This window comes from Bactrocera tryoni, chromosome 4 (genome assembly GCF_016617805.1).
Source record: "Bactrocera tryoni isolate S06 chromosome 4, CSIRO_BtryS06_freeze2, whole genome shotgun sequence".
In the NCBI taxonomy this organism is placed as follows: domain Eukaryota; kingdom Metazoa; phylum Arthropoda; class Insecta; order Diptera; family Tephritidae; genus Bactrocera; species Bactrocera tryoni.
The window spans coordinates 71,840,580-71,912,668 of record NC_052502.1 but is presented as its reverse complement, the minus strand read 5'-3'; the positions used below and the strand labels follow the sequence as shown (position 1 = coordinate 71,912,668).

The 72,089-nt window shown below is 35.3% G+C and overlaps 2 protein-coding genes across 9 annotated transcripts; one reads left to right on the top strand and one right to left on the bottom strand.

Annotated features, from left to right (window-relative positions):
* The first annotated feature begins 32,342 nt into the window (after window positions 1-32,342).
* Window positions 32,343-71,845, top strand: LOC120776152 (uncharacterized protein CG3556). 3 transcript variants are annotated; one of them, XM_040106697.1, is made up of 7 exons: window positions 65,651-65,811; window positions 65,895-65,992; window positions 68,298-69,598; window positions 69,779-69,974; window positions 70,037-70,114; window positions 70,177-70,259; window positions 71,235-71,845. In XM_040106697.1, exons 3-7 carry the CDS (start codon window positions 68,302-68,304, stop codon window positions 71,294-71,296), a joined length of 1,716 nt encoding a protein of 571 aa, XP_039962631.1. In that variant the 5' UTR covers window positions 65,651-65,811; window positions 65,895-65,992; window positions 68,298-68,301; the 3' UTR covers window positions 71,297-71,845. The 3 variants fall into 3 exon arrangements, with proteins under 3 accessions (XP_039962632.1, XP_039962631.1, XP_039962630.1); XM_040106698.1 differs by lacking the exons at window positions 65,651-65,811; window positions 65,895-65,992 and adding an exon at window positions 32,343-33,532; XM_040106696.1 differs by having other exon boundaries at window positions 65,651-65,992.
* Window positions 55,081-61,539, bottom strand: LOC120776151 (probable peroxisomal acyl-coenzyme A oxidase 1). 6 transcript variants are annotated; one of them, XR_005705393.1, is made up of 10 exons: window positions 61,434-61,539; window positions 60,627-60,940; window positions 59,004-59,163; window positions 58,645-58,937; window positions 58,170-58,575; window positions 57,501-58,007; window positions 57,319-57,424; window positions 57,103-57,255; window positions 56,583-57,040; window positions 55,081-56,515 (listed from the first exon to the last, which is right to left on the bottom strand). XR_005705393.1 is itself a non-coding variant. In XM_040106695.1 (9 exons), the coding sequence occupies exons 2-9, from the start codon at window positions 60,748-60,750 to the stop codon at window positions 56,780-56,782; spliced, it is 2,010 nt and encodes a 669-aa protein (XP_039962629.1). In that variant the 5' UTR covers window positions 60,751-60,945; window positions 61,434-61,535; the 3' UTR covers window positions 56,550-56,779. The 6 variants fall into 6 exon arrangements, 1 of the variants encoding a protein (XP_039962629.1); XR_005705392.1 differs by having other exon boundaries at window positions 60,627-60,945; window positions 61,434-61,535; XR_005705394.1 differs by lacking the exon at window positions 61,434-61,539 and adding an exon at window positions 61,340-61,359.
* Window positions 71,846-72,089: the final 244 nt, after the last annotated feature.

The following is a 72,089-nucleotide window of genomic DNA, read 5'->3' as shown; positions in this document are numbered from 1 at the left end:
TTTAACAAAGGTGTGTTTTATAAAAATATTTATTTTAGTACATTTTAAGAAAACTTAGTATTTTAACTCATAATTTCTTCATGAAAAAATTATTTTTTAAGTTTAAAAGTAAAAAATTAAAGCAAAAGATAAAAAAAAAAAATATTTAAAAAATTATCTGGCAAAAATAAATACTTTTTTATGATTGAATGAAGGAACTTTGACGCTACGATGAAGGAACAGCATCAAAAAAATGTATATTTAAATAGGCACATACTTACTTATATACATACATACATATGTATGTATGTACATTTAGGTATGTACGTATGTATATTTCAGTACTCATGCTACCCACAACCTTTCTACGCCTGCCGCGCATGCCTTGAGTCTGCTAAGACTGCTATTGCGAATTCTCAAAGCGGAATCTTCACAGTGCTTATACATTTCTTTTCAACTCTTACATAACATTGTCTGTCCGCATGTATGCATGTGTGTGTGTGCAAATTTTTTTATTGTATTTTGCTTGCAACACTGCCACATGTTGTACGTAGTATTTATTTAAGCCGCGAGCATGAACTGTAGGCAGCGTCTTTTTATTTTTTCAATTTCTTTTATTTTATTTTATTTTTTTTTTGATATTTTTTATTATCTCTATTTTGCTTATTTTCGTATATATTATGCTGTCGCTTTGTTTTGTTTTGTGCTCGACTGCGCATTCGATTGTCGATTGTTGCATGGTGCTTGGGTGCCGCGAACTACACACATACATACACATTATTTAATGCAAAATGTAATATGTGCTTGTTGTTGTTGTTGTGCGCAAACAAAAGGCAGGATATAGCGAGTATACAGGGTAAATAGCACCCTTGAGCCGCGAGCAACGCAGTTGTCTGTCTTTTCGTTCGTATGTATGTACATATGTATGTGTAACGAATTGTGCATACGCATTTGCGCAATCAAAACAAAGTACAACAACAAAAATAGCAAAGTAAATCAGCAATAAGAAATGAAATCAAATGAAATGAATCGCGGCTTGAAATAATATGCAGTTATAGTAATATAACAGCCAGCTCCTCAGGTAAAAGAACTCATCTGTATTCGTGTTGCCATGTGTGTGTGGGTGTTGGTAAGGGCAATCTTAGATAAGCATAATAAAATAGCGTATTGTGCGTCTGCACTTCTACTGCCGTTTAGACATGATAATCTGCGCTGTTTAACCACGCGAGCAGCTTTGACGGTCTATGTGGCATGCAACAAAATCAGCTGCATGCATTTTTGCTGCCGCAAAAAGAATTTCAGCAGCATTATTTAACTATATTAATTCAAATATGGCACAAATGCACCACAATCATGTGACTTAAATACAGTTTTAGTGAAAAATAGCAAAAATGTTAGTCTATCCGCAGGCGCAAATTTAGTTAAATGGGCTCTAACTGTGACAATTTATAGATTTCAGCCGAAATAGTCACGCAACAATAAAGCTTAATATTGCTACTTCAATATTATATAAAAATTGTTCACTCAATTGTTGTTGTACAAGTATAATAAAACTATGGACTTTTTTGAACTGCAGTATTACTGGCCTTACCAATTTGAGCAGCAATTAATCATTAATCACGCAATTTTTCAACACAAACTAGATTGAAAAAACATAAATAAATGATATTCTCAAATATTTTTTCTACAAAATCATACTCAATCTCGAGCAGTAATGTAGGATTAGTCGAAGTAACCGACGCCTACATTTAGGCGAGGTAATGAATTAACTAATAACTGTTAAAGCTTGTAGATAGGTTATAAAATAAAGAAAAAACGTTAACCATAGCTATAATACCCTTCACAGGTGCATTTCTTGTAGCATAAAATATTTTGATCGTTCAGTTTGTATGGCAGCTATACGTTATAATGATACGATCTGAATAATTTCTTCGGAGATTATACCGTTGCCATGGAAAATATTCTGAGCCAAGTTTCGTGAAGATATATTGTCAAAGCAAAAAGCTTTTCTTACAAGGATTTGAGTTGGATCGGTCAGTTTGTATGGCAGCTATATGCTATAGTAAACCGATCTAAGCAATTTTTTCAGAATTCGTACCACTGCCTTGGATAATAATCCATGCCTAATTTTAGGAAGATATTTCGTCAAATAAAAAAGTTTTCCAAACAAGAACCTGATTTGGATTGTTCAGTTTGTATGGCAACTATATGCTATAGTAAACAGATGTAAGCAATTTCTTCGGAATTCATAACGCTGCCTTGGATAATTATCCATGCCAAATTTTAAGAAGATATCTCTTCAAATAAAAAAGTTTTCCATACAAGAACTTGATTTGGATCGTTCAGTTTGTATGTCAGCTATATGCTATAGTGATTCTATATCGGCGGTTCCGACAAATAAACAGTTTCTTGAAGAGAAAAAGACGTATACAAATTTTCAGATATATATCTCAAAAACTAATGGCTTAATTTGGAAGAATAAAAAACCGAGCTCAAAGATCCCCTCTTTCAAGAATGAGTGCGAGTAAGCTTTTATGTGGTACAAAAGCTAAGCACAGAAATTGATTAGCAGTAAGAACTTAATGAAGGATTGATTAAACAGTTATTATAACAATATTCAACTCAACCTCTACAACAAAAGGTAGAACACGCCTTCAACAAATTTCATCATATATTCTAGAGAGAAAACGTCAAATTATAATTTATCTGCATTTAATCCAGTTTTAGGAACCCAGAGTGCTGCATAATGGAACAGATAGTAATTGAATGAGAAATTCCTACCGAAAAATTCAATCAAAGTACCTAAAGAATGTATACTTCTCGGCATAAATTTTGTCACAAAGGGAGAGGAAGACCTCGACTCTGTTGGAAAGACCAGGTGAAGAGTGATCTTTATTTTCAACTAAAGAGGAACAGAACTTAAAAGTGAACTAGGAGATCCATATTAAGTACCAGCAGCTTTGAGGATTCCTAACTCCACACTGAAGTAAACAGAAGATCTTCTGAAGAGAGAGTCTAAATTATAATTTAAGAGACAAGACTACATTATTTTATTCCTTCCTTTATTGGAAAAAAAGGTTTCTTTGATGGACTTATCTCATACCAAAGAATTTATATTCTAAAGAAATACTTGCTCTAAGAAATTCCAAATACGAGTTGAATATAGAAATATCTTCTTCTTTATTGGCGTAGATAACGCTTACGCGGTTACAGTCGGAAATGTAAAAAATCCTATAATATATGGTTTCATTAAAAATTTCCACTAATAAAAAAATCTTTGGGTCGGCCCGACGCCTGACTGATACCTTTCGATTGCTTCTATTAATATAAAAACCTGCCTGACAACAGATTTTTCACATTTTCAGACCAATTAAAGTTTAAGGAGAACTTGAAGCGCTGTCGTCTAAGTAAACTAGTAGCCTAGAACTCATGAATGTGGAACTCAGAAGCAGTTTTTTGGTTTTATTATTCAGAAATATGTATATATCGCAATTGGTTTGAAACTTTGCTAAACTGCTTTGGAAAACTTACAAATTCTCACTAGTTTGATAGAGCTTTGGAGACGGTAAACGACAGTTGCGGTTACAGTAAACACAAACTCCAAATACGGATGGTATGCTTTTCGAATCTTTGCAATGAGTTACACTAATATTGAAATCATGAGTCCATCCGGCCCTTAAGATCGAATAGTTCTTAGTACAACCTGTCTAATCTGAGTTTTGTTTGCTTCTTAAAGCTTTCTGAGTGAATGACGCACTCAGAGTACCACTATTATAAAAATCTTGGATCGGCTTTGAACTTGAGACCTGCCAACCAGTTCCATTAATACAAAAACCTGCTAAACTGTGTTTTTCTGAGGTTTTTCATACAGTTTTGATGCTAAAGCTTTTTGAGTGAGTGAAACCTTGAAGGGAAATAAACATACTCCAAGGCCTGCCATGGTTTTAACGGGACGGAAGCAGTATTGGCATTACCTCATGAGCCATTTTTGCTCAGGTGACGGAATATCTTAAGCTCAGATTTTTGAGTGAGTGAATCCTTGAAGGGAAAGAAACATACTCCAAGGCCTGCCATGGTTTTAACGGGACGGAAGCAGTATTGGCATTACCTCATGAGCCATTTTTGCCCAGGTGACAAAATATCTTAAGCTCAGATTTTTGAGTGAGTGAAACCTTGAAGAGAGAGAAACATACTCTAAGGCCTGCCATGGCTTTAACGAGACGGAAGCAGTCTTGACAATACCTCATGAGCCATTTTTGCTCAGGTGACGGAATATCTTACTCTGGGCTTAAGACCAACTAAGGTCTTTTTTATAGTAGGAGCAATCATTAAAAGTTGGAGTGTGGAACTTTAATCCTCTAACTAAGGCTGCGGACATTCTCACGACAGTAACCGGAATGGATCCGGTAACTAGAGATTATAAACCCTACTAAGGATTGACAAGTCGGTATCGTGTTCCAAAACTTTTAGAGCAATACTTATAAGAACAAAACGATTCAAACAACTTAAGTAGACTCTCAAAGGACTAACCTTAGCGTCTTCAAGTATCCATCAGATTTAATAATAACCAGTTAAGTTTCGAACCTCAAAGACGTCAGCTATAAAGCCTTTTTAGTGCTCAATTATTCTTTTCGCCACCAAACTTGTGTGTCATCCTACCCAAAAAACATAAGTTTAGTCCGTAAATTCAAAATTCAAACCAATTTCTTCTTCACCGTAAACTACAACAACTGCAAGACTCACAACAAATTCTGATCTACTTTATTCAAAATGGTTGCCAATACTCGTCAACAACTGTCATCACTTTCAACTTCGACAGCTTAATTTTTGTTGTGACGTAGTCATGTCAGCGACCGCCCTCCCCTCACCGCACTACACACAAGCTCAGCTTCACCATTTGCAATTACTTATGCACTTTGTGCGCTTCACGGCGGCGGAGTGTCAGTAACAGCAACAACAAAAGCACCAATATCAACACCACCCTTATCGACCACGCCACCCCCGAGGGAGGTAAATAAATTGAAGAGCTGAAAATGCTGTTAAATTAAAAGCGACAAATCCGGCGTTCGAGCGGAATTGTGGAAAGTGAAAAGTGATAGGCAAAGCGTGTGTACGCACGCACTTTTAACGCTTCCCTTTTTTCATTAAAATATATAGCCGAACAACAACAGCAACATCAAAAACAAGTATTGAAAAGGATATGATGGATTTTGGCAGGAAAATGAAAAAAAAAACTTTTGCATTGAAATCAAAAGCAGTGAAAATCAAATTAGACCCACAGATGGGCAGAGGAGACGACGGTCGACTGCACGTGCGAAGTGTAGTCCTTACGAAAAAATCAATAACGACCATTACGGTATGGATATGTATGTAAAAAAGTATGTAAAGAAGTATATACCCAACGCTTGTTTTTGTAAACCGTCTTTGCATATATGGCTGCGCTCGAAGATGCCATGAAACAAGCACGAACTCTATGGCTACTCTCGAAGAGTTTACGCTATAGAACATCAGCTGAACCTTATGAAAGTTTGGAGTTTCTGTGGGTTTCATTCATGAGTCTACCGCAAGATTTTTGGAATTAACTCAATTCTTGTATGAGCACTTCACTTCAAAGAAGTCGAAAGTCACCAAAGAATCTTCAAACTTATTCAAATTTCCATTTAATTGTAGACCTGGTATACAAATTAGACAGTTATTGGGCTCTTAAATAAACTTTATTCTGATTACTCCTTAAATACCGGATCACTTGGATCACGGAGTCGTCAAACTGAACTCTGGCGGCTGCTTCTCTATTCATATACCGGCGAGGGAGTTGTGGGTGGGAAGAAGCCGTTGGAGGAAAGGGGTAGTAAGCCCTCTTCACGGATGGGTCAAAGCTTGATGAGAAGGTTGGTGGAGAGGTTTACTGTTAGGACCTCTACACAGTTACATTACAGTGTTTTCCAAGCCGAGGTTGCCGCCATTAAGGGAGCAGTTGATTTACTGCTCCGGAGTGCGGTCTCCTTCAGGATAACTCAGATAACAGAGCCTGGACGCTAGTCTGAAAGCTGATGAGCTAGCTAGGAAAGGCACCCTAGAACCGCTATTGGTAGAATGGGAACGAGCCGGTGCTTCCGTAACCTCTGGTGCTCTTCTATTAGATAGCTAAGCTTCGCGATAGCTTGGTCGGCGCTGGGCCACCATCCGGTGGAGGTAGTCCGTCACCTGAGCAAGAAAAGTTGGCTTGGCATTAGCAAGGCCTCTGCGGGTTAAAACCATGTCAGGCCCCGGAGTACGTTTCTCCCCCTTCATCATTAAGTGATAAATATAGGTTGAAAAAGCCCTCTCTTTACACGGCCGGCTTTGAGCGCTCTGCCTCGTAAAGTTCTCGTCTTAGCCTTGTAACTGAGATAAATTTAACGTCTACCTTTGGGAAGGTGAATAACCGCTCCGAGAGGGCTCTTACAGATATGAAGAAAATAACAACAAAATTTAAAACACAGACGAGGGAGGAAGAAGGTCGATGTGCGAGACAAAATTTATGCCCAGAAGTCCCCCAGAAAAAACACTAACAAATTTGTAGAAGCAGGACTTTTTATAGCATAAATAGAACTGGAGGAAATATCAGAGGTCTTCTCTCTTATGGGCTCCAAGACCTTTAAAGAGAGTTTGTTTGAGACACTTTCGACATTGGAAGTTGGAATTTCATAATGTGACTATCATCTTAAGGATACTGACTTTGAATTGTACGTCCACGGATGCTTTGTAGAGTAGTTGACTGATTTCGAGAGACAAGTATGAGACCGAAGTCCAAGAAAAAGTATGCTATCGCCTACAGTTCAACGCATATAAGTATGTTAGGTTTGTGGATGCGATATTAAGCCAGCCAAACACTTTCAGGGGATTGAGAGTGCAAAAGAAATCTAATGATGGATTTGGTACCAAATATCGGCGACTATTTCAAAGAAGTTCTACCAAACTTTATAGAACCGGGTGCTATAAGGAACGTTTGTTGGAAATGGGCTAAAGCTCTAAGAGCCCGAACTACAATCCCCATCTTAAATGCGAAGCCGAGACCGAGAAACAGTAGAACTACCGATCAAATATTTAAACTTTTATCTGTAAAATGCAACAAGAAAACAAATCCCGGCAAATCAACCAAATTTTACGCCCGGGACAATTGTTGGCAATATACTTAAGCTCTGAGAGCCCGAACTACGATCCCCATTTCAAATTGGCGACAATAAGCTCTAAGAGCCCGAATTTACTCTACATTCTAAGTAGGAAGACGAGAAAGAGGAACGGACCGATCCAGCCGGTTGCGCAGGGCTTACAGACTTATGCATCTCTTGTTTTACAAAGATGCAAAACTAAGAAACTCTGTATTCAATAAATTTACTTTAAAATGCATTTTCTGCACTTTACATCACAGCAATATCCATATACAGTGGTCTTCAGCGCTCTTTATCTCGAGGATGCAGATCGTTGAGTTCCATCGATAGATTTTCTCGCTTTCTTAACGCTTTAAAATTTATAGAATTGTTGTTGTAATCAGGAAATTTGTTACTTTCAAGCTTTGTTTGACTTTATTGCTTGGAAATTGCAGCAATGTTGTGTTGGGTATAAAAAATTTACAGTTATACCAAAAAATCGCTGCGAAATTAGTGTTTCTTCAACGCACTTAGTTAAAAAAAACAGAAATATTTTACAACAACTGCATGAGATACTAAAAAATCACACGCCATATAACCTTTGCAACGCACAAAAACATCAAACGGCTGAGCTACAACAATAATAACAACAACAAAATAGCGCTAACTACACTTCATTATGTTGAAAGTCAGCATTGATTTGATGGCATAGACATATACATATGTATTACATACATACATACATATATACATACACAAATTACGGTACATATGTATGTGTGTAGGCTGCTACCACTTTCTATATACTTATATGTATCTATACAATTAGATATATACGTTTATATAGGAGCACATCAGCATCTAGGTCTATCAGCCGCCATCAGTTTCTCAGCCTGCAGGCAACAACACCACCAATGCGCTCTTGACGGTGGTTGAAATTTCAACAAAATTGTCCAGCTGCTGACTGGCATAGACAGCGTTGTTGTTGTTTTGTGTTTTTGCTGGCGCTGTTGATGCGGAGAAGCTGCTTAGGCTGTCGGCTGATGGTGGTGGCGTCACTGATATCCCTGCTATTGTGGCTACATATTGTTGTTGTTGTTGTTTTTTGTTGTCACGTTGACAACCAACAACGCACACACGCTATTTACGCACTTATATACACAATATATATGCATATATACCGTTATACAGCAGTATATAGGCGCATTTCATTGTTTGTAGTCTACTTTTAGGGGTGACAAGCTTTTCACTTTCATTCTTTTAATTTGCGCTTATCTGCCCGGCGGGCGCTTCAATAGCAGCTACAACAACAACAGCAACATTTATAATAATAATAGCAATAACCAAAACAACAACAAAAAAATTACAACAACAACAAAAGCAGCGTGTCTCTATTGATTGTATGCTCATCAAACAAACGAAGAAGGCGCAAATATTCATAGCTGCTGCACTACCAACAACTGTACATAAACACACATACATATAGACACATACACATACAAACACACACAGCTATGCAATCTACACTTGAAAGCTGACTGCTGTCGCTGATTGTGACGCGTTGATAACTCGAAATTGGTAGCAGCAGCAGCGCTAGTAAGAGCCACCCTCTATTAAGTAGCTAGACAAATATGCCGTTAGGCGCAAAAATATACGCACATACACACATAAATAGATATGTGTGTGTATGTATGTATATAAGACATGTCCATTGTCGACTTTGGCTTGGAATCTGCCATTTGCGTTCCATTGGCTTTGCGTTGGCCCGTTATTTACAGATATCTCTAAGGGGGTTGTTTGCTTTCGGCTTTGTTGGCTGTCAACGCGACCGACGGACATTGGCAAAAGTAAAGCAAAAACCTTCTCTATACAGCAACAACAACAACACCAATGATGTTGTATCTTGATGCTCTATCTAACTGTGAATGGCGCGCCCTTGCCACCTTTCCAGCCCACAGGCGCACAGACGCACAGGCACTCGTCAAAGCTGTTACGCTTGACGCACTCTTAAGCCCAAATGTGTTATATCGAGGTCCTTAAAAAGGAATTTGAGTATATGTGCGTGTGTGTGTGTAATAAGCATAAGTAGTGACAGTCGAAAGCTGAAGTGGAAGTAAAATTAAACGGAAAATGCCATTTAAATTGAATTTGTGCCACACATATCATGGCGGCTTCGGCTAAGTCTTACCATGTCCGAGGGCGGTTTGGGTGCGAAAGCAAATTTAGTGGGTTGACAATTGTTGTTATGTATATACAAATACGTATAGGAAGAAATAATGCAGCAAAAACAAAAAAAATCAACAAAACAGTTTCATAAGAAAGCAGATAAAAAGGCAGGATAAGATAAATAAATGAGGTTTGCACCGCGACCCAAGGAATCGATTTTATAAACGATCTAAAGCTAACGTTTTGCGGATCCGATTTTATAACCGATCTATAGCTAACGTCACGTCATATTGATTCCAAGAGATCTTCCGTGAATAAAAGTTTCGTGGATCCGGTTTTATAACCGATCTATAGCTAAAGTCACGTCACATTGAGTCCAAAGGATCCTTCGTGAACAAAAGTTTTGCGGATCCGATTTTATAACCGATCTATAGCTAACGTCACGTCACATTGATTCCAAGAGATCTTCCGTGAATAAAAGTTTCGCGGATCCGGTTTTATAACCGACCCAGAGTTGTCATTATATTAATTCCAAGAGATCTTCCGTGAAGAAAATTTTTGCGGATCCGATTTTATAACCGATCTATAGCTAACATCACGTCACATTGATTCCAAGCGATCTTCCGTGAATAGAAATTTCTAGGATCCGGTTTTATAACCGATGTACAGCTAACGTCACGTCACGTTGAGTCCAAAGAATCCTCCGTGAACAAAAGTTTTGCGGATCCGATTTTATTACCGATCTATGTATAGCTAACGTCACGTCACATTGATTTCAAGAGATCTTCCGTGAACAAAAGTTTTGCAGATCCGATTTTATAACCGATCTATAGCTAACGGGACGTCACATTGATTCCAAGAAATCTTCCGTGAATATAAGTTTCGCGGATCCGGTTTTATAACCGACCCAGAGTTAACATCATATTGATTCCAAGAGATCTTCCGTGAATGAAAATTTTGCGGATCCGATTTTATAACCCATCTATAGGTAGCTAACGGCTCAAAGATTCCAAGGATCCGGTTTTATAATGGAACTTTAGCTATCATCACGCTGATTCCAAGCGGTCTTATGTAATATTTTATGTGAGATAACCGAATGTAATATATTACAGTGATCGAAGAGCAACTGTCATTAATAAATATTTGTAAACATCAGGTTCTGCAAGCTTTAGGTATGAGTAGCTGTCAAAGCTAAACAGAATATCGAAGTCAGGAGAGAGAATATTTCTATTCTAAGAATATTCCGATGTTCTTCAGTCAGGTATGTTCGACCGTAAATATTTCTGCAAAGAAAAGATTTTCAAATCCCTTACTCCTTCGGTAATATTAACGATAACAACCAAAAACCTGGTGGAAGCGCGAAGTTTTCCAAAGGAAGAGTTTCTTTGTACCCAAAACAAGCGAATTTCTGCATGGAGTCGTTTGTAACTCGATTGAACTCAAAAAAATGGGTGTCTATGTATAGAAAAACATATTAAACCTAGTGGATGCTACAAAACCCAGCGCCAAGTTTCCCAAACAAGAGTTGCTTCGTATCAAAGACATGCAAATTTTTGTCCAGAGACGTCTGTAACTGCACACAAAACTGGGCTACTTAGAGTCGATCCAAAAACCTAGTTTTAATAATCAGAACTTCAAACGCAGTATGATTCACGAAGAAGGATCAATTTTTTCGAAGCAAGAAATCGAAGACAATTGCCCTTTTGTTCCCGGTTTCGGCTTAGACTTAGCAGTTACTACTAACTCGAAGAAAGTAGAGATAAGTCCGCAGACTATTAAGACCACAAATAACTATATCGGTTATAGGTATAAGCCTTTGAAAAAAATTGAGCTCTTTAGCGCAAAGAATAATACCCAAATGTGGTGGCATTGCACAGGATGAGCCTCTGCTAAGGTCCAATAGACCAAAAGTTTCGGATTTATGCAATACCAACTAACTTGAATACCGAATTCCATTTTCAGGTACAGAAGATCTCGCAGCGGTAAGCGGTCATTTATAGACTTTTAGCACTAGTTAAACTATGATCTTGAAACCAATATTCTGGCGACATGATCTTAAGACGTCCAAGGCGCCCAAAAGATGTCTTTACTTTTCCGTTCCCACAACAATGGGGTCTACGTAGCCGGAACGGAACCGGATTAAAAATCGTTGACGACAACAACAACAACATGTATTTACTTTTAAATCGATGGAGCTACATTTATTCAATTTTTAAATCGACATACAAAAGTAATACCCTCTTCTGCTCGCATTTGGAGCAGAGCTTTTAGCGCCTTCTAAGCACAATGTACTTATACTTCCTCATTATTATTTTATATACCCACTTTCAGAGAATCAACGCTAGCAGCATACAAATGTACAACAACAACATCAAGCATATAGCAAGTGAGATAATTGAACAAAGTCCCCCAGCACTTGAACACTTACGTGAGCTTTTTTGTTGGAGAGCGCCAAAAGGAGCCCACCAACATGCGATTTGTCTGCCGTTATTTACTCGCACAAGCAAACAAGTACATATGTTTATATACATAACACTCCCATATAGTCCATTGTATATGCCATTGAATTGTGTGTGCGCGCTGATGAAACTGTCATGGCGTCGCAGCCAACCGGGCGTGAGGCTCCACACGGCTAATAAAGTCTCAATGCGTCATTTTTTAGCCTGTTAAGTCGTGCTTTTGTTTTTGTAGTCATGCCAATCCAACAAAATTTGGGCCCCAAAAACTATGTACAAGTAAACAATGCCACAATTCGCAGAGCTTGCACACATGCCCGCGGGTCTCTTCGGTTTATTTGTGTAAATGTAGCTGGAATTGCGCAAGCTTCCTAAGTTTTTGGTCCACACTTGCGCGGCAACCTCGCTATTTACACTTTCCACAAATTCCTGTTTGCTTCGGTCTAACTCCGTCACCTTCCAGCACTTCGATTAAGCTTTTTTCCTGATTTTTTACTGACTTAGCGAGTATATACATACTTGTGCTGTACGAAGTGTTTTCTGTTAACGTTTCCATTTCTCACGCTTGCTTTGCGCCGATACACCTGTAGGAAATCAGGCAGTTCGAAATTCAGACGAATGCTGTTCGACTTAGGACTTCAAAGTTCGAAGAGCAGAGCTCCAGTTCAGTTGTGGGCTTTTTCTTCTTTCGACTTCAACACTCCACAGTTCATAACTCAGTGCTCCAGTTCAAATGCGGACCTTCAACGAAAGCCCATCCATAGTAGGGGTACACTACTTTGGTCCTCCTCCTCCTCCTTATTATGAATAAAATTTAATTCCTCCTCCAAACGGCTGTTGGATCTTAGAAGCTGTAGAAGAAAAATTTTTCTTCAAGTTTTTCTGAAAAGTATACTTGGAGAACTAGAATATCTAGCCAAAAACCGACGGAGAAGCACAGAAAAGCTTATGAGCTTTTTATCATAACCATTTAGATCCAAGGTTTTTAGGACATGAGCTTTTTAGGTTAGCACTAAAGGATGGAATAGGTTGTAGATATAAGTTTTTAACTCCTAAGGATGTAGAAAATCTCTCTAAAATTGGATATTAGTTTTGAAAAGATGAAAACCGTTGAAAAAGCCCAAAGACGATAAGGAAACGATAAAGGAATAACAGATGACCCCAAAAAATCACAAGCCACACTAATAGACCAGTATTTCGCAGCGGAAAGAACGTTAAATAAGAACCAAACAAAAACAAGTCGGAAGTACAAGAACGAGGAAAGGAAAAAACTTAAAAAACGCACAAAAATTCGAGGAAAAAATGCCGAAAAGCAAATACGAGTACATAACAAATACATAAGACTCAATAAAGCGGCAGGAATAGCACGAAAAAAGCCAAAAGCCCGCATAAGAGCCCGAAAATTGGAGCTTCGTATGTGCCACACACATACCGACATACTTTCGACTAACACGCCAACTTTTTACGCCACCTTCACCGCCATTTTCGCTTACGCTTGGCATTGACGCTCGCTCACGGCTGTCCTTTGGCTTCGACATACTTTTTGTGTAGACTGAAAACCGTTTGGCGTTGGCGCGTTGTCATAGCAACACCATCACACGCCGCGTGGTGTCGTTGTCGGCGCTTGGAAGTGCGCTTTTTGTCGGTGGTCCGCCGGTGTCGGTGTTGACTATGCCGCCATGTTTGCGCTTCTGCTTTACACCAATGATACACGTCGCGCGCCCTGCCATATCCAACGCCAGCAATCTTACCATCTGCGTGACTGTTTGTTGTACAGTCAACTTTTTAGCCATGGCTGTGCTGACAGCGTAGATTGCTTGGATATCTGCGCGTTTTTGTTGACTTCATTTCGGTGTACATGTATGTTATGTAAGTATTCGGTGTCTGTATGCATGTCTATTAGCGTTCCGGTGAGCTAACGTACGTACGGCCTTTTAAGAGCTCGTCCTTTTGCGTATTTACTTATTTATGAGCACACATTTCGGAGAACTTTTACACTTTCAAGAAGCACAAGAAGCACTCTCTACTTCGCGACGCTGCCGTGGCAGTGAAATGAATGAGGCGTTGATTTTTTATGCCATGAGTAGGCGGAAGGTTTGTCTACAACTTTAGAGTCGCAGGCGGAAGCGAACTCTGTTGATGTTGAAAACATGTAAATGCATCAAGCTCAACCGTCTTCAGCTGTCTTGATACCGGCATTACAGTCCACTCCATGGCTCTCCGTCTTCAGCAGATTGATACAGGCATTACAATTCTTTCAATGACTTTCCGTCCAGACGTTCCTTCGAAGTGAAGCAACTATAGATATAACGTGCAGGTATTCCTACTTCTTTAATCCGTCACAAATGCTGGAGCTCGAACTTTTCGCATCGCCCAAATCGATCCTCTTGTGTATACTTGGATATGTTCGGATCTTTCCATCGTCCATTATTTGGTATATAATCGATCGTTTCGAGAATATTTGTATAATTCCGAAACCGACTCATCTTTAATCTTTCTATCGTCCATTACTTGGAATAGATTATAATGTTTCGTGGATAATTATATGCGTACGGGCCCAAATATTCGAACAACTTTACATGATCACGATTCTTCTTGTATTTTTTTCTATGATCCAGAGGATTTATAAAGCAACCAAGCTATGCGCATAGTTCTATTAGACAAAAATAACCTTAAGGAACACAAAGTTTCTTATTCACAGAGCCAACTTCTGAATCAAGAACAGTCTAAACTTTAGTCTTAAAGACTCTTTAGTCATCTACAGCAGCTGCTTAGGAACAATGAGCCAACCCGTTCCCACGACAGTCGGGTTTACGTAACCGGAACGGACCCGCCTGTTTTTACACGTTCAAGGACTGTCAACTAGACAGAATTCTGCCACTACAACAATAACAATGAGCCAACCAACTATTTGATGAAGAATATTCTAAGCTTAAGACTTAAGGATCCAGAAAGATTGTCAATGTGCTGAAGATCTTTGCATGATGTTGATGTAGTATTAGTCTAAGAAAGTAATCAAGCTATAGATACTGGATCCTTAGCCTAAGGAATACTGAAAAGCGCAGGCAAGAGCGGTCAGAAAAAAAGTAACGGTGTATATTACTTTACTTAAGGAGAAACACGCCGTTCCCAGTCACTGTCCACTTTCCCTTTCTACTATTTCCCACAATCTTTCACGTCTTCCCAATTCTGCGACAAAAATTCGCACTCCAACCATACTAAAGCACTCAATCAAAGCATGTAAACATAAGTTGACATTTCTCATTATTGAGTATTTCCGATTTTCAAGTGGAACGACATATTTCCGCTACGAGCTCAGCAAGCTCGACTCAAGACTCCGCTACCCCCGCCCCAAATAGCCTATACACAGTAATTACAAGCATTTTTGCTTTGTTGGCGCTAAGCGGCCGTCAAAATCAAGTCTGTTAACATGCTGCCATAATAAATTGGTTGGGAAAATCATTGTCACGCCGACGACGATGTGGCTTGCGGAGGCTTGGTAGCAGAGCGCACCGCAAACACAACCGATGTGAGTTAATAAATTGAAGATTTCTGTTGAATATTGTGTGGGTACTTGAAAAGCGAAAACAAGAAATGACATTAAGTACAATATGACAACAACAACAAAAACACAATTCGAACAACAAGTAGGAAACAACAAAATCTCAAAGACTAATTAAAACGCCTGCAACGCATACATGTATTTATATATATAAATGTATGTATCTATGCCGATAAATACATGTTCATAATTATACCCTGATCAGCGTGCATAAGTTTGACGGGATGCCCGGAAATGTTGGAGATTTAACCATGTCCTTTTACCTGTTTGAATATATGCTAACTAATCCCTCAATTTTTGAGATATCGATCTGATAACTTGCACACGTCTTTTTTTCCCCAAGAAGCGGCTCCTTTGTCCTAACAGACGATATCGGACAACTATAGCATATAGTTGTCATACAAACTGATCGATCAAAATCAAGTGCTTATATGGAAAACTTTTTTAGTTAACGAGATATCATCATGAAATTTAGCAGAGCTTATTGTCCAAGGCAACACCACACTCCCCTTACAAATTGTTCAGATCGGACCACTATAGCACATAGCATATGTAGATGCCATGCAAACAGACCGGCCAAAACGAAGCTCTTACATGGAAAACTTTTTTAGTTCATCAGATAATTTCGTGAAATTTGGCACAGATTTTGGTCCAAGGCAAAGCTTCTATCTCCGAAGAAAATTTCTCAGATCGGATCACTATAGCTTATAGCTGCCATACAAACTAACCCATCAAAATCAAGTTCTTGTATGGAAAACTTTTTTATTTGACAAGACATCTTCAAGAAAATTGGTACATGCTATTGTGTTAAGCAACGGTGCAATCTCCAAAGAAATGGTTCAGATCGTATAACTATAGCATATAGTTGTCATACAAACTGATCGATCAAAATCAAGTGCTTATATGGAAAACTTTTTTAGTTAACGAGATATCATCATGAAATTTAGCAGAGCTTATTGTCCAAGGCAACACCACACTCCCCTTACAAATTGTTCAGATCGGACCACTATAGCTTATAGCTGCCATACAAACTAACCCATCAAAATCAAGTTCTTGTATGGAAAAATTTTATATTTGACAAGATATCTTCACGAAATTTGGTATGGATCATTTTTCAAAGTAACGCCATAATCTCAAAAGAAATCGTGCAGATCGGACCACTATAGCTTATAGCTGCCATACAACCCAACCCATCAAAATGAAGTTATTGTATGGAAAAATTTTATATTCGTCAAGATATCTTCACGAAATTTGGTATGGATCATTTTCCAAAGTAATGCCACAATCTCCAAAGAAATTGTGCAGATCGGACCACTATAGCTTATAGCTGTCATACAAGCTAACCCATGAAAATCAAGTTCTTGTATGGAAAACTATTTTATTTTCCACGAAATTTGGCTTTTATGCATAAGAAAAGCAACTGTGTAGGGTATTATAGCTGCGGTGCAGCCAAAGTTGAAATTTTTCTTGTTATATACATATATATTTTCGCAGAAGTTTTCAATGGCTGACTGCAACACCCTCCTAAAGCCTCAAAGCAGCTACACACCTACCCTTCAACACGCTTAGAGCTTGTAAGAATGACTTACATATGTACATAAATACGTACATATATACACAAACACATGACCCACGCTCTAGTGTTCCTCACTCCTCTTTCGTTGCATTACATTGCTTGTTTTATTAGTTTGCCTAGTCAAATCATTCAAATTATATACTTACATACATATGAATGTATATTTGTATATAAATTATATAAATATATATATAATACAAACATATACAGGTATATGTATGTTTTTTCTGTCTGTCCGAACACCCTCTTTGACAGCTTGCCGGCCGGAACCATGCGCTTGGTTGCCATTGCAACTCAAAATCGAAATTGGGCCGACGTCGGCTAACGCTTGGCATCTAATAAACAAACGTTCTTCTGTAGTTGTTGTTGTTGTTATTATTTTTTGCATGGTCGCTGGGGCAGTGTATACGTCGACCGTCGTTGTACCTCGTTGATAGGCCGGCGAAGTGAAGCTTTCAAGTACGACCAACAAAGGCAACCAATACTACCGGAAATAACGGCACCACAACAACAAAGAAACAACAATAATATGTACAACATTTTCACTGACTCTTATCCCCTGCGGCCGCACACACTTACAACACACACATGCATGTGGATAAATTCTTATTCAAGTCGCACACCCACAACCGTTGCAAACACCCACACGCCCTGCACACCCGGCGCAGTCAATTGACACAAACAATGGCGACATTTTCCCTTAGCGTTGCATATTTTTCAATTTCCTTCCTTTGCTGCATACTCGGCCCAAACGAGCGGTTGATAAATGTGCACTGCAGCGCGGCTTGCTAAACCCAACCATACCGCCAAGTGGTGTATATCCAACGCTAGTTGCCGCACTGCACCTCCAAACCCCGAAACGTCGCAGCACACATGCCAAAGAGTAGTCTTCAAGCCTCAAACTCCCAACTCCACGTCACGAACCCCAAAAACCCAGCCAGGCAGCTTGCAACCCTCTGCAGTCCGCCATACAACGGTAAATATGTATGTGCGCACATTTCGGTTAGTCCATTTGAAAGATTTTTTCCGGTCTGCATGGCTTTCGTGCCTGCATGGCAGCGTCTCAATGACAATTCCGTGCGAGAAATCACAAAAAATGTCGAGAGTCGTGTGTAGTGGATGTGTGGGCCAGCACAACATGGCCGCCCGGTCGGGTGTTGCTTGTAAAAATGCCACACTTTGAAAACTTTTGAATTGGTCCATATGTTCAGTCAACGTGCTCTTAATGAAATGAATTAATGCTATACGCAGTTGCATGTTCAAAGTGGACACGTGCTCGTCAATAAAGGCGTAAATCCGCTTTTGAATGCATTTAATTCAAAGCAGAGAGCAAAGAAATTAAACAAAAAGGAATCACGAAATACAATAAAATAGCTTTCAGTGCAAGTACTTAGAAGGTGAAATGCTGAAGCTGCCTTCAGGAATACTTCAGTACTTTCATTGAAGCTTGAGCTCAAGAAAGCCGTCGGAGGATCTCATGAACTACACCCTAGACTCAAAGCACCCAATTTCGAGAGTCCAGTGATGAACAAGCGAACAAAGTAGTCTACGATCATTGAAACTAGAACTACATAAATGGTCGAAGAACCCCACGAACCCCACGGTAGGCTCACAACAACTATCTTTGTGATTCTCGAACTCAAAAAGTAATTCATTTCAATCAAGTTGGTCCCTTTGTGGACATATTACTGAAGTATCCTTAAGCCCAACCTCGTCAAAAGCTCCAGAAAGTCCTCGGAGGATCTTATGAACTCCACCAAAGCACGCAATTTCCTAAATGGAGTAATGCAGTAATGAAGAAGCAAACAAGGTAGTCTACGATTATTGAAACTAAAGCTCCGAAAACCGGTCGGAGGATCCCTTTGTGATTCACGAACTCAAAAAGTAATGCATTTCAATTAAGTTGGTGCCTTTGCAGACATCTTACTTCACCTGAAGTACCTTGAAGACCAATCTCGACAAAAGCTCCAGAAAGCCGTCGGAGGATCTCATGAACTACACCAAAGCACGCAATTTCCTAAATGGAGTAATGCAGTAATGAAGAAGCAAACAAAGTAGTCTACGATTATTGAAACTAAAGCTCCCAAAACCGGTCGGAGGATCCCACGAACCCCACTGTGGGCTCATAACACACATCTTTGTAATTCTCGAACTCAAAATGTAATTTGTTTCAATTAAGTTGGTCCCTTGCAGACATCTTACTTCACCTGAAGTATCTTCAAGTCGAATCTCGACAAAAGCTCCAGAAAGCCGTCGGAGGATCTCATGAACTCCACCAAAGCACGCAATTTCCTAAATGGAGTAATCCAGTAATGAAGAAGCGAACAAAGTAGTCTACGATCATTGAAAGTAAAGCTCCAAAAACCGGTCGGAGGTTCCCACGAACCCCACTGTAGGCTCATAACACACATCTTTGTAATTCTCGAACTCAACACGTAATTGGTTTCAATTAAATTGGTGCCTTTACAGACATCTTACTTCACCTGAAGTACCTTGAAGCCCCATCTCGACAAAAACCTAGCAAATCGATGAGCCTTCTATCATTTGTATATATATTCAAAGTAATATATCTAGCAACCCGACGGTCTACTTTAATTTCACAATTTCTATAGCTCTAAGACAGTTTTGGACGATTTTTTTAGAATTCAGGTACTATTTAAAGACTTGTCTGGAGCTTCAACAGTTTCCCAAAGCCACGTCCTCTTCATATTTCCATACAATTGGGTATACGATGTGTACAGTCGTTAAAACTTCGTAGAAACTTGAAATATTCAAAAGTTTTCTAAGTTCTTACTTCGTTATTTATCCAGTAGTTTCTTCTTTCAATGTTATTCCAAACCGGTATTGAGCTGAAAATATTTTTGTATATAAGTACATATTTTCCAAGCTACTTGATGCGGTCCTTCCAAGGCAGCATCATCTGATATAGTTACGATCATTTCGTTTAGTTTAAATCTAAGAATGGGTCAGTCAGCGATATCAAAACACCCAGAGTTTGAGGCGATGGAGTTCATCATTTACAATAAAAAATGGCCCATAAGTTATGTAAACCGTCCACTAAATTCTTAGCCGCATATCTCGTCAGCTGCCATTTTTCATTCCTTTTTTATACAAGCAGTTGCAGATGATTTCCTAAGACCACTCTTTTGGATTGAATGTTTGTCTCTTACTACACTCTCCCTAATCAGCTGTTAAAACTTTCAGTTAGTACCTTTTCCTTATAACATTTTGGCGATCTCCGATCTGATCATGTTACATCCGTTCCAGATGCCGACATTACGATCAATTCTGAGTCAAAGTTCTTTGTAAGATCTTTGCCTTCCATTGTATCAAAATTTATTGTGGATTATACAACTTCATCGTCGAATTATAGATATTTTTCAGTTTAACGTCGAGTACGTCCTTCACAAAGTCCAGGCACTTTTCTGAAACGGTGGTCTATTCATTATCAACGAAGCCAGTGCACTCAATACCGGATGCTGCCTTGTCAGGATTTATTTAATCGAAGTAGCTTTCTCACTACCGGATGCGCCTTTTCTGGATTTATTGTCCGCAACAACTTTTACTCCCTCGGTTTACCGTCGTCTTTTTTTATCATTAGACGAAGAAAATCTACTTAGTCGGTGATAGAGTGAATCTTAACATATATAAAAGGTTCAAGGATAGCTTAATAATGGGATTATACCATCAACTACAGCCTCTATCAAGGGAGAGAGAGGTCATCCATGCCGAAGACCATTGAACTCGTCAAGAAAAAATCATCTTAAGGACTACAAACCAAAAGCGACACTCTGAGACCATTCAAGTGCTTTTCAAATTCCAACTTTTAGATAAACTAATAGTTATGTAGCCGTCGGCGAGACCACGAGTTCTATTACTCAACAAAATTTATTAACTCAGCTGTCACACAAAGCTTTTATTTGGTGTCAAAGGCGCTCTATTGACAGTGGTAAGCAAACACCTGAATGTGCAACAAATAACCAAAGTTGTATATAAGTATACCAACAACATATATGAGCAAATAAACATATGTAATCCACACAATATAGGTACAATAACAACAATAACATGGCATTGTCCCTTTTGCCTTTGGCCATATCTCTTTGGTCGCTACTAAATAAATAAACGCACTGAAACTCAAGGATTCGCAAGGATGCCTCAAATAACAGCAAAACAAATAAATTGTTGTAGAAATGAAACAACAACAATAATATAAATAATGGGTAGAGAACATAGAAACAACAAAATTTTAGTTTGGTAGATTTTGTACAAAGCAACGAGTCTTCAATTGGATAGTTCAGGCAAACATGAGGCTAATATTGAAAGGTTCTTAAATCGAGACTAAAAATCAATTTCTCAAGCTGATTGGGCAACATATCGGACAACGGATATCCGGTGTAACGTGTGATCCAAGTAGAGGTACCTTTTTAATAGACAGGTCAGGCGTGAAGCGTGCCAAGCTGTCACGCTTCGCTCTATGGGCTCTTGAAAAGTTCCAAGAAGATCCGATGTTTTCGAACCAAACTTTCTCCAGCGATGAGGTCCATCTCTGACTCAATGTTGCCGCTGAGAACGCAACCGTCAAGGGGGACCGTTATCGCGCCATGATAACCGACTGTTTGATGCCTGAAATTGAAGCTCGTGAGCTCGGCGACAATTGGTTTCAACAAGACGGCGTTACTTCATACGCATCGCATCAATCAATGGATTTATTGAGAGAACACTTCGGTAAGTGGAAAATTTTACTTTTTGCATCGGTCGATTGGCCACCAAGATCTTGTGATATCACACCGTTATAATTTTTTCTTTCAGAATATGTAAAGTCTAAAGTCTATGCGGACAACCCCGCTTTAATTCAAACATTGGAGCAGAACATGACGCGTGTCTTTCGCCAGTTACCAGTCGAAATTCTCGAACGAGTCATCGAAAATTGGCCTCAACGGATGGACCTTCTTGTGACGTAGCCGCGGTCAACATTTAAAAGAGATAATCTTCGAAAAATAAATGCCAAAGCATGATCTTTCGAATGATAGTAAACATGCCCCATTAAATTTGAAGTTTCTGTGTTTTTCTTTAAAACAGTAGGGAACCTCGAAATGGCTCACCCTTTATATGAAATATAACAGTAAAATTTGTTGAAAATACTTATTACTTGGAATTAGGTAAGTTCGAACTGAATTTGGACAACATCGGTGAAAATCTACCATTAGTCCTCATAAACCAATTAAATCAACTTTTTTGCTTCCGGTCAATGTAATACCCTATATGTTAGGGAATGTATGAGATATCTCAATAAAATTTGGTGAAAATACTTTGCTTAGCATACGGTAAGTTGGCACCAAAATTGGATGCAATCGGCCTAAATTTTCCCTAGCACCCATACAACTAATATAGTGGTATTTTTCTCTCCAGTCAATGTAATACTGTATGAGTTAGTTAGTATATGGAAGATATCAGAAACATTTGTTGAGAATACTTTGCTTATAATTGGATAAGTTGGTACCAAACTTGAACCAAATCGGTCCATATCTTGCCCTAGTCTGCATATACCGATTAAATCAAAATTTTGCCTTCTGATTAATGTAACCGGTTATATAGCAGGTAATATATGATATACTCAATAAAATTTGGTGAAAATTCATTGCTTAGCATTAGCTTAGTTGGTACCAAAATTGAACGAAATCGGTGTTTATCTTCACATAGCCGCCATATACCGAATAAATCGACATTTTTCCTACAATGTAACCGGTTATAAATAAGGTAATATCAGGGTATATAACAGTTAATATCTGGGTATATAACAGTTAATATCAGGGTATATAACAGTTAATATCGGGGTACATAACAGTTAATATCAGGGTATATATCAGTTAATATCAGGGTATATAACAGTTAATATCATGGTATATAACAGTTAATATCAGGGTATATATCAGTTAATATCAGGGTATATATCAGTTAATATCAGTTAATATCAGGGTACATATCAGGTAATATAAGAGATATCTCAACAAAATTTGGTGAGAAAGCTTTGCTCAGTATTATGTAAGTAAGTTAAGACCAAAAATAATTAAAATCAGAAGAGTCCTTCGTATATCCGCAGTATACCGCAAAAATATTATATATAAATAAATAAATAGGCATTTTTCTTTGCGTTTAATTAAATGCTGAAGAAATTTGATTATAAGAAAAATACCTCGATGAAATTCGGTGCGAAAATTAGTGCCGAAATTGGGCTTGTGGCGTCCACTCAATTCTGTAAGTCTAGATGCTTTTTAGTCGGGTATTTTAGCTACTAAGCAAGCTAACTTAATGAAACTAAATGGGTTTGTTGCCTATAATATAAGCTACAATCATATAAATGGACGCAATCGGTTGAAAGTTTCGTCTAATAACGAGTATTGATATTGGATACCGAATTTTTCACAGAAAACTTTGCGAAAATCTCAAAATATTTGAAAATTTCCGCAATCAGCTGGCATACCCTATAAAGACCATGGAAGACAATCGCATGGCTGCCTACTTATGTGCCCATTGTGACGCTAATAAATATATCTGCTTTATTGTTGTTTGCTGCTTGTTCTTGTTTTTGCCATAGCGCAATTATAACGGCACCCCGCTGCGACAAAACGCGCGCTAAGGTCGTCGCCATGGATTGGTGTGGCTTACACATTGAAAGAACTTGCAAGAAAAAAGCAGAATAGAAATGGGTTGGGCAAAACGAGAATGCGGCTGTGCCACCAAGTGGCTGACTAAGGGTTTGCAAATAAATGTGTGTGCAAGTGTATGAGTGTATGCGTGTGCCTATGTATGCAGAAGAGTATATAAGCGTAAGTACATGAATATGTGGCTGACAGTGTGCTTGGCTGCAATCATCTTTATTTACGTTTACATTTTAGATATGCTGCTATTAATGTTGTTGTTGTTGGTGCTGTTGCGTGCAAAAGTGCTGACAGCGACAGCTTTGCGTTGACGCTGTACTCGTAGTATTGCTCAGCACTGCCACGTTGTTGCTGTTTTATTTTGTATTTATCTCGCATTTTTTGCACATTTTTCAATTGACAAATCAAATCATCATCAGCGGCAATAACAACAGCAACATATACTTACTGCATTCTATTTACAATTTACTGTTGGCGGCACAACAGCCTGTGCCAGATCTCCGTCAGCGCTAGGTTGTAGGTACACAGAAAGCTGCCTGAGCACCAATTGTCAGCGCACCGTGCTTGACTGCCTAAAAGTAGACCTCCTTGTGCTCGAGTGCCAACTGTTAATCCGCGCAGCAGCGCTATCCTTGTGGCGTTCATCCAGGCACAGCTTTTGTGCAAATAAATGCGCTTTGTTGCGGCTCATGTTGATATTTACCGTTCTTGCTGTTGGCGTTGCAGTTGTTGTTGTTGTTGCTTATATTATTATCTTCCATTTTTCATTACACCGTAGAATTTGTATATTTTTTTCGCGCCACGCAAAAATCTAAGTAGAAATTGCACAACTGGCAAAATTGAAGTAATTGAAATGCGCTCGAGACGTTGGCACAGTGGGACAACTTGGAGAAAATTTGCACACAAAAACCTTTAAAAATATATTTACAGCTTTAATGCTAACGTATGATTTGAAAAAAATATATTATTTTATTAACACGAGATTTGTCTGTCTTTGGGAGCTTTAAGAGACTTGAAAGTAACTGTCTTCTAGATTCCTACTTCGATATCAAGTGCAATATTAATTTTTTCTGATTGTGAACACTTAAGTACTTTTCAGTCTTAATTTGAAACATTCAAGCTTACCTAAGAAGCTTTCAAGCTCTCCACGGGATCATTTAAGCTTTTCAAAGAAGCTTTTTGAGGACTAATTCAAGGTTCAATTCAACTCTTCCAACAAGATTTCACGCTGCCACAGAGCTTTCGAGCTAATGTGAGAAGCTTTCAGCTCATTCGGGGAGCTTTCAATCTTACCTAAGAAGCTTTCATGCTGATACCAAAAGTTTTGTCTACACAACTTGGGTCTTTTTAGATATTTTTATAACTTAGTAATACGAAAAAGTTTTGTAAGCTTTAAAGCACACGCCGAAAGGGATTCAAAAAAATTGTCCTAAACTTATTGTGGAGGAATACTTAAAATAAATAAAAAATTAACCAGCTTTTTCACGAAACTGACCAAATTTAAATTTTGTCAGAGAGGTCAAAGCTTCATGGCATGGCTTCTGGAGCTTTTTTAGTGATATGTAGTGTGCGGAAAAGTAAAGCCATCTTTCAGGTAGAGAAATTATTGCAAACTCCCATATAATTCACCTTAACTCCAGCGCTAGATGCCTTGAAGACCAATTCTCAGCCCTTCTGCCCCAAAAGAATTCTTCCACGCATAACAGTACCTACCAATATTCCAACCCAACAACTGAGTCAAGAATAAATTAAAAAGGTAAAGTTAAAACTTAGGCCGCACTTAAATTGAGCTCTTCCTGCGATACCTAAGCGTCCTCCATCAGCACGTACCAAGCTTTCATCATAATTTCTTTACTTAAAAGTGTCGGTTAGGATCATTCTTCGTAACTCTAGCTGTACGATTAGCAGTAAACATTCATTCTAGAAACAAATCTGTAGTGGCTGGATGATAATTGGCTATGATAATGGCTTCTTAAACCGAGCACATTTCAAATTTTGAAACGAAGCTCTGATATACTTGTCTAAGGGATCTACTTCAAAATAGTATTGCTTTGCCTTTGTGCGCCACTGTGCCGCATACGCCATTTTGATTACTCCTCAACCATTTGTTCCTCCAACGCTTTTTATATTCTCCATTTTGATTTTGATTTGGTCGCGTAATTGAGACTTCAAATGCAGCTTATCCAGCCGCATTGCGTCGTCATCTTCGAATCAACCACAGCCAGCGCGCACCCAACAACACAACGACACTCACTAGAACCAACCGCCCGACCGACCGCCTGCCAAGCATACGTACATTTGCCAAGCGGCATCCCCACACGACGCCAACTCAGCAAGGACCCACCCACCTATCAATGTCAAAGCTTCGAGTGGAGCTCTACACACATACACATTTATTTTTTTGCGATTCGCCTGACGTTTGCAAATGGCCGAAGTGCCTGCCAACAAACACACCGAACAGACACGACCACCCACCTGCTTTGCTGTCAAGTGCCAGGCTAACGGGACCCAATCTCCGTTACAAGTGTGCGCTATTCAATTTTCTTCGCCCAGCAGCATTAGAAAGGGGTCATTGTACCCCACCTACAGCTTATCGCTTACTCACGCTCACTCTTTCCCTCTCGGGAGATTTTATCTTTGCACGAGCAACGACTGTTTGTATTTGCATTTGCATTTTAACAGGCAACAGGCGGATTAATTTGCGTCAGCCACATGCCACTTGACGTTAAACCCCTCCCGCTGCCCCCTATTCACTCACAAGCACACACACACTCACACATTTGGCAAGCAACGTCACTGGCACTCGAGCATTCAGCGAGTCACTTAGCGCTCTTACCACCCACGAATGTAGGTATGTGTGCGTGTGTGTGTGGGTGTATCTCGTAGTTGTTCAAGTATTTTTGCAGTAATTAAAATGTGAAATCTCATCGCTTTCCATGTTGACTTCTACACGCTGCTTGAAAAACACTTAGCTCGGAGATGGAGCGGTTGCTGGCAACGTGGAAAAGATGGCGAGAACGTAAAGTAGGTTTTGGTGGGCGGAGAAACACTCGGGTTATGCAGAAATGAAATGAAGCTGTAAATTGTGAATTTCTTAAAAAAGTAGAAGGAAATATTTCGCTCTGAGGATGAGGTTGATATAAATGAGAACAGAGAAATTAGGGACCAAAAAAGCTGAAAAAATTCACAACAAGCTTTTGAGCCTTGTGTAAGCCCGTAATTCACAAGTAAAGCTCTGTGGAAGCTCCAAAATTGATATTTTTTACTTGATGAACCCAACAAATTAGATGCTAAAAAACCCAAAAAAATCGTGAACGCCTCACAGAATCTTGCAATGTCCTGTGAAAGCTCCATAACCTACAGAGTGTTGTTAAGCTGAAAAAAGCTCGCTGTATGTTTTTAAGCCTTGTGAAAGCTCCGTAATCCACAAAGTATTGTAGCCCTGTGAAAGCTTCTCTCGTTGACTGCTTTTAAGCCCTCTGAAAGCTCTATAACCACAAAGGGTTGTTAGGCATTGTAAAAGCTCCCAAAATGATATTGAAAGATCTCAAGCGTTTTTGAGAAAACTCTAAAATTAAACTATTGAGTTTCAAAACAGCTTACACAAATGTTGTAATATCTTGCGATAGCTCTATAACCCACAACGTATTGTTAAGCTGAAAAAGCTCGATGCATGCTTTGAAGCCATGTGAAAGCTGCTTAATTCACAAAGTGTTGTTAAACTTTGTAAAAGCTCAAAATTGGAATTTGTGAAGCCGATGAGCTCAACAAATTGAAGAAAATTAGATGTCAAAAAAGCTGAAAAAAGTTCTTGAGCAACATTCTTTCGAGTCTTTATTGGATAAAAATAATTGAATAATGTAGCAACAAGCGTACAATAGAAATTAACGAGATTAGTAGCAAGTTCGCTTCTTAAAACAGTTGCGAATGCCAAAAAAGCTCCACAAAAAAGTTGCCGATTTCCAAAAAGCTTTTAATTCTTTTCAGAATCCACGTTGATTCTTAAAAAACCGCAAAATTAAACTTAGAGAGAAGCTTTGAAAAATATTCATAAAAATTTGCTGAGTTTCTAAAAAGCTTTTATAAGCACTGTTGGTTCAAATATATCTACATAATTTAATATTTATATTATTTATACATAATATGAGTTTATGTAATGTCTTTAAAAGAGCTCCATAAAAATTAGCTCAATTTAAAATAATTTTAAAGCTTTCATAAGCTTTTTTGAATCTAAATAAAGCAATAAAAATTAATTTTTTATAATCAGAAAAGCTTTCGAAACTTTTATCAACAAAATAATCTTTTCTTAATCGTGTGGGACAAAGGCAAAGCGGAAGGCATATTTGAAAAACAATTATCCATAATTTAATAAAAAAAAGCTTTTATCTGAGCATATGTAACCAAAGTCGGGCCTGAAAGACCTTATAGTTTAGCTTTTAAGAGCTTAAATTAAAAAAGCTTTATCATCTCACAGTTTTTTCGTTCATTCTTTCATTGGAAAAAACTTAATACAATATTTTTTCAAAAAATATGATAAAAAGCTTACGAAAATGCTCAGTTTTACTTAATTAAAAAGCTAAGCATGAAAACCAAGATCTTAACTTTTTTTGAAAGTCGCTTCTAAAGGAGATTGATTTTAGAAAGTATGCTTCCAAAAATGAGCTTTTTAAGGTAAATACAACCGATCATAAAAAAAGCTTTCAAAACAGACTCATGCATTCACAAAATAAAAAATCCAGGTTGGAGTAGTCGTTTGCAAGAAAGTTTCGTTCGAAACGTCAAATTGTTATAAAAGCCGGCCAAAACTAGTAACTTATATAAAACTCAAACAGATGTCAAGTGCAGCATAACTGAATATACATATGTATTGGGGAGAAGAGGGACTAGCCAGGCACTGCAACAAGATGTGAAAGGATAATGCAAATATATATTTTTACGAGTAAGTGAACACAGTGATAGGTAAATATGAGTACGGCAGGACTTTGTACATTCAAATAACATATGCTTGTGGCTAATGTAATTTTATCCAATTACCTGGATGACAATTTTCCAAAATTGGGAAACTATGAGCTTTGCAGAATGGTTAAGTGATGATAATGGCTCCATTTCAAATTATTGATTTTTTTTATTTCAGGAAAATAGGTTTGGAAGGTGGAATTTATTTGGACTTTGTAAGATGAATAAAATGTAATGGCGCTCTGATTAAGTTGTATGATCCAGAGTTACATACATATGTATGTCTTAAAAAGCTTACAAACTCTACTATTGCAATTTAATAAATTTTCTATGGGGTTAGAACATATATTTTAATTTTAACTCTCTTGCTCTATTGCAATATCTCATGTATGGTATATAACTAAAAAGCTTCCAAAGCTTTACGAAACATTCGAAATCTAACTTGAAAGCAAGTTTTGTTTACTATACATATTCTTTGCAGAGCTCAACCTTTAACTAACAAATTCCATATATGTAGAAAAAAGCTGCACAAACCGGTCAGCATAAGCAAAAAGCTCTGTAAGCCCCAAAGAGGTATTATAATAATTTTAAGTTGAAATAAATCATTTTGAAATGCATATGCTAAGCTTTTCGTGCAAATTATATTCGCTGCCAACAAAGCTTTGAGAGAAGTCTTAAGAGCTTTTAAAAGATCATGTACAAATTTAATTCTACAGCATTTTGTTATTTATTACTAAAATTATATTATGGATTACCTTTAAAAAACTCTTTTATAATCTTAAAAAAGCTTTGAAAAATAAGTGAAAAGCTCCACAAGCTCAAAAATCAATGAATCCATAATTTCAAAATGCTAAAACCTCTTTAAAAACCCATTAATATATTTTTCATGTATCATTTTCATTAGTAAACTTCAATAAGAGCTTTTTAAGCAAGTGTGGAAGCTCCCGAAGCTGAATTAGATAGCAAATATGTATATTTAAAACCAAAGAAATCAACATTTCGTGTTAAAAAGCTTTAGATGAACAATTATATTTCTAACAGAAAGCTCAAAAGCTTATTTCGATCAATTAAAGCTCCAAAGCACATTATTAACAAACAGCTTAAAAGTTTCTTTCGAACCAACTCTTGTTAAAATTTGCCATTAACTTTACTTTTGAGCAACAAAAAGTAAGTAAAAAATGTCGAATTTAGCTCCGTGATTGCAATCCCAACTCATTCAACCAAATGTTAAACAATGTTTGCCTCGCACAAGATCGCCATCAACGATAAAAGCAAAAGTGAAATTGAAATACTATATCGTTTGCAATTGTAGGACAATATGAGTACCGCTAGAAATCTCAGCAGAACCTCAATTGTGACCACCTTACGAAGCCAACGGAGTATAGATTACAATGCATTGTTAAGAAAGGCACAGTCAATTGCCCGCGTTGAAATTCGATACGTCTTAGCGGCACGAAAACTCCGACAAAAGCCGAATGCGGCTGAGTGGCTGGACCAATATGGACCGTATGATTAGCCGTAATCATAAATACAACGTGTAGTTAAGTAAATGGGGATATACATACATATACAGAACAAAGAATAACACAAATCAAGGCAACAAGGATCAATGGCACCAGCAGGATCAGCGAACGTACGAGCGAGGCGATAAAAGGAAGCAGGCTTTTGCGGAAACTGTGCACACGCCTCCGGCAGCATATGGTATTTCGCCTTTTATTGATATTTTTTTGGTTTAATTTCATTATTCTTTCTTTTGTTTAACGCGGATTATGACAAGCGTCCCCCTCTATTTTCGGCGTACTTCAAAGTATTCTAAATGGCAGTAGCGGAAAAGCTGACAGTGATAGCTTGTGGAGGTTCTTTTGCTGTTATTATTAGCTTCAAGTTTTATGTAAACTCTCAAAATAGTTGAACGAAATCTTTAAGCCTAGTCTTAACTGAAACGCTTTTCTTAAACAAAAAGAATGAAATTAAAAAATTGTAATTTAATTATTAAAAACTAGTTAATTTATTAATAAAACTAATTTAGTTTAAAATAATTAATACAATTAATTTGGTTTAAAAAAAATTAATTAAAAATTAATTGAATTAAAAAAAATTAATAAAAGGTAACTAAAAAAATTTAAACAGGAATAAAAATTAGTAAATTTATTTAAAATAAACATTTAATTAAATTAAATTAAATTTATGCTTTACTTAAAAAATAGGATAAAATTAATTTAATTAATAAAAACGAACTAAAAATTAATAAAATTAATTTAATTAAAAAAACTAATTAAAAATTAATAAAAGGTAACTCCGATCTGAAACCGGAAGATTATTAAATTTAATTAAATTAATAAAAACTAATTAATTCAATTAATAAAGAACAACAAATTAAAAAATTAATTTAAGTAAAGAAGAATTTAATTTAAAAAAAAATTAACTAATAATTCCAAAAAATTAATTTAACAAAAAAAATTATTAGAAAATTAAAAAAAAGTAACTAAAAAATTTAACCAGTGAATCAGTAAATATAATTAAAAATTAAATTAAACTAACGCTTTACTTAAAAAATAGGATATAATTAAAAAATTAAAATTAAATTAAAACAAACTAACTAAAAAATTAAAAACATTAATTGAATTAAAAAAAAAATTTATTAAAAAATTTATAAAAGGTAACCAGAAAATTATTAAATTTAGTTAAAATAATAAAAACTAATTAATTTAATTAAGAACAACTAAAAATTATAATTAAATTAATAAAAACTAACTAAAAATTTAATTTAATTTATTAAAAAATTAATAAAAACTAATTAATTATATTCATTTAATTAAGAGCAACTAATTAAAAAATTATTTAACTAAAAAAAGTTATTAGAAAATTAAAAAAGTAACTAAAAAATTTAACCAGTGAATTAGTAAAATTAATTAAAAACTAAATTAAACTTACGCTTTACTTAAATAAATAGAAAAAATTAAAAATAATAATTTAGTTATTCAAAACCAATTAATTAAAAAATAATAGAATTAAATTAATTGCAAATAATTAAGAAAAAATAAATTCATAAAAATTAAGTGTGATTGAAATACTTTTATTTAAAAAAAATTAATAAAAGGTATTCGAAAAACATTTAACAGGATAATTTAAATTAAATTAAAAATTCAATTAAATTAAATTTACGCTTTACTTAAACAAATAAAATAAAAATAAAAAATAAAAATTAAATTATTAAACACTAATTCATTCAAAAATTAATAAAATTAATTTAATTTAAAATATAAATAAAAAAAATTATAAAAATTTATTATAATTAAAATAATTTTATTTGAAAAAATAATAAAAGTAATTTAAATAATTAAATTTGAAAAAAAAAATAATAAAAGAAAATATAATAAATAAAACGTGTGATTTCTTAAAATCCTTTACACCCTGTTATGTTCTGTTTCTTTCCCATGGCTTGATGTCCTGTATGTTTTTACACGTATTGTTGTAAGCCAAGACACTGCCTTTCTTCTCTCATTTTGGCAAACTAATTATATTGGCTCTAAAACTGTAATATCCTAGAATCAGGATATGCCTACAGGGTGTCTAATATGAAAATATATTTTCTAAAACCATTTCCTCAGCATTATCCCACGAAGCACGCCACCCAGCGCGCATTAGCCTTGTCTGGGTAGTAACCTCCGCTAGCTAAATTGATGTCCTTGCTACGACAGACAGCTCTGTAGTGTCTTTGCGTGCCAAAAGTATGGCCTTCCAGCGTCCACACGATGACAGCTAGGCTTCCAACACGCACGCCAATGCCTCCAAGCAAACGTCGAATGTCATATGAGTCAGAAGGCAGCAAACAGCGACCGCAAGTGCATTCAATCATTCAAGTGGCGACAGGAGACAGTAAAAATATATGCGAAAGGACAACGGCACGAAAGGATAAGCGAGCGAGTGGATGCCAAAAGCAATATAAAAATTGGAGAAAATGCTACAAACAGTGCAATGTTGTTGGTGTCTTTTCTAGCAAATCATAGCTAAATGTCAACAAAGCAATTGCTTTTGTATGCATAACTGACAGACGTTACTGACTGTTATTTGACACCAGCGCGCAGAATATGCCAAAAAGCAGCATGAAAACAAAGTGAATACAATAATCAGCAATCAAAGTAGACAAAAGGAAGCGCAAGCCAGCAACACCCAACCACGACGACAGCAAAGTAACACGGCAGCAGTAGAAATAGTAATATTGTAGCATACACTCAGGCGCTGACAGAGCAGTTGAGCAGGAAGCGCTGCAAACTGATGCGAGTAAAAAGTGAAATAAGTGAAGCGAAAATTTCCAAAAATTGGCAGTGAACTAAAAATTAAATATTTTCAAAAATTTAATAAAAATAAAATTTAGCACAAAAAATTAATTAAAAATATACTTAGGCAGATAAGTTTGTGGCAGTGTGTGGGAAAAAATTATATAAAAACTTTTGCTCGCATGCGGCATGCCATTGAGTAACTGTAAGGCGTAGCTAAAACAACAAAAACAAAAGCAGGTGTTCACAAGACAGCAGCTGCGTCAACAGCAATAGAAACAACAACAATAATATTTGTAAAGCAACAAAACGCGATTACATAAATATTAATTAGCATAAAAGTAGAGTTGAAGGCGTTCGATCGAAGTCAACGCACAGCAGCGTGTGTCCAAGCACACACTCATAAACCCAAGCGCGAGCATAGCGCGTGAAGAAGTGCCCAGTAATGGCAGCGTGAGCATATTGATTGCACAACAACAAGTTAGCAAGTGAATAAAAAGTTACAATTTAATTGAAAGGCAGTGAAACAAAGACTGAGTGCGGAAGAATTTGGTATTTGTTGCACAACAACAAGAAAAAACTAAAGAAAAACTTACAAAAAAAGGAGTATTAATAAATTTGAAACAGAAAAAGTAAAAAAAAAATAGGAGAACTCTGGAAACTACTTCATACGATTCAACGCAAACAAAAGCAACGCACGCTGTAAGCAGCAAAAATAGCAATAACAAAACTAAAACAGCAGTAAAACTCCTTTAAGGCATAGAGGTAAGCTAAGCAATGCACATTGTAAATTTACATTTTAAAAATATAACAAAATAAACAAAAAAAATAGTTTGGCTAACATAATGTGTCATTAAAAGCCTTCTGTAAAAATCGCTCCTAAAGTTATGCTTTTAAGTACTAAACTCTCACAAAAAACGTTCCTAAATGTATACTTCTATCTACCATACTAAGCTAACTTTACTCGTAAAAGTATACTTCAAAATATTGTGACCTGCCAGAACTACTCATAAATAAATATAGTAAAAATATTTACGATATTAAAAATATATACATACATATTTTTAAAAATATATTAAAAGGTATCAAAAATTAGTTTGGCTAATATAAAGTGTAACAGAAATCGTTCTGAAAACCCACTCCTAAAGCTATAATTCTATAATACCACTCCTAAAGCTATACTTCTAAATAATATGCTCTGTCAAAAACCATTCCTAAATGTATACTTCTGTGTACTATACTACCTCAACTTCACTCCTAATGGTATACTTCAAAATATTGAAAGGTTATACAAAAATCACTCCTAAAGGTATACTTTCCTATAGCATATTAAACACAACGTTAAATTATTAGCTTATTGAACCTCGTACAAAAGTTTAATTAATCGCCAAAAATATATATTTCAATTAAGTTGTCAAAAAACAAAATTCCAATTATCAAACAAATGATAATTGGAATAATTTGTTGCATAGTTTTAGGTGTATTTACAACTTTTTTTAAGTTCACCCACAACTTTAGAATCATTCTAACAGCCGACACTTCGCACTAAAACAACTTTAGGATACCCCAATCATTTCTCTAGATTTTTTCTAAACAGTTTGCTGTAACATTTTAGTGTCTCAGCATTGCCATTTGTCGATATGGTACGCGAACTACTATTCTGCCTAATAATTCGGTCAAAATAGGTATGAAAATCCTGCGTCAGATAGTCTTTTTCTCCATAAACATTAAAATTTAACCGGTTGATGATTTTTTCGAAGCCTAGAACTGCAGTCAAAGTTTTCGTCTTACATATCTCAAGGTATTGCTCAGGGACAGCAGATCTTCCTATTTCTAAACAATTGTAGCTTGCTTGAAACTAGTTTGAAGTGTTGCAATGCCAGCGACTTGTTGATGCTTTGGGGCCACCGTACGAGAGGTTAACCCTCTCAAATGATCAGCTTACTATACAAAGAGGTTAAATATGTTCATGAGCAGGAATGGGTATGACTACAATCTAACAATAATTAAAAATTCCACTCTCTCTCTCTCTCTCTCTCTCTCAAAAGGCTTGTCGAAAACCTCAAAACTAAGGATTGTCCAAACGTAAGCAGCGTCTCAGTTTCAAGTCTCTAACGAAAGATAGTTTAGCCATTTTTGCATTGTTACTCGTACATAAAGTTAGCAAAGAGTTGTTTGTTGCTACCAGAGCCCAAAAAGGTGTAAAGGTTAACACCAGAGAAGGAGCGAACATCGCTTCCATCTTGTCCTAATAATTCGTTATTATGAAAGACTATTTAACGAAAACGCAATAGGATTAAGGCTCAAAGCTCAGAGTAGAAAAATGTGTATGAAAACAAGGCAAAGTGACCTTAGGTCTCTTTCTACCACCTTGAAAGGCAGTACTACATAAGTTCGACTCTTATTCAAAGTAGCAGAACTTGAAGACGTTTGTAACGGTAAAGTAATATTCCTATCCAGTCGGTGCTCGTTGCCCAGACAACGCAGGATAAACGACCATCTACTCCATATCCTCTATTGCATCCACCTTGCAGAGCTGGCTGGCCCTTCAATGGATAAGGAATAAGCTATGATCTTGAGAGTGACAGATCTCACCTCTTCAAGCATGATTTTGTAATTGGTGTTCCCGTCTTTATTGTGTTGTTGTGGTCAAATATGGCTTGGGGGCATCTCGCTACTCCTTCAAAATTATTTTTCCGCGAGAAAAGCGGTGAAAAGTTATGGATTTGTAGTTGAAGATCCGGTTCCAAATTCCGGTGGGCTTACTGCAGCTAAAAGTTACAACACCATTAACAAGGGATCACTTAAGATCTTTGTATTGCGTAGAGAGTAATGTGCAAAGTATAAATATTCATCGAAACCCTTTCAGGGGTCACATTTGTTATGAATTCGGTACTGTTAGCTTGACTTGGCAAACACCAATGAACATTTTTTCCTTTCTCTAGCTCTCTTTACTCCTATGTCGTCTTCCTCATCAGCTAACTCTCAATTGTGGGCCATAATTATCATTATTTTATGAGAACATAACCCTCTCGTAAGGAATACAGCTGATTCGGCAAAAATTTCTGAACTGAATTTCAATTAAAATTACTTCGAAATTTGCTAATAACTGTAATAGTACTTTAAATTTATGAGTTTACATGTTAAATATACAAATATCACAACCCTTTCGAAAATGACAGGCCATTAAAAAAGAACAGCAGTTACTGGCGGGGGATGAGTGACAAAATATGGATAAAGTTTTAATGAAATAATGCGGCGTAAAGTGAAGGCGGGTCAACTGCGAATAATCGCTACAACATGTGGTCAACTATTAAGCTGCCAAAAAGAAAAAATTAAATGACCCAGTAGGAAAAATATAGTCAAAATGAATAAAGGAAGAATAAAATTTGACATTAAAAGAGAATATTTATTGAATGTACTGAAAAAATATATAAATGAAATATAATTAGTTGCCCAAGGAAAAAAATTAAGTGACCCAGTAGGAAAGTAATAGTTGAAACTAATTAAAGAAAATTATATGGCGTTAGAAAAACTACTATTTGGGAAATAATTTTAAAAATATATAAATTAGCTATAATTAATTGTCAAATGGAAAAGATCACCCAGTAAGAAAAATTTAGTTGAATTCTAAAGAAGATTATTTGGCGTTAGAAAAGCTAATATTTAGGAAATAATTTTAAAAATTTTCAAAAGATAAAAATGTATAAAGGTAAAAACTTAAATGACCCACTAGGAAAAATATGGTTGAATTTTAACAGCAAAAATTATATGGCGTTAGAAAACTTAATATTTTGGTAAAAAATTTAAAAGAAAAAAACTAAAAAAAAAAGAAATACTATAAAAAACAATTTTTCAGACCATTTTGCTGCTGTTTCTTTTCTACCTAACCTGGTCTTCAAAGATCATAGACCTCTATATTTTTTTATGTAAACCAAAAATTTCTCACTGACCCGACAAACACACACAAACAATTTTTTTGTGCCAGAAAATTATTTTATTGCTATCCGCTTGTAATGTGTGTGAATGTGTACTACGTGCAAGTTTCTGCGCCTAAAAGCCCATATGCTCATTCTTAACACCAACAACGAACGACTAGCCGACACTTGAACGTCCGTTTGCGGGTCATGACCAATGCACAAATACAAAAGCGCAACAGCACACAGACATGCGACCCACACAAGCACACACGCATGCATAGAAAAACTATTTTTGAGCACCCAAACACACACATACACACTCAATTACACAAATACACAGTTGGCAAATCGCTTAGTCAGCCGCTCAAAGCAACGTTTACTCACTCTTCGAGCGAAATTTGTCGTCTAAACACGAAATTAGTCCTTTGGGCGTGCATTTTTAACTGTTTCCGTTATTGTTGTTGTGGTTGCTGTAGTGGTTGCCGCTTTTGTTTGCGGAAAGTACGCAGAGAATTTATTTTAAGCAGACTCTTGGGTACAATTTTTGTTTAGTTTTGAAATGTTTGCGTAGTTTGTGGGATTTTACGAAATTATTAATTTGTTTTTCATTTAAGAGCATAATTAATTATGAAATTATGGAATTGAAATAAAAATATAAAAAGAAAATTCATAATTTAAAAAAAAAACTTAAAATAACATAATTAAAAAAGAACATAAAAATAACTAACAAAAAATACAATAATATTATTATATTTAAAAAAAATAATAAATCACTCTTTATTACCCAAAAATAATTAAAAATCTCTTAAAAAATTCTTTCCTTTTAAGTTTTCTTTTAATAAATTAATTTTTTTAAATTATTATCTTAAAAATAAAAATAAAAAAAATTATAATTAAATTTAAAAATAATTAAAATTTTTTTAAAAATTGTTCTCCTTTTAAGTTTTGAAAAACAATGAAGTTTTATTAAAACACTAAAATAAATAATAACACATTAAAAAACAATGTTTTTCTTCCAACTTAAAAAAAAAATTTATTTTTTTGAAAATTTTATTTATTTTTCGAAAAACAAATTATATTTAAAGGTTTCGCCACTATTTTTTCGGAAAATAAAAAAATAAGAATTTTTTTAAATTAAATTTAAAAAAAATAAATAAAATAAAAAAATTAAATAAAATTTAAAAAAATATTAAATATAAATATATAATTTAAATTAATTTTTTTGAAGAATTCTTAGTTAATTAATTTTAATTTTTGAAAAACAAATATATGTTTTTCGAAAATATCAATATTTTTAAAATAGTATTTTTCAATTTTTTTTTTAGTTTGGAAATATTTAAAATAATTTTTCGAAAATATTAACATTTTTTAAATATTTTTTTTTTTTCAAAAATTGGAAAACCATCAAAAAAATTTAATATTTTAATTTTCAAAAATTGGAAAAAACATCAAAAAAATTTATTTGGAGGAAAATTTTGATCTGAAATAAAAAAAAAATATTTTTAAAAAACAACTTAAATAAAAACTATTGAAAAATGAATGCTTTCGGTAATGGAAATACATATGTATTTAAAATAATTTTTCGAAAATATTAAAATTTTTTAAATAATATTTTTTTACTTTTTTTTTAATTTTCAAAAATTGGAAAAACATCAAAAAAAAATTTAATATTTGAACGAAAACTTTGATTTGAATTAAAAAAAAAAATTTTTAAGAAACAACTTAAACAAAAAGTATAAAAAATATATGCTTTCGGAATTGGAAAATTTTTAATATAAAAAAAATTTAAGAAGACATTTAAATATTTGTTGTAAAAAAAATTATTTAGTTAAAAATATTTACTTCATTATAACTTAAATTTTTATCATTAAAACATTTTTACCTGAAGAACAATTTTATTCAATTTTTTTAAAATAAAAAATTAAATTCGGTTACGCAATATTTCTTAAATATTCAATTAAAAAAAATTAATTAAAAAATATTTTTTACAAAAAAATTTTATTATGTAATGTATGTTTATAAAATTATGAAAATACAAAGATTTGTTGTTTAAAAACATTTGGTTAAAAATATTTATTTTAGTAAAAATTTAATTTTTATCATGAAACCATGTATTAAATTTATTTAATAAAATTAAATTGAATTAAATTATATTTTATAAAAAAATTAATTTTATAATAAAAATAAATTTTATTATTTTATGTTTTTAAATAGAAAATTAAAAAATATCTTGTATTAAAAAAAATAATACAACTAAATATTTTTTTATAAAAAATTATGAAAATACAAATATTTTTTGTTAAAAAACATTTGTTTAAAAATATTTATTTTAGTAAAGATTTAACTTTTTTCATAAAAACATTTTTTTTTGAAAAAGTATTTTATTAAATTCGTATTAAATTTGGTTATGTAAATTTTCAATTAGAAAATATGTTTTAATAAAATACAATTAAAAAAATATTTTTTTATTAATATTTTTTTTTTTAATATTTTTTGTAAAAAACATAAAAATTAAATTTTGTATTTAATGCACTTTAAATTGCAAATTAAAAAATATATTTACTGTAAAAAAATATTTTTGTTATAATATTGTTTAACCATTTTTCGTTTCATTATTAGTTTTTAATAATAATTGTAAGGACTTAAAATTTCTTAAAATTTTGATATGTAACAATTTTTATTATTTAAATAATTTTTTCAAATAAAAACTTTTATACATTATTTTTTCTTAAAAATATTTTTTTTATTTTCTTTTTAAATAATTATTTTTTGAGAGTTCTTGTGTGCCTGAACAATGCCTTTCACTTGTCTAAAATTCGATTGAAAAGCACACACTTCACATTTCCCAAAACTCAATAATCAGCCGAGAAAAGCTGACAAGAAATCGTAAAAATTGCAAATGCAAACTGGCTCAAGGCAGTGCATTGACAAAAATCAAAAGTTTATGCACGCGCCAACAAAAACAAAAATGAAAATAGAAAAAGTAATGAAGGCGTTGAAAATTTATGGAAAAAAATAATAGCAACAACAAATTACGTCAAAATGGGCGTCTTACAGCACTTAAAGTATGTAAATATGCCGTTATTTTGGTGCACGAATATACACCAGCTTACAACTACACCACCAACAACGCCGACAATAACAATAACAACAACAATTCGACAATTTTCTATTGTTGTCAACTATTTGCTTAGTCGCTGCTGTGTTTTGACTGACGCGCTCGACGCCTCCCCACCCAACCAACCAACCACTTCATCGTCAGCACCTCGCCCCCCTGTCATATCCATCATATGCTTATAACTTATACTATAATAAATGTTGTTGTTGTGAATGCATGTGCATGTGTTCGCATATTTTCGGCTCCTTGCGCTTGTTTGCGTTCGTTTTCATTATTTTTGCTGGCATTTTGTTGTTGCTGGTTGTTGTTGTCGCCGCCTTCAGTATGCTTAAGTTCTGCTTTTGTTTGATTGCACTCCACTTGCAACACACACATGCACACATACACAAATGCACACGCCTACAAGCAGCTGTGCATAAGCACTTTTGTCCACACTCTTGCAAGTCGTTAGCCCGACGTCGAAGGTCAAAAACAGCTGATTACATAATTAAGAGTGCACGAAAAAAGTTCGCACGCGTGTGAGTGTGGGTGTGGGTAGTGATAAACGACGCAAACTATACAAGAAAAAGGACGATACTAGCTTGTATACATACATATATACATACATACACATATACAGTTATACATACACACATATGTATATGTATGTATGAATTTGTGTTTGTAAGCCACAGGGTGGCAAGTAGTAGAGATATATTTTTTGAATATAATAAAACAACTAAATTATATAAATTGGCGAAAATTTTTAAATGTATGGAAATTTTTATTGCAATATTTTTTTATTTCATAGTAAGTACAAAAAAAAAAAATTATCAAAAATAATAAATTATAATAATTACTAATTTTAATGAATAAAGAGCAATAAAAGAAAATCTAATAAATCAAATAGTCAACAATCCATTTGAGGACTTTATAATTTATTTAAAAATTTTAAGATTTAAATTAAATTAAAAAAATTAATTAATAATTAATTTAAAAAAAAATAATTAAAAAATAATTAAAAAATAATTTATGAAAAAATTAAATGAAAAAATCAAAAAATTTTGATTTAAATAAAATTAAAAACGTAATTAAAAAAATAAACTAAAAAAATGTATTTAAAAAAAATAATCAATTAAAAAATTAAATATAAAAATTAATTAGATTTAATTAAAATTAATTAAGCAAAAAAATAATTAATTAAAAAAAATTAATTAATTAAAAAAATTTATTAAAAAAAAAATTATATGAAAAAAATTAAATAAAAAATTATTTATGAAATAAATTAAATAAAAAAATAAACTAAAAAAATGTATTTAAAAAAATGTATTAAAAAATTAACTATAAAAATTAGTTAGATTTAATTAAAATTAATTAAGCAAAAAAATAATTAATTAAGAAAATAATTAATTAATTAAAAAAAATTCGTTAATTAAAAAAACTAATTAATTTAAAAAAATTAAATAAAAAATAATAATTAAATAAAAATTTTAATTTAATTTTTTTACACAAAAAATTTGGAAAAAGAAAATATATGAATTCCAAATCAAAAACAAAATATTAAATCAAAACCTATTTTCCAAATCCTATTTTAAAATTTTAATTGTTGTTATTAGTCAGAAAAGTTGTACAAACTCTAGCTTGAAACAGAATGTTTAAAAATGAAGCAGAAGCAGAGCACATGGTTTTGTTCTAGGTGGCAACGACTATGAGTAACAATAAAGTCGCGCTGCCGCCACAATTCCATTGACTAGTAGCACAAAAAGCAACAACCAAACCGAAACTCACCGAAAAACTACCGACTAAAAACCCCAAAAACTGCAAACTACTACAGATACAAGTAGGAACAACAACAGTGCCACCAAAAATTCTGGAACTGAAAATAACGTAAGAAAACTAAAAACACAACAACAAAAATGAAGCAGCCAAGTGAAAATATTCATGAAAACAACATAAAAAACAACAACACATATACGGTTACAACTTTTAATTGTGGTTGTTGCCACCAAAAACACTGCTAATGCTGTTGTTGCTGCTGACGTTGCCGCCGCCACGGCGTCGATCGATATATTACCGAAAAAGTCACTCACCCACACTCACACACACACATACATACACACAAGGGCGCGCATGTTTCACCGAAAAACTCATAAAGCGACAGATAGCAAAACAACAACGTAAATTGCCAACAACAACCGTGGGTGAACGAAGTCAGCAAGGCAATAAAAGTGGGAGCGACGGAGCGGAAGTGTGGGAGATCACACAGTCAAAACTGGTGTAGAAAGTAAGAGAGTGAGAGTGCAGTAATGAGAGCGTATGGAAGTCGGGAGTGTGAGTATGGTGTGTGCATTGGGTTAGCCAAGTCAACGACGCTGTTGCCAAACTATTGTAGTTTCCGTTGCCTCATAACCACTTTCCGGTACAACAGCGCACTGTGTATGAGTGACATTTGCGGTGCGTTCTACACAAATGACAACAACAACAAGATTTTTAAAACATTTAGACATTATGAAAACCAACCCGGTAGGAAAGTGTAGTTGTTGATTTCAAGTGGTTGGATTTGGCAGAAGAGAGTGAAAATTTGAGCTTATCAGCAATGTTTGCGTTGTAATTGACAATAACAACAAGATTTTACAACAGTTAGGCAACATGACTAACAACCCTGTGTGGAATGCGGATAGTAGTTGACCACAAATGGCATAATTCGACAAAAAGAGAGAAAAGAGAGCGTAAATTTGAAATAAACAAGATCCAAAACTCTAAATTTCGAATGAGCGAGTTTTCCTACCGTGCACTGCCATCTAGGCACCGGGTTTTGTCAACGTGCGTGAAGTTTTACAGCGAAAGACAACGGAAGCGTTGCTAAAATCAAACAAAAATAACAAATAGACACGGCAAAAAGTTAAGTGCTTGCGAGAGAAAGAGTGCGAGAGTGTGAGCGAGGGAGAGCGTGTGCCTAAGTGTGTGCGAGAAGTGGCAAATTTGTGCGCTGCATTGCCACAGCTGCATATTAAAATTCATAAAAAGGAATTTTTGAATTTTAGCAGCACTTTTCCGGCCTTACTCCGCGCCGCAACGGCATTTTATGGCTCTCTACATGTCATTTGCTTGCCAAACCGCGCCAAGACAACGCAATCGCTTCCGTTCGCACGTATACAAACGCTTGTGGTTAAACTCCTATTTGCATATTACATACTTATGTGAGCGTGTATATGTGTATGTACATATGTACGTGTGCACTGCTTTGCTATATGCCAACACATGTAAATTTATGCCAAGCCATGGCTTACAGAGGCGTTCACCGGCGAATGTCTGTTCGCACGCCTTCTGCTACGAGTTGGTTATTTGTTACGTATACGCCATGGTGCGCTTTGGCAAAATAACTTTTCATGCGTAAATGAAGAAATTTGAGGCATGAATTTTTAAATTTGCACACGAAAATTTGGTGAGTCACATTTTTTACACAAATTATATGAATGAATTAAAACGGCAAAATGACAGGGAGGTAACGAAACAGGTATGACCGTATGTAATAACAAATAAATAAATTAAAAATGGAAAAAATTTAATTTAAAATTTAAAAAATTTTTAAATTAATTAATGAAATTAAAAAAAATTAATTTAATTTAACAGAAATAAAAATAAATATTAAATAACAATTATTTAAAAAAATTATATTTTAAAATTTTGTTATTATTCATCAATTAATTTAATTTAATTAAAAAAAAAACGGTGAAAAATTATAAAATTGGATATTATTATTTTTTTTTATGTAATTGTTATTTAAATTTCGTTTTTTTTTGTTTTTATGTGAAATTTTCAAAAGGTTTTTTTATTTTTTACAATTTTTTCAATTAAATTCAATTTAAAATTATAAAATTTTAATTCCAATCTAAATAAAAAAAAAATATTAAATAACAATTCATTAGAGAAAAAATATTACTTTTTAATTTTATAATTTTTCATCGTTTTTTTTTTTTAATTAGATTAAATCAAAGCAATAAAAGCAAAAACGATTTTAAAATTCTTTCAACAAATTGCGCATTTTAATTATTTATAGCAAATAAAAATAAAATATTAAAAAAAAAAAATAATATAAAAAAATTTAAATATTACAAAAATAATAAATAATATAAAAAAATTAAAGTAACACAAAAATAATAAATAATATAAAAAAAATTTAAATAATACAAACAATAATAATTAAATAAGCAAAAATAAAATGAGAATAAACAAAAATATAAGTTCAAAAAATTAAAATTATATTCTGTTAACGAAAAAAAAATACAATATTAACTTCATTCTTTAATTTTTTCATACATATTTGTGTATTTCTTCATTAATTATTTTTAATTCAATTTTTTATTCTTTATGTGTATTAAAAAGTATTTCAAATTATTAAAAATTAAAACAATAGGCTTTCTAAAGTTATTAAATTAAATAAAATGTAAATTTAATAGTTCAAAAATTAAATAAAATTAATAAAAAAATTTATTTTGTTCAATTTAATTAAAACGTAAAATTGACATATTGCTTACTACTTTAATTTTACTACTTTAATTTTTTAATAGATTTATAAAAAATTTTACAACTTGAAAAATTTTTTAAAAATTCATAATATATTAAAACAATTTAAAAATTTAAAAAAAAAATTAGAAAATATAAATTAAGAATAAAAAGTTAAAGTAAAAAATAAAAAAAATCAAAAAAAATTATCAATAAAATTTAAAAAAATTACTAAAAAAAAATAATAATAAGTAAAATTAAAATAAAATAGAGAACACCTTTTCCATAATTTATTTTAATTCATATTTTTTCTTTGTTATTGTAGCGGCAATTTTTTTTTTTTCATTTAAGTAAAGATCTAAAGTCTTTATGAAATACCTTTTATTTATATGTAAAAAGTTTACGATTTGAAAGAAAACATTAAAAAATAAATTAAAAAATTTAATAAAAATTTATTATGTTAAAAAATATTTCCCAAGAAAAAAAAATAATTTAAAATAGAGAAAAAATTAAAAAAAAAAAAAATGTTTATAAAAATTAATTATGTTAAAAAAATATATACCAAAAATAAAAAAAATTAAGTAAAACAGAGAAAAAATTTAAAATTAAAAAAAAAATAACTAAAATAAAAAATAATGATTTCAAGAAAAAAAATAATTAAAATTAAAAAAATAATAATAATAACTAAAATGAAAATAAAATAGAGACAAACTATAAAATAGAGACAAACTATAAATACTTTGTTCATAATTTATATTGTATAGAAAAAACATATATCTGTTGTAACGGTAGAATTCTGCCGAGTTGACAGTCCTTGGCCGGATAATAATCCGTTCCGTTTACGTATACCAAACTGTAGTGGAAACGATCATTTTTAGCTTTTTCTCACTTTCTCTTAAAGTGTCTCATATAGTGTATGTTATAACTTGATATACCGTATTTCTAAATTAGGCACGAAGAATAACATTTTTTTCATATATTGACAAAGAGAAATTGTTCGATCTCTACAGTTCCGTTAGATTAGACTAGAAAAACATAACTACTAAAATGTAACCCTAAAAATTATCTATTATTTGAAAAATAGATAAGATCGTTAACGAATTTGACCCAGCGCACAAACTTACACTCCCATATTTAATACTCTTGGCTTCAGCTCTCACGCTCTAACTTTCAACACATATTTTTACTATGGAAAGGCGTATGACCTCAAAAAGTCTGTCTGCAGATAGAGATGAATGTAGCTAAGAGCATTGCCAGAGCTGACTTTGCTCAAAAACTGTCAAACTGAAATGCTTCTAACGATGAAATTACCCAACTTAACGAAGGAGAGATGTAAAAGTTACTGGTTAAAGCTGAAAAGGTATTAACTTTCCTCAGAGGAAAATGTATTTGAAACATATTTTACAACAACAACAAAAATCAACAACAAATAAAATATGATTATCACTAGATCCACCTATAAAAGGTCTTCCAAGTGCTCTTCTGATACGAACTGTTTAGTGAACGAATAATCGGAACACCTGGACTCTGTGTTTGAGCTCTAATTTAGAATATATTTTCAAAATCCAGCTTTATATGGAGGCTGTTAGATAGCATCCGGCGCTGTGAAATAGTGAGATAGGTGAGTTAGGTTTTCAAATTTCGAAAGAATGAAAGTCGAGGATGAACCAGAAGAGGGTTTTTAAACGCTTGGTTCTTGACTGCAAATAAACCGGGATCTATTCCGCTTACTTGCAACTGATTTATATGGAAACAGCCACAGTAGTCGTGCGTTGGTGACAAACTTACGAATGCTTTTTCAGAAGAAAGAGAGCAAACAACGATTACAAATTCGCTCGAAGCTTATAGAATCATATATCATAGAATAATAATCATCATCATAGAATAACAAGAAGATTCACATAACACAAAGGAAGTAGAGACGCTTAGACAAGCTTCTGGTAAAGATATTACTGCGCAAACTGCAGCAAGAACTCAACAACTAACTAATGCTAGCCTATTACGGCACTTCATTGTCCCCAATAACCTCAACTAAAAATAACATAACCTAAACTAACCTCAAAATTTTATAATCTAACCTCAAAATTTGCATAAAGCGCTATTGTTGCTTTGCCTCAATGAATAAAATTAAAGTTGAATTAGTTTTGCTTGTATTTATTTTGGCATTTACATTGCTATTCAAATTGACTTGCCAACATTTCGTTTTTTTTTTTTTGTTTTTTTTTTTTTATTTTTGTATAAAGAGCATATGAATATTTAATGCCTTGCATTCACTTGGTCTGAACCAAGACTATACAAATACATGGAAATTTTCATATATGCGAGCATTCAAATGTGATCACACATTGTCTATTTGCTGCGCATGAATTTTTTCATATACACACAAAACAAACAACAGCAACAATAGAAAACAACAAAAAACAACAAAAGGGTAGAAAAACTAGAAATTCCAGCAGAAAACACATGTGACTGCAGAGCGCTCAACCCATCAACGCTCGCAACCGCAGTAGACCCCACGAAGTGACTCCAACCCTCGGCGTTGTTTGCTGCATCAGCTGAAGCTTGCTTCATTGCTGTTGCTGTTGTTGTTGTTGCATTTGTATTGCAATCACCCACACCAGCGCACCAGCAGTTTGCATTGTTTGCACGCTTTACTCGCTGCGGAGTCGAGCAATCAAGCTTTGCTTACCGTTACTCACACTTGGTCGGCAGCAGGGATACCCTCATACATTGCGCTCGTGCTCGGCAATCTAACAGTACTTCTGTGTTTTTATTTTCTTTTGCCATTTTGTTTGTCATTTCTTCAATTAAAGTTTATTTACATTTTTCAACGTCTGCAAATTTTGCTTTATTTTTCTTTGCTATTTCTGCTTCGTCTTATGCCAGTTGGAATTGGCAGAATTTATGCAAATTTCTTTTAGTTGTGTGCCACAGTGGGTTGAGAGAGTGACGAAGCGAGGTTTTATTAAAGAAAAATAAGAAACTTATCGGCGAATATCAGGTTTAAATCCAAAAACTGCAAAAATGTTTGTTTTCTAATGGAAAATGGTCCTAACCTAGCATTGCCTAAAACCATCCACCACGCCGAAAAGTCTTAAACTTGTAGAACACTTCATTTATAGAAGAATGTTAAGAGGCGCACCGCAAATAGTAGAAAAAGTGCGACCTAACCTGTAACGAAAGTAACTATTCCTCAACTCAAATATCATTACGTCTCAGTATCGAAGCTCCGAGTTCAGTCAACTATCCCTCAACTCAAATATCATTACGTCTCAGTCTCGAAGCTCCGAGTTCAGTCAACTGTCCCTCAGCTCAAATATCATTACCTCTCAGTCTCGAAGCTCCGAGTTCAGTCAAGTTTAGGTTTTTGTGGAGTTAGGACATTAAATAAATCTTATATAATCCATCAACAAACCGAAATGGTTTAAAACTTGTAGATCCCCTCATTAATCGTGGAAATATTTCAACATAACTTATAATAAAAACAACTATTTTTCGGATTCGAATTTTCGAACTCAATCTGGTGCCGATTCATGTAACTAAGGTGGAGTTCAGACGTAAAAAAATTCCCGTTAAGTACATCAAACTCACCGAAATGGCTTAAGCCTTGGTGAACCCTCAATTTATTGTTTAACATTAGGACAAATGGTAGAAAAGGTGCGACCTAACCTATAAAAAGGTGTAAGCTGACTATATCTGAGCTAAAATGTGTTCCCGAGTCTCGATCTCGTATCCTTGAAATCATTAAGAATCAGTTCCGAACATTTATTGAATGAAGCTCTTTTCAGAATGAATCTGAAGCTTTGGGCCAACTTGAAAAACCGTAGACTCCACAATAGAATACTTTTGTTAACACAGAACGGCTTACACCATAGATATGTAGTATGTTTTACCCGGCACATATTTTCTAACAGCCTACAATTTGGAGTAATATACTTAAGATCTGTTGAACTTTCTTGACTGAATGCAATATACAGCAGAACTACCGACCACTTCACACTGATAAAAATGCCGAACCACCTAGTTCATCCATGCCTGCCTTGTTTACAATAAAACCACTACGGTTTCAAAAGCTGAATCCCTCTTCTTGGACCTCTCGGAACACAGAAGAAGCATAATAGGAATAGTCTGACTTAAAGTACATAAAATGTTTTTGAGTATATCCCACCAAATATATAGGACACGGCACAACTTAGGGTATTCAGAAACAATAGATATCAACACTATAAGCTAAAAACATTCAGTGAACTCTTCATAAAGGTCTACAATGTGAGCGCGGAACTTGAGCGTTGGTTCCTTTTTGGATTCGTGTATTTCGAGTTTGGGATCTTCGGTTTCGGATAGCAGAAAACTTGTAAACTGTTTGAAGTTTGAACAATGCTGGTTGCACTCTTTATCGAAAAGCTCGTAAATTATAATATTTAATATTTCCACGGTTCTATTGTGGAGTGGAATTCATTCATCCGATCACTCTGGTTCATCAACTAGAGTTTGCGGCCTCACTCATATAATTCTTACAGTAAGAAATTGATGTTACCAGGTTTCAGACCAACGATATGTAGTAAGCAATCACGCTAAAGTTCGATGAATGCTAGAGTCCTTACTGTTCATTTGGGGCTTCCTTCATTTTTAGTTGAAAGAAACCGTCATCAAATACATATATACTAAAGTAAGTATATACGGATTTTCCTGATATCTGAGCCAAAAAACTCCGATCACCGCTGATACATGATCGAGTCCTCACTCCATCACCTAGACTTACAATTCGTCAATGAAGAAATTTCGACTCGAAGAATACTAGAGACTTTCCCGTTCAATTTCATAAATTTTAATAGTGCAAAACCGTTGTCACATATACCCTAAACCAAGAATATAAAGGATCTTGTTGAGATCTGAGCTTACAGGCTATTCTTACAAAAAACTCCAGAAGTAGAGTGTGGATCTGGTTGAAAAAAAACGATAAGAATGTCGACGATAAAGATCTCTCTTACAAATAAGTTTACTAAATAATTTTGAATGCGTCGAAACCTTGTTCGTCACTTCTAAGTATTAGTCGCTTCGAAACATCAGTAACTTCCTTCTCTACACCATATATATGTAGACCCGACGGTGGTGAGCAACTCAGCATCTGGAAACCTCAGTGGCACTATCCAAGTATTATTTAAAAAATACTTTTCTCCGAATCTCATTGAAACTCCAGTTTACCTTCATTCACTCGATCGAGTTTAAGATCCTTGGCTAGTTATTAATACACCACCTACTGTCGATGTAGACGCGAGAATCTTTTTGGACGTGTTCGTAAACTATTTATCAACCCACTTAAAGTTTATTAGACGCATAAAAAAGTTTCCCTCCGAATCGCATCAAAACTTAGGTGGACCTTCAGTAAGTCGACACTAACCGATTACTCAACGAACTGTGTATATGTATGGTTGTGTGTGTGAATCAATATGGCTGCAGACAAGCAACTCTGTGTTCTGTAAGTAAACCCAAATGCATTACTGTAGCGATGGCAACAATAACATATTTGGGCGTAAATGTGTTGCCATGTCGTTTTACGGTACATAAACTATATGCATATGTATGTGTGTGTGTATGTGTGCAGTCTGTAATTGACATTGACTTGTTTGTCGTTATGGCGCATGTCGTTGCCCCATTGTTAGTGTCATTGCAATTGTAAAAATGCATTCTTGTTTACACAAAACAAGAAGCGACAACAATAACAACAACAAAAACAAAGAAAGATAACAAAAACAACGGCATGACAACAACCACAGCTGTGAGGCAAAAATTCTGGGAAAAAAATTAAGTAAAAAGTTATAAAGGAGAAAGGAAGGCTACAATAACAAAGAAAGCACGAAAGAGTTCAACTTAGTGACAACCATTAGCAGTGAAAAACAACAATAACAAGAGCAATGAGTGGCAGGCAATTTCGTGCAACGGCAAAAGAAGTGAGTGCTCAAGAAAGTAAGCTTCTGTTATGGTAGTTACAGCAAATTTGTCTATTAAAAAGCGATAAATTGTGGCGAGCAGACAAAATTAGTGGAAGAAGAAGAAGAGATTACGAATTTGCTTCGTAAAAAGAAACATGTTGCAAACTTGAGAGTAATTGCCAATCTAGAAGTGAACTTTCGAACTTTTTTAGATCTTTATCTAGATTGTGATCGCAAAGTTTGTGTGGCAGCTATATGCTATAGTTAGCCAATCTCAACAGTTTCCTCTGAGATTGTAGCGCTGCCTTAGTTAATACTCTATGCCAAGTTTCGTGAAGATATCTAGTCAGATAAAAAAATGCCATACAAGGACTTGATTTTAATCGGTAAATTTGTATGGCAGCTATATGCTATAGTGAACCGATCTGAAAAATTTCCTCGGAGATTGAAGCAATGTCTTGGCTAATAAGCCATGCTAAATTTGTTGCACATATCCTGTCAAATAAAAAAGTATTCCATACAAGGCCTTGAGTTTGAACGATCAGTTTGTATGGCAGCTACATGCTATAGAAGACCAATATCGGCGATTCCGACAAATAAGCAGTCTCTTGGGGAGAAAAGAATGTGTGCAAAATTTCAGTTCGATGGCTCAAAAACTGAGGGACTAGTTGGTGTACGGAGGCACATGGCTAAATCGATTCAGCTCGTCCTAAATGTCTATATTTTGCAGATTCTACGACATTTTCTTCTAGGTCAGTGTGGCTTCAAGCCTCGAAAATCAACACCATGCGCCAAATCTTGGTGAAAAGAGGACCAACGCACACCATCTCTTCGTCAATTTCAAAGCTTCATTTGACAGCACGAAAAAAAGCTGCCTTTATGCCGCTATGTTTGAACTTAGTATCCGCGCAAAGCTAATAGCTGTGCAAGCTGACGTTGAGCAACACCAAAAGCTCCATTAAGATGGGGAAAGACTTCTTCGAGCACTTTGATACCAAGCGAGGATTCAGACAAGGCGACTCTCTATCGTGTGATGTCGATTTTTATGAGTGAAAAATACTTTTTTCAAAATCTAGCTAATAACAAAAACATCCAAAGACTTTGAGACGATCTTATAAGATAAATAAGAAATTGAGCAAGCTTGGTAAAGCTAGATACACCGATCTACCAAATCCGGATGATACAAAAACATAAAGCAATACATTTTTTAAACCTCTCTTTAGATTCATGAGGGTAAAAGAGCATACTATAGTAGAGTATACTGAAAGCCGTGATATGGGCCCACTAGACTACCCCACCAACTTTCTAAGATCCTTTAATAGCGTGATGAACTTGTAAAAGTTATTAGAAAGTTAATTGCCATTATATACATTTAATATAAATACAATAACAACTACAATGCTAAGAGATAATATGAACTGCCAGTAATTGTCTAACAGTTAACGAGCTTAATTAGAAAGCAATTATGTACAGTTATAGTGCGTTAAAATTGTATTGAGCGCTGGCAGTTAGTTGCAGAGAAAAATATAAATGGAAACATATAAGTGTGTATGTGCATTAAGGTGCTTCAAAAAAAATTTTAATTTGAAAGTTAGAGAAATTTAGTAATTTTTAAATGCCTATAACTACTCTTCTTACAAAGATAAACATATTTTGCCTTAAAATCAATAAAGCACAAACCCGCAACTTTAAAAATATAAAATGTTTTTTATACCCTGTACAGGGTATATAAAGTTTGTCAAGATGTTTGGAACACCCAAAAGGGTCGGAAACCCTATAAAGTATATATGTATATATACATAAATGATCAGTATGTTGAGCTGAGTCGATTTAGCCATGTCCGTCTATATGTCTGTCTGTCTATATATATACGAACTAGTCCCTCAGTTTTCAAGATATCGTTTTGAAATTTTGCAAACGTCATTTTCTCTTCAAGAAGCTGCTCATTTGTCGGAACGGCCGATATCGGATCACTATAACATATAGCTGCCATACAAACTGAACGAACGGAATCAAGTTCTTGTATGGAAAACTTTCACATTTGACAAGATATATTCACGAAATTTAGTATAGATTATTTTCAAAGACAGCAACGTAATCTCCGAAAAAATTGTTCAGATCGGTTAACTATAGCATATAGCTGGCATACAAACAGAATAATCGGAATCTAGTTCTGGTATGGAAAACTTTTGCATTTGTCAATGTATCTTCACAAAAGTTGGCACAGCTTATTTTCTAATCCAACAATATAATCTCCGAAAAAAATGTTCAGATCGGTTAACTATAACATATAGCTGCCATACAAATTGGACACATTTACTAAAAATTACTAAAAGAAATACACCTGTGAAGGGTATATTAGCTTCGGTGCAGCCGAAGTTAACGTTTTTTTGTTGTTTTTTTTTTTTTGTTTTTACTTTTTTTTAAGTTTAAAATTTTTTTTTTAATTTTTTAAGCACCTTAATGTACATATTTGTTATACATACATATATTTTTCTTTATGTAAGAGTATGCATAAAAATACTATTGAAGAGGTTATAAGGAACGGACGATTGCCAGCAACAAAAAACATAAAAAACGAATAGTCATAGAAATTACATACATACATACATACATATGTATATAAGTTTGTGTGAGCGCATAAGTGTACTGTAACCTACATAGGACATATGTATATATGTATGTATGTATATAACTGTCGTTAATTACTTTACATCACCTTTGACGCATTCATTTTAAATGCGACAAATTAATTACATGTGTCTAAACATATGTACATACCCACATACTACCTACATACATACATATGTATTTGTAAACAGATAATAAAAAAGGTTACTTAACTCATCTATTATACATATACATATAAATACAAGCTTTATTGCCACGTTTTTATTATTTCTATTATATTGATGAGAGTGACTCATGTGCGCAGTTAACCTATTAAGAATGTGCATAAAAACTGTTTATGGGTTCAAAAAGAAATTAGAAAGAAAGAAGCATGCATTCTAAGGCTACATTAAGGAACTTCAGACACTTTCTTTGAGAATAGGGGCACAAAAATTATATTTAAGCAACAATAAATGGCATTTAAAGAAAATTTAGGGGAAGAAGTAAACACAATTAGCAAAATAAAATAAAATTGTAGCCTATCTGTAGGCGCTGTTCAACATAAAGAATAATTTTACGGCAGCTGCAGCACAAAAATAATATAAATCTGCCTTTTATACAAAAAGCATTTAAAATAAAATACAATTAAAGATTATTTAAATGAAATTATGCAATAAATTACTAAAAAGTACGGAATTTTGAATTCTAATTTTTTTCAAAAACTTTTTTCGGTAGAAAAAGTATATTAAAAAACTAACTTCTCAAATAAAGTTTTAAACTAAATCAAAAAATATTGAAATAAAGAAATATTTAGATGCAAGAATAAAAAAATTTAAAAAATAAAATTTTGCTTTACTAAATAATTTTAAAAAACTTTGTATATAATTTACAGCAAATAATGCCCGCTATTTCTACTAATCTTTATCATATTAACATTATAGCAAGGTTTAAGTATAATTTTTATTTGATTTTGCTATTTTGAAAGAGCGCGCCTAAGAGTATGCAAGCTAGATACGGCGAAAAACAGTTATTTGAGATAAATGTACAGTAAGAGGGCTTCTTCATCTAGATTGCGTACCTTATTCCAACAGCTGAAAGCGTATCTTTTGTATCTAAATGAATATATACACCAACTATTGCCTATATTTAGGCATGCCGAAAAAAATTTTAGTATATAATTCAACAAATCAGTTTATTTTGTAAAACTTCATAAGTAAAAAGCATATCAAAACGAGATAGTAACCACAAATATGAAACACTAGCTGAAAGTTGAAGTTTAATAGTCACCGATGTACCGAAAATTTACTAAGGAATTGGGAACACATATTGCTACCAAATACCAAACCGGATTCTTTACCGCAAATAGCTGCTTTTCGCATTATAATGCTCACAGAACTTAAAAGGCGCGCGATTTCAAATTTTCCGTAGATTTGACGCTCAGCGCCTGATTCAGCTAACTCTTATATAAGCTGTATGAACGCTGAAAACTACAACCTGCATTCTTAAGCTTTTTGACATTTAGCGCTCAATTCAGCTAATATTATTTTTAGCTGAATATGTGCTGGCAGCTAACAGGGGCATTCTTTCAATGTTTTTTGTTTACTTGTCAGAACTTTTTTCTCTAGCATTATAAGCACTCAATTCAGCTATCATTCTTTTAAGCTAAATGGGTGCTAGAAGCATTATTTCACTTTTTTCTTTGTCAGCACATAGCTTAAAGTAGCAATTTCAAGCTGAATATGTGCTTCTTTCAGTTTTTCTGCTTGTCAGCACCTATTCAGCTGCATAAAATCACAGCTGAATAATGCGATAAGTGCCAATTGCGCGAAAAGCTTACTATGGAGTTGCAACTCGTTAATCAATCAGATATGTTTAGTTTTTAAACTCACTTTAATATCTTCAAAATTCGATATTGGACGTAATACTCGTAGTATTGGTATAAAAAATTCTCCCCACTAATAAATTTTGAATAAAACTTGAGCAAACACTCACCTTTGTTTACTGCAACTCTGGCTTGTATTTGCTAGTAATTGTAAATAACTGCTGCAATCCCCGCTGAGCCAGAGCTGAAGAAAAACTTGATTGATGATTTTGCGAAATGATAAAGATGATATACAAAATAAATGAGATGATAGAGAAGCAGCTTGTGTTTGCTCACTACTTGCATTATAAACGTAAGCACTATAGCATGGAGCTTTAAAAAGCTTCCAGCTTGACTGCGCGAAACACATAAAAAAAATTTTGGCGTTGAGTTCATGAGTTTGATATTCGGCGACCGTAAAACACTAGAACTTATGCTAAGTTACTAATATTAAGTCTTAATTTGAGGTGGTATGTTTTGTAGGATTTGTGAATATTTGTGTCCGATGAGTTTTGCGACTGGATACTAAAAGTATTACACACTAATTTTACAATTATTTCACTTAAAATTATTTTTTTAAACATTGTGTTTAAATACTTGTTGTTGTATGTGCGAAGAACACTGTTTATAAAAGTAGTTAGCAGTCTTCGGCCAGTTATAAGTAGAACCAGGTCATTGAGGTTGTGTATAACTGCTATAATAGTGTCTGCCGGGGTCTTTAGTCGACCTGCGAGTATCTTGACTTCGTTGTATACGATATTGCTTGATTTTTATGGAGTTATTCGGTAAATCACATTCACATTTGAGGTTATGTAGCTTCAATAATTTAATTTTTTCAATACAGTTATCTCACTAAGTTTTCTGCTTCTTGTGTTGCTGCTTTGTTGCTCCAATATATGGCAGTTCATATGTGGTAGGTTATTTAGACCCGACAGCGCTACGTCGCCCTGATTTTTCATCTTTGGAAGTGTGAACAAGTCTTCCAAACTGCTTTTTGACTTTTTTGTACACATTGTATTTGATACTGCTTGATTTACTGTGACTATGAAAAATCAGCATATTGAGGTTATGTAGCTTTGAAAATTTTGAACTTTGAATAATTTGTTGGCAGGCAAACTCGGTTACAATTATCTCACTGAGTATTTTAGTTTTTGTGATTATGTTGTGTTGTACCATTGTAAGTGTTTGAGGTTATGTAGTTCCAATTGTGCTGCTTTTCGTAGGATTTTAACGATATTTTTGCCATAAATGTGTAGACACAAGAGTTTTCATCAGCTTGCTGGAGTTTCAAGCATTCGTTGTTTCCGACAAAATACCAATTCTCGCAATAGCAGATAATTGAGGTTATGTAGACTCACAAATTTTTATTTTGGAATCATTTTTGGTACGGAATCGTAGATAAAAATATCCCAGTGAACATTTCTTATTTCTGCGATGATTTTGTGTTGTGTAAACGTGTGTAGCACGGTGATTTGAGGTTATGTACATACGACTGTTTGAATTTAGAATAATTTACTCTGTTTTTCGGCACGGCATTGCAGTTAAAAATATCCCCTGGAACTTTTCTGATTATTGTGGTGATATTATGTTGTGTACATGTGTGTAATACGGTGATTTGAGGTTATGTAGACACGACAGGTTCGGATTTTGAAGAATTTGAACAATTCTTTGAACCAAGCAAGTGTGGATACAGCACTTCTAATGACTGAAAATGGTGTTTGGCCTTTCGGAGATCTGCTTTATTGTGCGTACGAACAAAACTCAAATCAGTCCAAAGCTGCCTACCGAGTTAACAACAGTGTTCTTCGTCGATTTTTGCACCTATTTATTTGTGAAAATAATAAAAAATAATTAATTTCTTTAGCATAACTTAAAATGTAAGAATTACCAGCGCCAAATTGTGTACGCTCTGCGATTTTTCTTATGTCCGACACCATGTTTCGCGCAGATTTTCGACTCACTTAAGCTTAAAATTTTATTTGCATTCCATTTCGTATGAATAAAATATTTACAATACAAGATTTAACAAAAGCACGCATAAACGTGTATACGCGCATGCGCATACGTCACACAACAACCACACAACTACAAATTCGCCTTCATGAAAGGCTTCAAATACTGATGGAATGTTTTATTCACTGGTTCCTTGTTCATGGGATTCTTTTTGACCGACTCAAAGATACGTTCGTAAACGCGGCCATCGGCTGCGCCCAAAGCTGAGTCTAAAACACGATCGTGCACATCGAAGCTATCGACAAGTGCCACAGCATTGGGACGCAAACGCTTAAGGCATTCGGCCAGACGCAGCTCCAATTTGCTGACATCGCCATCGGTTAGATTAATGAACTGTAAATAGAGGTTAGGATGAACGTAAAATACACTAGTGAGCGTCAGTGTGTGAAACTTACGCGTAACAAGTCGCCCATGCGACCCAAACAGGCATCCAGCAAATATAATTCTAAAATCGTTTGGAACACGGCACCCAACGCGGGTGAAACTTGACGTATGAGCTGATTCAGCCCACTGTACGCGGTTTGTGCAAGAAAAGCGCGTCCGTGAAGCTGTGTGGTAGGAATTATGATTATTTATTAGCAGTTTTTTAGGCTAAATATTTTTAAACTCACATCAGCGGCTTGTGTCAGCTCAATGCCCACCAAATTGGCCGCCGTTTCGGGTTCATGGCCTTGCCGGCGGTGATTCTCCATGCGTTCGTAGGCAATGCGCACCTTGCTGTTGAGAATTTACAGTTAGTATAACCGAATATACTACAAAAAAACATACAAAAAGAAAAACAGCACAAACTTACTTCGCAGCCACGAATTGGAAAGCATGTACAATTTGCTCCAGCGTACAATCGAATGCGCCGAATTCTCTATTCTTTATGTAATCACTAATATATTGCACCGTCGGCACTAACGGTTCACCACTCAGAGCCTGCGCGTACACTTTGACCAGATAACGTGCTGTCTGCAGCAACATAACGGTATTCTCGCCTTCATATGTGCAAACAGCTGTGGTCATGCCGTATATTGTGGGAAAATTAGAGCAATCCATATAGCCATGTCCACCGCAAGATAAGCGACACACTTCCACCGCCGCCGCGGAGTCTGCGCTTGTAATGGCTTTCAGGCAACAGGACAGCGCATGCATTTCCGGCAAGCGGTCCATGTTGCCTTGCTCCAACTCGCCAGTGACATTGTTGAACATGTTCCATATGTGTTCGCCTGTTATTTTGAAGATGATGGCCTTTGCGATTTGCGGAAAGACTTTCAATTGCTGCGTGGTATGCTCGATAATTTGTGGCTCGGGCTTGCTGATAACGAAAAATTGTGCCGATTAATATAAAACAAGAAAAAAACATTTACTTCGTACAATGAAGCTTTAAAATATTAAAAATTCTATACGTCTCGGAAATATATCCCGTTCAGGGCATAAATACTTATAATAAGCTAAACTGTAAACACTTGCAACTCACTTGGGGTCTATGGGACTTTGACGCCGCACCGCCGAGTAACGCATGGCAATTGTTGAAGCCTTCGCCAATGTTTGCGACAGATCGCGTATGAGCGCCACGCGTACAAACATCATAGTGCCGTAAGTGAGTACGCTATTCTTCGGCGCTACATAAGTACCATCGGGTAAAACTTGTTGATTCTTCATCAGCATGTTGTTCAAAGGCACACGCACATTTTTTAAACCCAAATAGCCGTTATTGACCGACTTCATGCCGATTTTAGGCCCAATATCACCAACATCTATGCCCCGCATAGGCATATGTGTTTCCAAATCACGCAGTTGCACAATGAATGGCGCCAGCCCACGAAACACGCCTTTGGTGTAGAGTTGCGCCACGACTATGGCATGGTTGGCAGTGTGCCCCACTAAAATGTTTACATGCAGTTTAAACAATTAACTCTTTAGCACATATGGCATATGGAGTCTGTACTTACTACCACCCGGCCACCATTTGTAGGCGCTAATTGTGGGCGTATTCAAAACGAACTCTTGTGTGGTGGCATCGTATTCGGCACGCGTTTCCAAACCGCGCAAAAACGTGCCGTGACCCAGCTCAGTCTGTGCATATGTACCGAGTATATTGCAATCCCAGGCTTTAGTCAGCCATTCAATCTGTTGTTCCACCGTACCTTGACCCATTATCGTTGGTACGAACATGACAAAGTGCAGCATCATCGGATTGCCCTCCTTAATCAGCGCCGAGCCAAGTGCGCCGCCAAAAAGTGCACTGTTACAAATAGAAAAAAAAGTTTAGTATTAAATTTGCGCTCATTTACAAAATCTGTGAACTCACGTATAAGTATCCACGTCGTCTTCGCCATCAGCACGTAGTTCGCGCAACTTTTTCGCAATAATTACGGCTTTGCGTACGCTGTGCTCGTACAGTTCCTTAGGTGACATGTACGAGATGGGGAGCTCATCCTTCAATTCAGGGTCGTCCAGAAACAGTTTCTCTGCAAAATAAAAGAATAAATTAAATTTGTGTTTAAAAAATATAATATTTAATATTAATATTGACTTCGATTGCAACGAGGATAGAATACCCTTCACACGTGCATTTCTTACAGCATAAAAGGTTATAAAAGAGCTTTAGCTTCAGTTTGTATAACAGCTGTATGCTCTAGTAGTCCGCAGTTGCTTGAGGAGAAAAGATCGTGTGTAAAATTTGAAATTGACAGCTGAAAAATGTTTGGGTGTTACAAACTTAGTGGCAAACTTCATAAACTCTGTTCATTGTATACTAATATAGGGACAGACTATGGTAGAGTCAGTTTCAAAATAAATACCCACAGATCTTTGACATTAAGTATAATTACATGTCTAGCTGCACGTTGCACTAAGCAATATCTACATTATTTTGTTTTAAACCAACACATAGATACAAAAATACATTATTCATACATATATAGTATGTATGCAGTAGATTTTTACTCACTTTTCATGCACTAAATTACTTTATAGCACTTAATCAATATTGCAATCTAATCGTTTAATACAAATCGCTTGGATCAACAATTGCTACAGCTCTAAAGATCAAAATTCTTTTTGCAACAAAAAAAGTAAGGACACGTCAATGTGTACTTAAAGATTAAAGACTTAAAAGTGATTATAAAAGTATGTACATACATACAAATATTCACAAATTTACATTTTAATGCACATAACGCACTTAAAACTTGCACAAAAAAATATTATTGCAGTGTTTAAAGTTAGTTTATTTTCACATAATTTGATTTATGTTCCTTAATTTATAATGTTTTAAACATTAAAATATTCAGTTTTTTCGTAACCTAAATAAGCTGTTATTTCTTATAAGCGCTTACAATAATAAAAACTGAGTCACCTTTTTTGTAACGGTTAACATTTCACTCTCCGCTATTCTAAGTACAAAGTTCAAATAACATTAACTTCTGATTAAGTGCACGTTGCTTGTAGCGTTGAATATGAATAAGCTTTGAAATGTATGCATGTTTGTGTGTATGTACGAAAAGTGAGCAATTAACGTCGAATTTTTTAAATTTTGCAAGCAGAGCAGCTTAACTTGTTTATTCGCAAACTTGTATAACATTTTGAAGATCTAAACACACTTACTGTTACGTATACGCCAAAGTGTACAAAACTGCATGTTTGCATACAACATACATACATACATATGCATGTAGGTATGCGTATGTACTTAAGCTAAACCAGCTGCTTAAGCGGGTCAGCGCGCTAGTCGACGTTTAGACTAGGCAAACACTTCCGACATACAGTATTTGCAAGCAAACAACAAATGCTGATAAGCCAAACAGCAGAAAAAACATATTTACTCACGTATATGTAAACTTATATAAACAGCAAATACAAAGCGTTAGTCATATATTTGCACACGCGAGCATGCTATTTACTTTTTTTTTAAATTTTAAGTAACACTCACCTAATTTCTTTTTTGCCTCATACTTCTCCTTGCCACCTAGCCACCAATAGGTGAATTCTTGCGTGTTAAAAGACGCTTTTTCACGTTCACGTTGCAAATCTGGGTTAACTGCATTGGACGGCATTTTTCTTTTGTTTTCGTTTTTTTTCTGCCACTATTTTTCCACAAACACTCAATTTATAGCGCTGTTTTTAAGCTTACTGCTAATATAAATCTCCGAACCTTTAACGTTGCTTGCCGCTACAATACTGACTAGCTCCAGTGGCAAGGCACCGCAGTTATTCATTCAATACCAAATATTGTTTTGTTGGTAGCTGCGCTAGGAAAAATAATAATATTTTAGTTAGTATTTGTGTGAGTTTGTGCCCCCAATCAAGAACGAGCGCACCAATGGCATATTAAATGCTTGCGTTAATCGCACTAATTGTAGATTATCGGTTAATGAATGCTGATTTTACAAATATGTATTGTATTTATAATCGCATATGATTTTTATTTATTCACTGAACTTTGCACTACGCTTACTTATAAACAATTAAACCTCCCGAAGCCTACAATTCATATGCACAATTCACAAAAGAATGCGTTACCGAAAAATATACAGTTATATGTATATGTGGTAGAAATTTATTACACCGCTAACAATAACAAATAATAAACATACAACTTTGTTGTTTATTAACGGCGCATATAGCATTTTGTTTTTTATTAACTCAGTAAATGAATTTGCTAGAACAGCTGACTTTATCAGCAGCCACCGAGTCAAAACGAGTTCACTTCACCATCTAACCTGAATTCACTACTTACTGCATACAACAAATTCTCACGTTTGCTTGATTAGCCAAAGAAATAAATGCAAACTGGTATTAACATTAAAAAAATTAACAAAAATCACTGTAATTAAATATATCGTAATTAACACACACTTCTGTTATGATTGGAAAACTTTTCTTATAAGATTGGCGAATTGGACTAATTTTGCGCTTCTGCGCACTTTTGACAGCTGTCAGAATATACGAAGAAAGCGAAAAGGAGAAATTGTGCTGCCATCCGATAGATGTCCGCAGATACAGTTATTTTTTGGTATTTCAGTATTGAAACATATTATACTGTTTTTTTGTTTAAGAAAAGGAAATTTATAATTAATAACAATATTTTTTTTAAATAAGGAAATTTATAAAATTAATTATATTTTATATTCGTAATATCAAGTTGGTTTTCTGTTAAAGATGAATTGTAAAAAGCTCACAGTACTTGAATGCATGTGCAAGCAAACCTAGCTGCGGTTGTTAACTGCTGATTCCATTTGACAATTATTGCAAGTGTATGGATATTTGAAAAAAAAAATGGTGGAAAGTACAGCGTCAACTTTAGAATCTGATGATTACTTTTTAGAAGGTTAGGGTATCAAAATGGATCAACCTTCACAAATACCTCTGACCTAACCTAACTAAAGCATATACTTTACTCAAATACTATTTATTACACAATGTGCATATACATATGTATGTATATGTATATATTTCTCGCTTATATATACATACATATAAACATATTTGGCAAATAGAAATATAAGTTTTATAATAAATATGTTTTATAGCCTATTATGCTCATCACTCCTTTAAACTTTGCACTGCTATTCTATATTTACATATACATATACACGTACCTGCATCGTTCATGTGTGTCATCATGTGTGACCTCACTTAACCAATTAACTGTTCGAACTTATATCGCTCCACATCCGGCGAAAATTTTCCGTTGAGACTTGATGCCGTCCTGGCTCTTTAACACAAAAATTGATACTTTCATTTAATTGCAACCATTCCAAAGTAGATTTGTTAATATTTTATTTGTTTGTAATTACATTGATGCACTTATAAAAATTAGCAAATAGACGCTCTGCACTTTACTTGTGCTTCCGACAAAATACTTTTAAAAATGGAGGATCAGCAACCAACGCGCTAATTAAGAAATTTTTCGCGCTTTTGACAATCAGCCGTCAGAGTAAAGTAAATCGAACATGATTACTACGACAGGAAGCATAGTTGTGCTGCCACCCGACAGATGTCCGCAATAAAAAAATTTGGTTTTAGGTGTTTTATGTAAAAAATAGTGCTAAATTAATCATTTAAATAGATGAATCAATTAAATTGTTTTAAATAGTAAACAGAATGGCATAATGTACTTCCTATTCGAAGTTTCAAAGTCATTTTCTTAAATTGATTAGATGTTAAAAGCTCAAACTAATGCATAAACAAACAAACCTTGCTGAGTTTCTTAACAGCTGATTGCGGTTGACAATTTCCTTTTTTGATATTTAAATTTGCGTGTATTATAAATTGCAAAAATTTTAAAAAGTGGTTGGAATATTTTATTTTATAAAGTTAAATGATGCCAAATGCAAATGCTTCTCAAAAGCTAAATGTGTTGCTGAGTTAGTGCAAAAGCCTAAAAACGTACATCAATATTTTTGGGAGAAGACTGCTGAGTTTATGCTGTTTCGCCGGATATATAACTGGGACTTTCCGGTTGATTTGGTCAAACTCGTGTGGGTACGAAATCGGGATATCCGCTTGCTAATACTACAACAAATATATGTAGCTATTGTTACAGCTAAATTTTGTTTACACCTAAGAGCCTAACGTCAGGAACAAAAATTATAAAATGTCTTGTAGGTAAAGTATTCTACCAATTTTAATAAAACATGTGTTTAGGCACAATATTTACTGCTGACCACTAGCTGGCGTCATATTTATAAAAGTTTGTGAGTAACTGCAAGTTCCTGAGAAATATTTATAAGCTTCCATGTCTGCATGTACGTAAATCCTATATTTGTTGTTTAATTTAGATCATTTATTTTTACTATTGCAATTTTTCATTTTTATTCCAAGTCGTACATTAATCATAGCTTTGTGGTGATTAAGTAGACAGACAACAATCAAGATAAAAATAACGAGAAAATAAAAACGTTTACCTATCAGCCATCTATATGTACGTATGTATATGTAAGAGTGTGTGACTGTATGCTAGCTCGCAGGCACAAAGTCACACAGATTACAACGTTCATTCGAGACACGAGAGATGAGTTCGACGCTTTGATTAACAGGAGCAAATGAAAAATGCTCGCAATAAGAACAATTGACGTACAACAACAAAAGCTATAATTACAAAACAACGTGGTTGCATGTCAATTTATCTAAAGCACTATATGCTTAAGCGCCTCAGTGGTCACCACTCAGATTATACATACATATATTCACTATATACTGTAACACAAGCGCACGTATGCCATTTAGACTCACAGAAAAATGCGTTCGACGCTAAGCGTCATCCCCGTGTTGGAGCTCACGGAGAATTGCATGTTTCAGCCAGTATGTTTCACTACTTATGACGAATATATGTACATTTTGTGTGTAATCAAGTCCAACGGCGCACTTACTAATTTACACATACAAATAAAACATTACAGCGATATATACGCATACATACATACATATGTACATATAAGGTAGTGTCTCACACAAATTCCTCGCAAGAATTCAGAAATGTGAATTGAAATTGCAATCTGGTACTTCCACTTCATTAGTGGGACTTAACGACTGAGCAATGACCAATAGCCCCTAGTTGCCGCGGACGTCCTGTCCTTCAGTGCAAAACAGCAATAACACATAACTCACACCTCGTTAAATGGCGGGCAGGCAAATATTGAAGCAATTCACCACTCACCCCCTACCAACAACAACGGATAGTGTGATGTTCTCATGACGAACGCTAATCTTCCAGACACGTGAGACGGTATGTAGGGGCGTTAGATTGCAATGGAACAATTGGCACTGTGTAACGAAATTGGTAAAAAAAATTGGAGAAAAAATTTTAATTAAAAAAAAAATTTTAATTTTAAACAAAAATGAATTCAAAACGAAATTTAAAATATCATTTAAAAAAATAATAAAAATTCAAAATGAGATATGGTGAATTTAAACGCTGTGAGATGGAATAAATTTAAAGAAGTGAAATTCACATGAAAATAGAAAAGTTAAATGAAAGTCGTGAGAGCCCGCCGAACGGCTCAGTTTATGAACACTCGGCGTTAAGAAATCGTGACTTTAAACTGTTTCGTCTTCTATTACTAGTGCCGAGTAGACGAAAAAGTGTTTGAAAAAAATGTCTGGCCCACAACAATAACAAATGAAACCAAAAAATAATTAGTTAGTATTTTACTGGCTACAGCAACAACAAATGCCTCGCAAAACGCTCAGTCGTTTCAGTTGGCGCAACCATGTGAGAGGAGTAACAAGATATATATTCTTTCTTACGAGTATGAAGCTATGAGCTTTCTCAATTAAGTTGCATTACACCTAATATATATTTTTACTATTAATTTCCGCAATACGCATCACTGTGTCATCAACGCTTTGTTCTTATGTACGCCTCTTGATAGGTTCGTTCGTGCGTCTAACGGACGCCTAATTAACTTTATGGACCATCATAGTCTTTGTATTAGTAGCGGTAACAGCGACGCGGCAGCGAGCAACGGCACTACTACTGCCCCTACACATAAACATACATGTGTACATATGTATATCCACCTTAAAGTCACCACTCGCCGCTAAAAAAACGCCGAAACCTACTTCTTCAACTGCTGTCCGTGCAACCTTCAGGGATTAAAGTGTTTGCAATGCTTCGTCGAACAAACGATTCATGGCAGCTGACAGCGTATAACGGTGCGCTGCGCAGCGCTGCGCTACGCCACTTTACAAGCAACCCCTCCGGTAATCGTCACACTGCCACCAGTCAACCCAAGTGGGCTGTAAATTGAGGCGACACGCGTCGCAGCAAATGTCAATTGTCTTCTAAAATAATGTCGCTTTGTGTGTGGGTGTGTGTGAATGAGTACAAACGCGCCTGTGTGTGTATGCGTACAAGTTGCCGCTTGCGCCTTGTAGGTGTTGGTGAGTGGCGGTCAGCGCTATAGAGTTGCTTCATCGCTTCATTGAGTTGCGTTTTGTTTTGTGCGGTGCGCCAACGGCAGCGGTTGTCCCCATAACAACGTGCGCGCGAAAAAGTGAAAAACAAGCGAAATAAACATATTTGAAATTTATCAAATTAAGGGAAAGTCCAATGAAAAAAGTTTGACACTTGTGTTGAAACGTGCATTGCGTGTAGTAACGGTTGTTTTGATGTAAGGCATTCAAGCTTATTAAATACCGCACGCGAAACGCGCTTGTTGTTGTGGCCGGACATTGCTAAATGTTTTCTTTATAGATTTCTTTGTACAAGTGCAAGAAGGAAACGTGTGAAAATTAACTTTTATAAAGTTATATAAAGAAAATTCATAAGAGAAATTGAAAAGTGTGTAAAAGGTGAGCTCTTCAAACGCAATATTTGAGAAAGAAAATATTTAAGTCACACCGGTTTTGTTTTGTATAGCTTTTAGAACCGCTTTCTAATCCTCACAATAAAGAGATAATGAAAACTGAGTCTATAACTCCAAAGAGTTCGTAGTGCAAGCCAAAGACTTATCTCAAGTAATCCAGACTGTAGATGAGATAGTAAGTCTTTGGATAACACCGCCTTTGAAAACGACTTCAAGTCCTTCGTTCTACTGTGCATTAGGAACTCGTTATACTCAGCGTCGTGCCCTTGAATCTTACAACCAATTCGTCTAGTTAGAGTTCACATTTCTTGCAGCTCTTCTTCAAGTATTCCAGTTGCAGATCTCTAATTTCATCAATTTGTGGAAAATTTCGCAATAAAACTCAATTTCTTCTACTTCTGACTACTTAAAATTTCTTTTGCATTGAACTTACTCGCGCGATTTCTCAGCAGCGATCTGCTCCAAGTTGACTCGGCATTATAGGAACTTATGAGTGCTTTTGGTCTCTTAAAGTTTCAAAATTGTAGGACTAAACTTTAAATAAGCCGAGAAACCCATCAATATCTGCGACTGCTCAGTTTTGGAAAGCTGATTGAGTTATGGAGAGCTTACATGGTAATCCTCTCACTAGCTCCAAGTTAAGTGGTTCCAAATAGACTGAATGAACCGACAGCCGGACTTTAATGAGGCCTATAGAAAAAGAATTTACTTTAAGAAGTGAATATTATAGACCACTTCAAGGTTTACGACAACAGCTACAATGGACGCTTAACCGCCAACCGGATTTTCATGCGACTTATGGAGAAGAAACTCACATAAGGTTCATAACCGTGTATTAAGGGGTTTGTGAGACTTTAATTACAGATCATTTCGACGGCAACAGCTCCACTGGCCGGTCCAGGATTTGTTTAGTTTTTATGCGGACCACTCGGACCACAGATGACAAATCAATTATTGTACCCAATTCCAGTTTCAGAGACCACTTTGTTGTTCTCATCGTCCGCAGTTTTCATGAGTTCTTATATTCTTATCACATAGTCGGCTCTTTAAAAGTCGTAGTTATCAAGTTAAGTGCAACAAGTGTTCAAGAAAATGGTCACAAGCTTCGTGTTAGGCTTCCAAAAACTCATTCGTGAAGTTGGCTGACTCTGAGCTTGTGAATGGTTTTCAGGAAACCGCGAAATTAGATTATCTAAAATCTTCGAACTTAATCATACGCTGAATATAACTTAAATACGATTGTTTTTCGACCTACCTGCCGTTTGTGGTTTCGTTAAATGGCATATAAATTCTTCAAATTAAAGTGTATTGCGATTTGTGCAAGTGCCTGCGAGTCAACTAAGCTGAACATAAAGCGAGTAGTATTTTTAGCAATCAACCCCGCCACCGGCACCTACTAACCAACTACAAACCCACAAAAGTACCGCATGCCTCCCACTCCGCTCGCTCGGTCACTTGACAAACACATTAAACGTTCGTCGCTTGAATGCGCAGTGACATTTACGGACGCAACACAAAAACGGAACCCGATGTTCCATCATTATCAACAATGATGGAAGTGCCATCAATGCGACCAAGCGATTTGTAAGTCAATGAGTGGCATGCGAAGGACGCGGAGCAGGAAATGAAACCATTAATAGTGATAGTGAAGGTGTCTGTTGGCGATATGCTTTGTCGTATTGTGTGTGGACTAGAATTTTCTCACTAAATTGGACACAACAAGACGGATGAAATGTGCCGGCAGCGGTGGGGTACAGTAGAGGGTGCCGGTTAGAGTGGAATACCACAAAGTAATTGTTTGGGTTTGGGAAAATAGACATAAACATCTATATATATACATACATATACTTATATATATTTATAACGGGACATGAGCACCGGAAATCACTTAGCACCTAATGTGGCCACAAGCATTCCAGTCGATAAACTTTGCGGCGTCCTTTTGTTTCGGTTGATGATACATAACGGTTTATTATTATGCTTATCATTTATTTTGAGGGCGACACATTAAGGTGCTGCACAAGTTGCGAAATCACTCAGCCGCACTGTACAGTTAATATACTCTTGTGTAGGTGAAAGGTCGCTATACCTGTCACGTGGGTGGATTAGGGACATTTGCGGCCTTGACTGCCAAGGCTAACAGTTTAACTTGGGGCTGCGAGTCGGCCAGTTGACATTTATGCATAAGAATAACGGCGGAATTTTCGACGAAAGTACGAGGCTTTGCAACTTCCGTTATACATTCGTTAAAACTCTTAAACTAACGGCACAATTTCTACTTCTCTTTGCAGCAATATGGCTCGCGTAATACTCGCAACTACAACGCGTACGAACTCCATAATCTTTACCGCGCTGATAATCGCCTTTCTACAGCTCGCCGTCTTCACTAGAGTAGGTGTCGCGTTTATCCCCACGGTCGCACCGACACCTGCGGCCACAGGGGCACAACTCTTGAGTAGTATTCCGCAAACCGAAACTAATGCCAATACCATTGCATCCTCGGCCGTGCTTGAGCATGGTGTGTCCACAACTAGTACGCCACTACAGACGCCTGCCGTCTCCACCAGCGAACCCGTGGTTGATGCCGAAACTGCTTTAGAATCTGTTAGCACAGCTGCAACGCTCACGTCCACCACTGCAAGCACTACAACAACTACTGCTACCACTGCGCCTGAACATGATATTATCGGTTCGCCTGGTCCGGACAAGCGTGAACAAGAAGCCATCTTGAAGGCGTTGGATTGGTTGAAGGAAAAACGTGCTGCTGATTATGGTTGGGGCAATGACACGCATGTCGTTATTTTGGCTAAGGAGTTGTCCGGCGCACGCGATCCCACTGACGCCGATGGCCACTTGCAGATCATACAAGAGCTGGAGGACACATTGTCCGTGAAGGAGATGGAAATTGAAATATTGGCCATGTTGGATCGTCATCATACGCTGCCGAAACCGCTGAATCTGGAGAAACTGGCGCGTTACGTGCTGGCACTCGGTTCGCTGTGTAAGGATCCGAAACATTTTCATGGCCACGACTTAGTCGCCACGCTTCAGCATCATGAACCGGCGCAAGATAATGAGTTCGCCTTAGCCACGCTGTCGGCGTGTAGTGCGGCTGCGCATGTGCGCAAGCGCCAAATACGCCGACTGCTGGATATAGCGAGCGGCGTAACGGATCAGGGTGTGGACACCATTGCCATGGTTATATTGGCGCTGCGCTGCATTGTGACCGATCATCGGCATCGCCATCTACAGCACTTTGTACGACGGCCTGCCAGAGGATTGGCCAGTTTGCAGGATCCACGCGGCGGCTTCGGTTCACTGCGCAGCACTGCATTGGCTATGCAGGCATTGCAAGATCTCGAGCACGATCCCGCCGGCTCTTGGAACCGTACCGCCGCATCAAAGTGGATATTGAGTCGGCAACGTGAGGACGGCGGTTGGACTGAAGAGCCATTGCACGATGGACAGGACCCCGGCATCGGCGTAGGTTTGACCGCGGACATTATACTGGCGTTGGGTTGGAAGGGACTGGGCGCAGTGCGTGCACTACAGTGCGATCACGTGATACGCGAGAACAGTGATCCAACTTCAGGTAAGTTAGCAAGATTTCATAACGCTTTAAAGCTTAATATTAAATACACTCCCCAAAAAAACACATGAATGTACCAAAACCGAAAAAAATCACACAATTAAACTCAAACTAAACACACCAACAAAAATAAACGAAACAAAACAATTGAAAAAATTCGCAAAAACCACAAAACTCAATTAGAAAATGGCGAACCAAAACTAGCTGTACCCTATGGACTTACATCATCGGCCGAGGAGTCGGACTCGAAGAATGTCTCCTACACATACACACTGTGGGTGGGCTCGAATGTGACGGAAACGTTCTCGCTCTCGCTGGTCTCTCCAAAGAACACCAGTTTCTTCAAGGCCATGACACAGGCTGCCGATTTGGATCCACGGTAACTCCCTCACCAAATATTTATGTTTCTAAGTGTTTTAACTTTGTTATAATTTTCTGCAGATTTGCTTTCGAGGCGCGTGAATGGCCAAACGGACATTATGTACACACACTAGCCGGCAAAAAGGAGGAGCCCAGGGGGTAAGCTTCTGAGCAGTTTTATTTTTAAAGTCTCTTTACGTAATCATGTTTCTTTCGGCCAGGTACAACTACTGGCTGCTGTATCGTTTGCCTGAGTTACCAGATCCTAATAATACACCAGGCAATCAGCTGATTGCACCAGTCGGTAAGTAAAAGCCCTATAATTAGAAGTATTTTGCGCAGGTTTGGATTCGGACCTGGAAGAACGAGATTATTATGAAAGCTCTTTCCATTTGTCCTAAGTCAATCAGCAAAAATTTAGAACCCTAGCTTTGAAAATCAAAAAATCGCCGTCGAGCCTCAACTCGTCTTTATTCGAGGTTTTTAAAACTCCGAACTTAAGTATGATAACCCTCCGAGCTCTGTCTGCTAGACATAGTTTCTTAAAAGAACGCTCGGGATCAAAGTTGAGTTCGAATGAAATTTAAAAAAAAAGAGAAAGACCTCCACTTCGTTGGAAAGACCAGGTGGAGAAGAACCTGGCTGCACTTGGAAGCTCCAAACGGCGAAAAGAAAAAGCGACTGATGGGCTGTTGTAAACTCGGCTATAACCACATAAACGGTGTCTATGCCAATAAAGAAGAAGAAGAAACTCTCTTGCGATCCAGAGTTGTCCCTTCCGGTTAACATCTGGATTCCCTTTCTTTCTTTTTAAGGATTTTGTAACCATAAACATAATGTCCAGCTTGCTCTTGAGTTCTCTCGTTTCTCTTCGCGACCTCCAAATTTTTTCCTTTTCCTGTTTTTCAGCAAACCTAATTTCTGAGTTGATTTCATCGAACCTGCAGAAACTTGCTGCCTTCCAAGGCCTTTAATTTTATATTCGACCACAAGTATAGTTAACATTGAACGTGATGTCCTCGGAGAGAACATTAGACATTATTCTGGGGACTATCAGAATATCAGGACCACCACATGTTGTCATTAGAGAAGAACTTCCAAGAATGATTTCAAACCTTTGTGTCGGCTTGACCAACCAGACCTTTTGGCGAACCAGGAGACATAGCCGAGACTGATATTAGCTGCCTAGAATAGACATCTAAGATAGGCTCAAAGCGCTTTTTCGATTTATGAAGTTCTTATGATTAATTATAACTGCTTTTGTTTTCTTCGCTTGCAGGCGTCGACGAGCTTATGGTCGAGGATGGTGAGCATTACTTATACTGGTATAAAAAGCTCTAAGCTCTCTCAGCGTATGACACAAGCAGCAATAGAAGTAAAAATTAAGCGAAAGTAGTGGGTGGAAGAGTAAGAACAAACAAACTACATATACATATATATTAAATAATGAAACTAATATATACATACATACATACAATATACTGCTATGAATAACAGGAGGCCATAAATAATAAAGTAAATGCGAATACAAATATACACAACAAATATATACATGCATACAACTACATTAACGGTAAATACAGTGTAAGAGTATGAACTAAAAATTTAGAAAATGAAATCTGAAAAAAGTAAAAAAGTAAAAAACGGAAAAACTACAACCAAAAGCGAATTAATCAAACAAAAGTTCCGCGCTTTAGCCAAGACAAGGGCAAAATTCAGTTATAAATATTAAAAAAAAAATTAAAAAAATTAAAAAATATTAAAAAATATTTAAACAAAATAAATATTTTTCGAAATGTGAAATTGATAAATACAAAGAAATGCTAATTATAATTGAATAAATATAAAAGGAAGCAGCAGAAAAGCATTGACGAAGCAAGAAAAAAAAAACAAAATTAACAAAAAAAAGAAAGGCGAAAAAATGCTATTAATAAAGCAAAAAAGCGAAATATTGATAAACGTGATAAGACATGTGAAGGATAACAATAAAAGCAGGTGAACAAAGGTCACCAATACATGCACATATTGCCACACAGACAGCCAGTTTGGGAAAGGCACATGCATACATACATAAATCACACATAATAACATAATGTATAAGCATACACACACCGCTATAAAGACACACACAACC

Excerpts from the sequence above, each read along its gene's own strand:
- LOC120776152 (XM_040106698.1), top strand. The coding sequence starts at position 68,302 with ATGGCTCGCGTAATACTCGCAACTACAACGCGTACGAACTCCATAATC. Across the intron at positions 70,115-70,176 it reads AAAAAGGAGGAGCCCAGGGG|GTACAACTACTGGCTGCTGT; the intron begins GTAAGCTTCTGA and ends TCTTTCGGCCAG. Across the intron at positions 70,260-71,234 it reads TCAGCTGATTGCACCAGTCG|GCGTCGACGAGCTTATGGTC; the intron begins GTAAGTAAAAGC and ends CTTCGCTTGCAG.
- LOC120776151 (XM_040106695.1), bottom strand. The coding sequence starts at position 60,750 with ATGCCGTCCAATGCAGTTAACCCAGATTTGCAACGTGAACGTGAAAAA. Across the intron at positions 59,164-60,626 it reads TGAGGCAAAAAAGAAATTAG|AGAAACTGTTTCTGGACGAC; the intron begins GTGAGTGTTACT and ends TTTATTTTGCAG. Across the intron at positions 58,008-58,169 it reads CAAAGTCCCATAGACCCCAA|CAAGCCCGAGCCACAAATTA; the intron begins GTGAGTTGCAAG and ends TTTCGTTATCAG.